The following is a 72,089-nucleotide window of genomic DNA, read 5'->3' as shown; positions in this document are numbered from 1 at the left end:
TCAAACAACTCAAAGATTTCTTGCTGGAGGTCTACAAACTTAAGAGCCAACAGTATTGATTGTATTCTTGATATTACTTGGAAACATTTGGCCAAACCAGAAGCTGACTCCACTAAATCTGAAAAACTATGTTCCTGAATTTGAAATTTGCAAACAAATGAGAATTGATGTTTGAAACTTAATCAGCATTCTCACATAAAAATCAGTTTCCTCAAGTGTCCCGTTATATTTCAAATATTAGGAACCACCAACTGTTTTATTTTCCTGTACAAACAGCATCTTGATGAAGTTGTTCAATTATAGGATCCTGCTGCTGAAGTTGGATTTGGTCACTGCAGATTAAAATCCCACTACTTGTGACTGCCAAGACTCATTGTACTGCTACCAAGCTGCTGGTCATTGTACTGCTACCAAGCTGCTGGTCATTGTACTGCTACCAAGCTGCTGGTCATTGTACTGCTACCAAGCTGCTGGTCATTGTACTGCTACCAAGCTGCTGGTCATTGTACTGCTACCAAGCTGCTGGTCATTGTACTGCTATTGTACTGCTACCAAGCTGCTGGTCATTGTACTGCTACCAAGCTGCTGGTCATTGTACTGCTACCAAGCTGCTGGTCATTGTACTGCTACCAAGCTGCTGGTCATTGTACTGCTACCAAGCTGCTGGTCATTGTACTGCTACCAAGCTGCTGGTCATTGTACTGCTACCAAGCTGCTGGTCATTGTACTGCTACCAAGCTGCTGGTCATTGTACTGCTACCAAGCTGCTGGTCATTGTACTGCTACCAGCTGCTGGTCATTGTACTGCTACCAAGCTGCTGGTCATTGTACTGCTACCAAGCTGCTGGTCATTGTACTGCTACTACCAAGCTGCTGGTCATTGTACTGCTACCAAGCTGCTGGTCATTGTACTGCTACCAAGCTGCTGGTCATTGTACTGCTACCAAGCTGCTGGTCATTGTACTGCTACCAAGCTGCTGGTCATTGTACTGCTACCAAGCTGCTGGTCATTGTACTGCTACCAAGCTGTTGGTCATTGTACTGCTACCAAGCTGCTGGTCATTGTACTGCTACCAAGCTGCTGGTCATTGTACTGCTACCAAGCTGCTGGTCATTGTACTGCTACCAAGCTGCTGGTCATTGTACTGCTACCAAGCTGCTGGTCATTGTACTGCTACCAAGCTGCTGGTCATTGTACTGCTACCAAGCTGCTGGTCATTGTACTGCTACCAAGCTGCTGGTCATTGTACTGCTACCAAGCTGCTGGTCATTGTACTGCTACCAAGCTGCTGGTCATTGTACTGCTACCAAGCTGCTGGTCATTGTACTGCTACCAAGCTGCTGGTCATTGTACTGCTACCAAGTTGCTGGTCATTGTACTGCTACCAAGCTGCTGGTCATTGTACTGCTACCAAGCTGCTGGTCATTGTACTGCTACCAAGCTGCTGGTCATTGTACAGCTACCAAGCTGCTGGTCATTGTACTGCTACCAAGCTGCTGGTCATTGTACTGCTACCGAGCTGCTGGTCATTGTACTGCTACCAAGCTGCTGGTCGTTGTACTGCTACCGAGCTGCTGGTCATTGTACTGCTACCAAGCTGCTGGTCATTGTACTGCTACCAAGCTGCTGGTCATTGTACTGCTACCAAGCTGCTGGTCATTGTACTGCTACCAAGCTGCTGGTCATTGTACTGCTACCGAGCTGCTGGTCATTGTACTGCTACCAAGCTGCTGGTCATTGTACTGCTACCAAGCTGCTGGTCATTGTACTGCTACCAAGCTGCTGGTCATTGTACTGCTACCAAGCTGCTGGTCATTGTACTGCTACCGAGCTGCTGGTCATTGTACTGCTACCAAGCTGCTGGTCATTGTACTGCTACCAAGCTGCTGGTCATTGTACTGCTACCAAGCTGCTGGTCATTGTACTGCTACCGAGCTGCTGGTCATTGTACTGCTACCAAGCTGCTGGTCATTGTACTGCTACCAAGCTGCTGGTCATTGTACTGCTACCAAGCTGCTGGTCATTGTACTGCTACCAAGCTGCTGGTCATACAGTCATAGTGACATCTGTATTGTTGAAAGTAACAACCCTCGTCAGTTGAACAAACATGACCAAAATGTGGTTTTAACAGCCTGCCTCAAACTGGGATCACTACTTTAACATCCCAACGTCAGGGCCTTATTTACCCAAGGAAGAAATTTGCCTAAAGAATGCATCAGTGCTATTTAATTTTCTCCTGACTTTAAAACCTTAAGACATTTAATCTGGTTTTAAAGCTCCAGAAGAAGGGAGACATATTGCTGGGTCCATCAAATTACTATCTCAAAGATTAATGAAAATTCTTGATGCAATTACGAAAGGACTTTCTCCACATTGATAGAAAGTATTTATGGCAACAGGAATCGACACCATGTGGATTCTCAAAATCAAGAACCAAGTTTAATTAAGTCAAAAGATTTATTTTTCAACTTTGTACACCACTATCCCACATGATAATATTGAAGAATTTATATTCTTGATCCAGTGGGCCTTTTAGGATAGTAACATCTTTATCTTCAAAGGTTCAGGACAATTTGTCAAAAATGAAGGCAAATGTAATCTGAAATTTACTGTGAAATAAATAGGTGTAATGGTGATTTTTATCAAGCTTCAGATAATCGATGATGTGATATAGTGGAATAATGGTCAATTAACCAATTATCTTCCTTTGATTTACTCACATGAACAAGAAAGAAAGACCGCTTCAATTGTTTAATGTTCAGATCTATGCTTAATAGGCCATAGTGACATAACAGATCATGATATGGAATGGCTTTCCCTTTCCAATTGTTTCCTTTCATGTCAAGCAGCATAGCAGTAGCTCCAGCCTTTGGTGTCGACATTTCACAACTTGTGAGGTACATGATCACACAATGGCGATTTACACTTATCAAAGGGCTACACAAAGTCAGCAGACTAGACTACCAGTTGACCGACTTCCATTTTTGTGGTGGCTGAATGGGTTAGGCGTCTTACTTTGTGTGCTGGTAATTAGGTACCTGACTCTTAGGTGCCCTACTCTGCAGGTTCGAACTCAACCCTTTGTACTTTACCAGGAAAGTGTAATCCCAAATATAACATATGTTACTTTTGAGGTGCAGTGGGACATGTTCTTCCCTTAAAGATTTCAATGAGCATCATTTAACCCTTGTTCTTCTTTGAAGTGTTTTATGATGGACATGTGGAGATTATTTCCAAATCTGATCTATCAGTGGAATATGTATGTCCAAAGCAATTTTCTATTGGGACCTTGCACCATGTGTGCCTGTGTTTGTTTACTTGCCTTTGCACGTGTTTGTGATGAGTGTCACCATGGGGCAGGATATGCTTCACAAAAACCTGATATCATTAATGGGGTAGTGGGGTAGCCTAATGGTTAAAGCGTTTGCTCGTCACGCTGAAGATCCGGGTTCGATTCCCCACATGGGTACAATGTGTGAAGCCCATTTCTGGTGTCCCCTGAAGTGATATTGCTGGAATATTGCTAAAAGCGGCGTAAAACCATACTCACTCACTCACTCACTCACTGATATCATTACTAATTAAAAGTGATTCATGCGTGTGCTGATGATTCAGTTAGAATCATACAATACACTCTGCATTTTGCAAGGTTTTCTGATTATGATGGAAATGATTCTACTGCTTATATATATATCATGTTTAATATGGCAGTGGTAAAATCTTAAATATTAATCAGTTTAGAAAGGAAAGGAATATATATGGTTCAGATCAATGTAAACAAATCTCTACCCACCATTTTCAATTAAAGAATTATGACCCACCTTGGTTATAATCGAACTGAATAGATGTTTATGGATGTAAAGGTATGCACACTTCGGGATTCGTCATTCAGCAGCACAATGGCCGACACAAACATCTGGTGACAGCTGTTTGCACATACACTGTAGCTTGATGCTTCTCGCTGACATTTAGCCGTGCTACCCGATAGCAGACATCTGCTGCAGTGTCTCTGGAGTCAGCAACAGCAGCAGCAGCAGGAACTGCCATCGGGGCATACCGCACCCATGAACTTCATCGGAGACAGTAAGCATGTTCTAACACCCATGTCCTTATTTTATACATCTTGGAGAACCCAGGCTTTTGTCAGTGAAAAGGATAGCTTTGGATTTGGGACCTGTCTGTTATTGCTGATTATAATTTATCTGAGTGATCTTTTTTCACAGGTTAATGCCGCATGTCCAAAGCGATTATGAGTTTGGTGTTGATATCATCCTGAGCTCCATAACCTGTTGGGTTTTTGTGAACTCGTGTATGACAAGTTGTCGATCAATTGTTGTCTGTAACATGTTTACATAATCATTGCTTCTTATGAATGTAGAATTTGTGTTTGTTTTAAATATTACCTCACTCGTATATTTCCGTATTCAGGTTTTCTGAAAATGTCTTGACACCAGATCAGATAGTTGAACCAAGATCATGTGTCGAGTCACTTTGTCCGAAAGTTCTCACAGTGTGCTCATGTGCATTTCAAAACTTATTCAGTACAAAAAAATCATTTCATCAAAAAGTATGATTTACCACCTTCGATATGATATGAATCATTGATTCGTTTATGTAGTTTGTTTTCATTCCAGCATTGAATGACAGGTGTTCTGTGATATGGTGTCGGTCAACAAACCGATACTTTTTTATGCAAATTGTGTTTTGTGTCAGGCGATGCTTTCCCGATCGACATACACCTGGTGTGATTTTAGTCATATATTCATATAAGCCTATCTTTTTTCACTTTATGTTTGCCGTTTCCGACAAATCGAATTCTGTTCGTTGAACGTTCTCTGGCATTGGTGTTTTTTATTTACATCAACAAGCCTGCTGGCCTTGTGAATACAGGTTATGAACTGGTTGGACACAAGTGGATTCCAAACTGTAGATTGACACGATTCACTGATGCAAGTTCAGTGGTTCTGTGGCTTGGGTGGGAAAAGGTTATTGATGATCATATCATTCCGCCCTTTTCATCATTGATGCACATTCACGAGCATATGACCACACTGATTCAGGACAGAATCACAGTGCTGTAATACGCTGTGAAGGATGAAATATGTTGCTTTCATCATCAGTGGAATGTTTGGAAACAGCCAATAACCAGAACATGTTTTAAAAATCCCTATATGCGTTAAAATTGGTCAGCACCCACGGTTTTGTAAAGAGCAACTAATGGAATGGGTGGTCAGTCTCACTGACCTGGTTGGTTCATGTCATCTACTGATGTCAATCACTGGATTGTCTGGTTCAGTCCTGATTAAAAGCAACCTGTGAAGAACTGGGTTAGAATTGGACTGCAGCAACCCATTCTTGTTCTAAGTATCGACTAATGTGATGGGGTGGTCAGGCTCACTGACTTGGTTGACACATGTCATCATATCCCAATTGTGTAGATTGATGCTCATGCTATTGATCACTTGGTTGTCTGGTCCTGACTTGAATATTTACAGACAGCTGGAATATTTCTGAATGCAGCGTTAAACAAATAAACCTGATTAATAACATATCTGTTATGTTGCTAAAATGTTGCCAATTGCTATGTTCAAAAACAAAGAAACAAAATATTCTAAAAACTATGGCTTGAGTGCCTAACCATAACATTTTATAGATATATTTGTGTAAAATAGAAGAGAGGAGAAAATAGTGTCACCCTTGTAAATAGCGATAAGTCTGATATAGTCTGATTTATATGATGGGGGCGTGGTGGGCAAGCTGGCTAAGGCGCCAGGCTAGTGATCCAGTCGGCATGAGGTGTCGGGATCGAGCCCACCTGTGACCAGGTGTAAAAACCTTGGAGTCAGCTTTGTGTGCAGACTCTTTCGGTGTTGTCACAACCCCTAGTGTACAGTACACAATCCTGTGTACTTAAAAGAACCCACGAATCTGTTGGTAAATGACCAGATGTTGGCCACATGAATACATGCTAACACTTAGTTGCGGGTACAGCAACATGCAGTAAACTTGGACAAAGTACTGTGACTATGTGTCCAAGTCCACCCAGCTGTGAATGGGTACCTCGTGAGGATGGGAAAGCTGCAATAACTCGGTGCGCCTTGTGGCAGCAAGAGTTGTATGCTCCCCAGGGAGTTGAGATTGATAATAAGATGTGCTGTTGAGATTGACATCCAATGATCGAGGGAAAAAAATACCAGCGCCTTGAGCATGCACTAGTGCGTGGATATGTGGGCTATATAAAATATCCAATGATAATGATGATGCTATCCAATGATATAGGGGGTGCTGTTTATGCAGATGATGATAATTTGTCCCTGCATATTTCCTCTTCACTGGACCTGAGGAGATATGGGATAGAATTGGTCTTCAGCAACCCATGCTTGTCATAAAAGGCGACCAACGGGATCAGGTTGACACACGTCATCGTATCCCAGTTGTGTAGATCGATGCTCATGTTGTTGATCACTGGATCATCTGGCCAGTTTCAATTATTTACAGATCGCTGCCGTATAGCTGGAATATTGCTGAGTGTGACGTTAAACAACAAACCTAACCAAACCAAACCAACCCTCTTCACTATGGTACATGACACTTTTGTTTGATTCCTTGATTGCTTCCCTGATGTATTCCATGTTAAACATCTCTGAAAACAGTAATGTTGCTAACCATGCTGCATGGTAATCATATGCCTCTGACTCACTCTGCAACCACTACAGCTGTTAAGATATATAGTAGATATTATAAAAATATATTTGGCATATTGGTATGTACAATGGTTATGTCTGTTGCATTGAAATACAATTGAACATGATGTAATTTGATATTTTATTACTATTATTATTGTTGATGTTTTATGTAAAAAAGTTTCATTTAATTAAAAGAATGTGTGTGCACACAGCAAAACAGTTTTGCTCTCAAAATTCCCAATACTACTGAAAAGAAGTAAGGGATATTCCATGTTTGGGTAATATTATGAATAATGCTAATTCATTTCTGTGGAAACAAAAACTTTGTGCAAAGGTTTTTCATAATGTGCATGTGGACATGGTTTGTTTTCTGATATTGTTTTAACTCAATTACCTATTGACGTGTGGCATCTGTCATGTCAGGAACATCAACATGCAATTGGCTTGAGCTCTCAGTGTTTCAGAATCAGTAGGGGCGGTGTGGTAGCCTAGTGGTTAAAGCATTCGCTCGTTACGACGAAGACCCTGGTTTGATTCTCCACATGGGTACAATGTGTGAAGCCCATTTCTGTTGTTGCTGGAATATTGCTAAAAGCGGTGTAAAACCATACTCACTCCCTCACTCAGAATCAGTAATTGGCAGATTCCAATCATCGACATACAAATAACGTTGATGACATATATCTAGGTGACCAAGGGGACAGCTATTACTGACCATTAAGGTTGAAACGGTATACTGCGTTCCTACTAATACCGCGGTATTTTGCCTTCGGTTCAGTATACCATAATGCATGCCACAAAATCTGTTTTCGTACCGTCAATTTATTAAGTTTTTTAACCTGTTCTAAAATGTCTAGAAATCGAATAGTATTGTCAAAATCTGTGCGTTTCTTTTCTTTTCTGCATTATGATCATATCTCATATACCAAACCGAAACGGACCGAACTGAAGGCCTTTTCCCGCAATACGTACTGTACCGTGGTAAGAGCATACCGTTTCACCCCTACTGACCATTTCATCAGACCCACTGTGTTACAAACTATTGTCAAAGTACCTGTCAAATTGGAGATGAGCTTTACAGAGCTACAGGCAATAGAGAGAGTGGTCATATAGCTATATCCCGTGGACAAAACAAATATACAGTCATTCCCTTTGTTGATCCTTTAGCTCAAAGTTTATGTTTAAATTATGTTTGCATAGTTTAGCGAAGTTTCAAAGTTCAACGGTGCCGCCATTTTCATGCTTATGGAACCTGCATGCCTGACATCCACTTGTTATCCCACTATTGACGGACCATCACATTACACACAGGTCTCGTATTGTTTCTGAGTTCTCCTACAGGAGAACATAGCCATCTTACCATGGCCAGTACTCACTTCAGACTTGTCACCCATCAAACATGTCTGGGATATCCTTGGATGGCGTGTATATTGCCGTCAGCAACTACCAACCACTCTCAACAAATTTGGCGCTGCCCTGTAGGCAGAATGGGAAGGAATAGACTATTGGACATTTGATTATGCCTTGTCAAATCTTGGATTGTCTTGCATAGAGGCAGATTCATGCAATATTCATTTTCATGGTAAACGATGTGATGGACTTTGGGTATTCATCTAATAAAGTCTTTGTCTCTGACATTCAGTGACTAATATAAATCTCGGTCAGATGTCCCTGTTACTGTTAAACTACTTATCTCATAAACGATATAAAATAGCAATAGTTGTGGCACCTTTTTGTTGAATTTTCTAACTTTTCTTTAATAGTGTATGGGGCAATGGGGTAGCCTAGTGGTTACAGCGTTCGGTCGTCACGCCGAAGACCTGGATTTGACTCCCCACAAGGGTACAATGTGTGAAGCCCATTTTTGGTGTCCCCCCTGCCGTGATATTGCTGGAATATTGCTAAAAGCCACGTAAAACCAAACTCACTCACTTTAATACTGTATATTCTTTAGGCATTGCCATTTTGACAATCATGATTGAATATGAAATTAACAATGCCATTTAGAAAGTGGTCAAATGTAACATATAAAGTTATATTTGGGATTACACTTTCTGAGTAAAGTACTAGAATCTGTACTTTACTAAGAAAGTGTAATCCCAAATATAACATGTTAAGATTGACTACCAGTTTTGCCTCCCTGGGCGTTTTGAAGTAGCAGTATGTAACAAAGTGAGTTTGTCTGTAAGAGTTTGAAATGTTGTTTATGCTCAGCTCACCTGTGTTCTTGTCATATAGGGGCGTTTGGGGAGCTTAGTGGTTAAAGCGTTAGCTCGTCACGCTGAAGACCCGGGTTCGATTCCCAACATGGATACAATGTGTGAAGTCCATTTCTGGTGTACCCTGCCGTGATATTGCTGTAATATTGTTAAAAGCGTAGTACAACCCAACTCACTTACTCTTGTCATATAAGGCATCATTTTGTGTGCAGAAATTAGGATTACCTTATGTATCTTGTAAACTTCATGGACGCGCAAAATTTGATACATGTGAAGGTGAGCTTTAATGCCGAGAAACTATTTGCATAAGCAAAAGATAACATATAAATTACTTGTATTTCATTGACATTAATTTGTGAATCATACTGGACAATAACTCACCCTACTGGATTACAGTGACACATTGAGCTCTGCACATTCCATAGAGTTGTCCAACAAACCAATAATGGCAGTTATAATAGTGAAGATTGATGCACGGCACTGATAACCAATGTCATCTGTGAAGTTTACAATTATTACCGGCACCATCTGATGTCACAGGTTTTGATGTTATTGATTGTTTAATGATTGGGAATGTGTGTGTTGTCAAGAGTTGGAAAAGTGTTATGGTAAATTGGCAATATATGCCAGGTGTGTTGTCATCTGTCTGAGATTATATTGCCTGGGTTGTTATTGTAGTGTGATGGCTATTGTGATACCAGGGTGGCTGAAATGCTCCAAGCGTAACTGTGGTCTGTGACTAGGCATTTTCTGTTAAAAGAATTGACAAACAACTCTGTCATCAAATCTCTTGATCTGATAGGTCTGAAGCAACAGTTGTGACACCTTTTTGTTGAATATCCTAACTTTTCTTTAATAGTGTATGGGGCAGTGGGGTAGCCTAGTGGTTAAAGTGTTGGCTCGTCACGCCGAGGACCCGGGTTCTAATCCCCACAAGGGTACAATGTGTGAAGCCCATTTCTGGTGTCCCCAGCCGTGATGTTGCTGGAATATTGCTAAAAGCGGCGTAAAATCAAAACTCAGTCAGTCAGTCAAACACACAGATACCACACACACAGAGATTATGTATATGTAACACTGCAGTGTTCATGAATGTTATGTTGTGATAGCATTATGAAGTTACGTCACAGTATGATCTGAAACAGTAATCTGTCGCTGAACATTAAGTTGAAACCACAGGAGAGAACTCACGCTCTGTCATTATTTTGTGGATTTTAGCGTGTACCTAGGTGTACTTAAGTACACAGCTGAACTTTGCCTCTGTATTCATGTATGAATATTCATAAACTTAATTGAGCATAAAATTAATGTGAAAATACTAGTTCCTCATACTCGCATTAATAAACATTTTTACGTGGGCATAATATATTTTTTGTATCATCAGGTTTACAGTACAGAAACAATTACAGGCATTGCAAGGCTGCCAACATTGTGACAGGAGTGCAACATTCAGTTGATCAAACAGTTACAGCAGACACCCACAGTGTATGCAGGTGTCTTTGTTCATGGTAATCTTGAGAAATATAGTTTAAACTAAGCGAGAGCCCACTTGGGTAGCCTAGTGGTTAAAGTGTTCGCTGGACAAGTCCAGGTTCGATTCCCCCCATGGGTACAATGTGTGAAGCCCATTTCTGATGTCCCTGCTGTGATATTGCTGGAATATTGTTAAAAGCGGCGTAAAACTTAACTCACTCACTCACTCACTAAAAGCGACATATGTAGTGAAAATCTCCAACATTTGTTGAAGTTAAGGGTTTTTTCTGATGCTGTAAAGCCATAGTCACTCAGGATAAAACCATACTCACTCACTCACTGAATGGATGGCACTGATGCAAGTAACAACACTTGTAACCTGTACAGTCTTTATCAGTGACCAAGTCAATCTCATTTGAATATGTCCATTATTATTTACCATGTTTATTGATTTCCTGGATGTTAGTTCCAATGTCTCATGCAGGAAGGGGTTAAGTTTATGGAGAATAAAACATTATCATACAAACTGTTGTTATCCACCTACCTCCAACCCAGGGGCGGTGGGTAGCCTAGTGGTTAAAGCGTCCGCTCGTTACGCCAAAGACCCGGGTTCGAATCCCTCGATGGGTACAATGTGTGAAGGCCATTTCTGGTGTCCCTTGCCGTGATATTGCTGGAATATTGCTAAAAGCAGCGTAAAACCAAACTCATTCACTCACTCACCTCCAACCGACATCATGCACTTCAGAGAGTACAGCCTTGGTTTTATATTTTACTGATAGGTAGGGAATTGTATGCTAGTGGTCATCTCATGACATTGTCTAGAATGAAGATTTACCATAGAGTGCTAGGGTGCACGTGGCGGTACATTTTTGTCACTTTCCCTGAATTTGAGATTTACCATGGACTACAAAGGTGCTTGTAGGAAGTACAGTCAAACACTACAAGTGAGTGAGTAGGGTTTTACGCCGCTTTTAGCAATATTCCAGCAATATCACGGCGGGGGACACCAGAAATGGGCTTCACACAATGTCCCCATGTGGGGAATCGAACCCGGGCCTTCGGCATGACGAGCGAACGCTTTAACCACTGGGCTACCCCACAACCCTCAAACACTACAAATACAAAATGACGAGTAAATAAGGAATACACCAAATCCCAGTTTTACTTTGAGACAAAAATAAATTTGACACAACGGTGCTTGACACATGACTATGTAAACATTTGAATAAACAATGCTAAAATGTAACGCATGCTATAATTGGGATTTCACTGTCTCATTAAAGTACAGATTCTTGTACTTTTGTTGGGTTGAGTCCTAACCGGGATTGGAACCCACACCTTCAGAGTCAGGCACCTAGTTGCCAGCACACAAAGTCAGCCGTTTACCCCATCCAGATCAGGTCCTTGACTCTGAAGGTGTGGGTTCGAATCCCGAATGGGACTCAACCCTCTTTGTAGCAGTGTTATCCAAGCTGGTAGGCAAGGGGTGAGGGAGAAGTTAAGAACGTAATTTATCTTACCACCATGTTATTTGTACAAAATACCATTTTATTTTATTTTGAAGATTGATAAGCTCGCAACCAACTATATGACATGTAAACAAAATGGCATCTGTCTCTCGACTGGATTTTCAAAATCAGTAAAACATATTCTGACAAGCTTAAAACTGCCATAAAAATGGTTAATTATGTTTGAGTTGAGTGTGCAAACAATGCAATGTATAAAATAGTTTAAATAAAACTGTGAAAGTTGTTAAAATAAATGTGTACAAAGTGAACTCAAAAACAGGTAATCAAATGGTTTCAATTTCCGTGGACCTGAAGGTCCGGGTTAGAATGTGCCTTCAGTAACCCATGCTTGTCGTAAAAGGCGACTAACGGGATCGGGTGGTCAGACTCGCTGACTTGGTTGACATATGTCAACGGTTCCCAATTGCGCAGATCGATGCTCTTGCTGTTGATCACCGGATTGTCTGGTCCAGACTTGATTATTTACAGACCGCTGCCATATAGCTGGAATATTGCTGAGTGCAGCGTAAAACTAAACTCACCCACTCAATTTCCGTGCTCTGCATGTGTCATATTATGACATCATATGATTGTTAGCAATACAGCTTCTCAGAGGAGAGTTTGGTGGGATGACACAGAAACTTGTTTAAAGCCTCATTGACCAATAAAATTAAATTATTTTACATGAAGGTAAGATAATAATTTATGTACCCGAGGTATAGATGTTCCTGTGCTGTAATTAATGCTTGTTATTTGTGTTCTCAGTTCCCCTTGAGGCTGTTGCCTTCCTCGGAGCAGTAGGGCCGTTCCTCGTGCTCCTCGTCATCTTCTTCCTCTACCTTAACAAGTCGCTTTGCTTCTCCGAGTGTGGCGGATTTCCATGCATTGACAAATTACCAAAGAAAGAAAAGACTTTCAACAAGCTGGTGAGTACGTCTTTCCGACTTCATATCGTCGTGTGACTAACATTTCCTATTGGTCAGAATCAGTATTTGGATGTTTACTTGTCAAATGTTGTTCGTACTTCTTGTACTGCCTGCACAGGCGGCATTTGGTTATTTTGCTCTTTTCACTATCCAGATCAAGATACGCCCATACATTTGATTTATCTTTCTCCATGTCTATCAATTGTCAAGATAGTTACCTAATCATTTTAAGAAGTAAAATCTCAAACGATGTATAATATTTATTCTCATCTGCATACCATGCAGCCACACCTTTTGAGGAGTAAACTATTTAATCTAGGTGTTAATAAAAACATTATCAGATGGGTTAAAGAAAGAATTCAGGGTACATAGAACTCAGTATGTCAGTGTCAATGGCTATCAATCTTCTTTCCTCTCAACCTCTACTGGAGCTCCAAAGGACTGTGTTCTTTCATCCGTACTCTTCATTTTGTATACCAATGACTGTTACTTGTCAATATATGACTTGTTTACTGTGAAATTAGCAGATGACGCCACTGTTACTGGCCTAATTTCTGATTCTGAGCATTATTATCGTCAAGGCATTAACAAAACCGTAATGACAGTTTTTTTATCAAACCTTTATTCAAAGTGTGTTGACCTACAATTTTCTATGTTGGTATGGGGATCTGTCTCATCGCAACAAAAACAAACTTTCCAAAATTGTTAATACTGCTTGCAAAATTTCTGGAGTGTCTTTCGAGTATATTCCCTTTATCTATGAGCGCCAGATTGTCAAAAAGGCAGCTAAAATTAGATTTGATAGTTGATATATTTGATCTCACCATTTTGAACTACTTCCTTCTGGACGCTGCTGTCGATTACCTTCCTTCAAAACAAACAGAGCTCGACAGTCTTTCATACCATCAAGTATTCGTGAATGCAACAAATATTTTGAATCACCATCATGTGATTAGAACTAGAATTATTCAGCCTCTTCACCTATGTGGTTAATTGAATTATATCATGTCAGTTTTATTTGTAAATAGCATTCGTTTTGAGCATGTAATTATTGTGTATATTTTTGTGAACTGTGTATATATTCATTTTGAGACAGTTTGGATATATAAGAATTTCCTTCGGGATAATAAAGTTATATCTTATCTTAATATTAGACGTTAACGGCCGCTCATGCTTAGCACATGGCAGATAGTCTGTCAACGTCAAATAATTCGAGTTATCTCCCCTTTTCGAGTCCTCGAGTCCTTGAAAATGGACTCGAGTCCAGCTAAACCCGACTCGTCCTCGAGTACTCGAGTACCCGTGGAAGCCCTAGTCTGTCTGTGTCCAAATGTGAAATGAGTATTGACACATAAAATCTCAAGTGACAGAAATGATTGCTGTGCCTTACAGTCTGCAAATGGTGGATTCCCAGGAGGGTTTTCATCAGTTTCCCAGATGGAAATGCCTGACTTCGCTGCGAGCGCTTTATCCAATGTAACCAAACACATCTCTGGAGTTGATCTGACCTTTATCAAGCACTCATTGAACTGTAATGCCTTTAATCCATATCTGATATCTGGACATGGGGCTCATTCCCCAGTGGAAGATCTGGTGGCTGTGTTTTGGTTCTGGTGATGCCTGGCTATCATCCTGGCAAATATTTATACCGGAATCGGTTACAGCCTCAGCTGTTGTAACTATATGGGTAATATTCCCCTGTGTAGTTAGTTACTCAGGGTTTTGATTTATGTACAATAGTTTAAGTCACCCTATTAACAACAAGCACAATTCTACGGTTGGTCTGATGGTTAAAGCTTGGCTCGTCACAATAGGTTCGATACATGGGCACAGTGTGTTAAACCCATTTTCTGGTATTCCTCCCGTCGTGGATACTGGAATATTGCTAAAAGCTACAAAAATTAAAACTCAGTCAGATTTAACAACAAGCAAAATTCTACACTTCTAATTCAGATTACTTAACTCATGACACCTTTAGGAAATATATGATGCTTGTGATCATGTGACAATTCAGGTAATATTCCCTACCTGTGATCATGTGACAATTCAGGTAATATTCCCTACCTGTGATCATGTGACAATTCAGGTAATATTCCCTACCCATGATCATGTGACAATTCAGGTAATATTCCCTACCCTTGATCATGTGACAATTCAGGTAATATTACATACCTATGATCATGTGACAATACTGGTATTATTTACAGTTGTCATGACAACTCCCTTCAATAATCTTGGGACAGTATATTGAATATTTCCATGCTAATTATATCATGACAAATCAGGTGACTGTGACAATATAGTTTATGTAAACCATAACTGTGCTACCAGTAGCATCAGTGCGTTGCCATGACTCATGGTTATGTCACGCAGTTCTACCTTTCAGAACCTATTTGCAGACATTTGTTTACTTTCCCTAATTATTTACATGTAACACAACATCATTACTTGTCACACTGATGTGCACTCAGTGTGCGGAGTTGTAATCGCCGTTGTTCGCGACTGCTGCAGCCATTGAATGGCAGGGTGATGGGAATGATAATTGCAGGCCATGTGCAATATGCAGGAACTGTAGAAATTTCTCGCTTGACTAATTATTCGGCTTTCATGGGTGTAGGGGTTGGTGAAGACATTGTGAAGAAAGGTTGTCGCTTCAGTTCTACAGGGGCGGTGGGGTAGCCTAGTGGTTAAAACATTTGCTGGTCATGCCAAAGATCCGGGTTCGATTCCCCACGTGGGTACAATGTGTGAAGCTCATTTCTGGCATTCTCCTCCGTGATATTGCTGGAATATTGCTAAAAGTGGCGTGAAACTAGACTCACTCAGTTCTACATCTCTGTTATTATTGCCAGCCTTCAGCATCAGCCTATAGCACCAACATACATGGTATCACTCATAGTTCTGTTTATTACATGACAATGTATGTGTGTGACATGTTTCCACCTTAACTGTGCATGTGGGGTAGCCAAGTGGCTGAGGTGCTCACTCAGCAGAAGGTCAAAGTTCGATTCTGGATATTACTGGAATGCTGCTAGTTGTGGCATAAAATCAAACTCACTCACTCACCCAAAACTGCATATTACATATAAAGACATTTCTGAGGATATTTTGGAACACTCATTTTAGGTCATGTTAAATTTCTTTATTTTGGGGAAATTTGTCCTCCTTCAACGGTTTGTTAGCTTTCATGTGTGCTCAAACCAGCAGGTTTAGGATTTAGAGTTGTGGATGATGTTGTGGATCCTGATGCTTGTATATTGTTAATGACAAAACAAACAAAAGATTTCCCAGGTTTATCCTGATGCATGTATATTGGTAGGATGATTGGCGCTGCTCGTCCTAGCTCTGTAAGTGCTAAGAATGTATAGTACATGTAGTACAATGGAAGAGTGTAAATCAAAAGGGCGGTGGGGTAGCCTAGTGGTTAAAGCGTTGTCTCGTCACGCCTAAGACCCGGGTTCGAATCCCCACATGGGCACAATGTGTGAAGCCCATTTCTGGTGTCCCCCGCCGTGATGTTGCTGGAATATTGCTAAAAGTGGCGTAAAACAAAACTCAGTCAGTCAGTATATTGGTAGGATGATTGGGTCGCCCCTAGCTCTGTAAGTGCTAAGAATGTATAGTATATGTGTGGAAGAAGCCTAGTGGTTAAATTTTCGAATCCCCACATGGTACAATGTGTGAAGCCCATTTCTGGTGTCCCCCGCCGTGATGTTGCTGGAATATTGCTAAAAGTGGCGTAAAACCAAAACTCAGTCAGTCAGTATATTGGTAGGATGATTGGTGTGGTCGTCCTAGCTCTGTAAGTGCTAAGAATGTATAGTACATGTAGTACAATGGAAGAGACTGTAAATCAAAAGGGCGGTGGGGTAGCCTAATGGTTAAAGCGTTGGCTCGTCGCGCCAAAGACCCAGGTTTGAATCCCCATATGGGCACAATGTGTGAATCCCATTTCTGGTGTCCCCCGCTGTGATGTTGCTGGAATGTTGCTAAAAGCGGCGTAAAACCAAAACTCAGTCAGTCAGTCAGTGTAAATCAAGAGTTTTCCAGTATGTTATACCTCGGTAGGTGACTCATGGAAACAGGATGGGTGATTAGAGAGATGCGGAGTCAATGTAAACAATGTGTCTCCAACACCATCAGTAAATGGAAGCAGTCACATTAGGGAGCTTTTGTATTGTTGTCTTACAAAATTTGCATTGATTCGTGTTTAGAGAAATCCTAGCAATGAACACAATTGAATTACATTGTGCTGAATGCCACTGAACCTTTAAGGGAGATAATCAGTGAGGTATCAAAGCTTGATGGTTGATGCTGACACGTAGATGGCGATAATGATGGTTCTTGTTACTGGTTACTCTGTAACTGACTGCTTTAGTCAGTAATGGCGATGCAGCAAGTGTTACTGATTACTGGCACAGTTGTTGATGATGGCTCTAGCTCTGAGAGAGAAAATCTAGGCCCAGGTTACTGACTGTTCTGAGTAGTTACACTGAGGATAAGTAATATTTGATGTTGCCACGACGATGAAGATGTTGGAATTTTTGTTACTAGTTGCTCTGGGAACAATATATATTTGATACTGCCACAATAATTCAGGTTACTGACTGTGATGTCTAGTTACACTGAGAATAAGTAATATTTGATGTTGTCACGACGATGCAGGAATTTTTGTTACTAGTTGCTCTGGGAACAATATATATTTGATACTGCCAAGATGATTCAGGTTACTGACGGTGATGTCTAGTTACACTGAGAATAAGTAATATTTGATGTTGCCACGACGATGAAGGTGTTGGAATTTTTGTTACTAGTTGCTCTGGGAACAATATATATTTGATACTGCCACAATGATTCAGGTTACTGACTGTGATGTCTAGTTACACTGAGAATAAGTAATATTTGATGTTGTCACGACGATGAAGGAATTTTTGTTACTAGTTGCTCTGGGAACAATATATATTTGATACTGCCAAGATGATTCAGGTTACTGACTGTGATGTCTAGTTACACTGAGAATAAGTAATATTTGATGTTGTCACGACGATGAAGGAATTTTTGTTACTAGTTGCTCTGGGAACAATATATATTTGATACTGCCAAGATGATTCAGGTTACTGACGGTGATGTCTAGTTACACTGAGAATAAGTAATATTTGATGTTGCCACGACGATGAAGGTGTTGGAAATTCTGTTACTAGTTGCTCTGGGAACAATATATATTTGATACTGCCAAGATGATGCAATTTCCTGAAAGTGTTATGACTAGTTACACTGAGAATAGTTGATGTTTGATGTTGCCACAATGATTTGACGTATTGGAAGTTTTGTATACTCCCAAGGGAGTTGAGATGGATAATACGATGTGCCGTTGCGATTGACATCCAATGAACGAGGGGAAAAATACCAGCGCCTTGAGCATGCACTAGTTGCCTGGATATGTGCGCTATATAAATATCCTATAATAATATAAAATATCCTATAATTTGTTACTACTCTCAGATAACCGAGAAATGCCGACAACGCCGGGGACAGACAAGGACAAAGCTCAGCTTCCAGGTGAGAGAGCAAGAGGCCATGGCCTCTCTTGCATGTTCACAGCCACAGGTGATGGGCTGGCTTTGACATGCAACTGTTCACTCATATACAGAACTTCTTCTCCTCCCTCTCTCTCTTCCTCTTGTCGAACTCCTCTACTCACACGTACTGGTCAGATTTATTGGTTGAAACAGGATTTCCAGTCTTCTCAGCATGCTGGTGTTACATCTCTTTTGCATTTGGAAATAAGTTGCATGACCTTTTTTGCAGGATTTATGATATGCTTTATACTTGTATATAGTCATCTGCTACATGGCCTGACCTGATTACAGTTGTGATCTTGTAAACATATTCAGAAAACAATAAACAATGTCTGACATTGATGAATTCTTGAGTCTTTTACTTGAGTCTGATACATGTTTCTCTGTTGCTCCCCAATGGGTTTTTTTTCAGATTTATGAAGTTTCATATGAGTTTAACAAATGGGATATGGGGTGGTGTATTTTGCAAATATATTTTGTCCCTGATAGCTCTTTTGACGTGGGTTGGGGTGGTGGGGTAGCCTAGTGGTTGAAGCGTTCGCTAGTCACGCTGAAGGCCAGGGTTCAATTCCCCACATGGGTTCAATGTGTGAAGCCCATTTCTGGTGTACCTCACCGTAATATTGCTGGAATAGTGCTAAAAGCGGCGTAAAACCATATTCACTCATTCACTCTGCTGTGGGTCATGAGGCTATGCTGTGAATGTCCTACATCAGACCCACCTATACTGTAGGTAATGTATTTGAAGACAGTGATATTCATGGACCATGAAATAAGCTATTTAATATTAATTATAATGCCATGGCTTCAAAATGTTTTGCAAACTGAAGCTTATGCTCCTGGCCACATAAAGTTCACAATCTGCTGTCAACAACTTGTAACAGGTCTGACATTAATTCTTGTAACATAATTGTCAAGACTATACTGTGAAATGTCAAGTCGTCATCCCAAGTTTTGACTGGAGATTATTGAGAGTGCATGTGTAATTAATCCCAATACGTATACTCCCTGGTAATGGGTTTGTAATGAATGTTTTAGGATTTACATTGGTTTGTAAGAAACTATATAGGTTATAACAGGGGAATTGATGCCTTCGTGTATAACATATGCTGCAGCCCTTTGCAGGTGCCTTGTGGTGTGTTTGTTATGGCAGTGAGCTGGTAAAGGTGAAGCATGCTATATACTGTATGCCCTAACCCAAAACATAACTAATTTATGATGTTATTTTGTACAGATAGTTTAAATAACTCATAATCTTAACCAAGTACAGTTCGTGAAAGATGCGTGTGTAAAGTACAGAATTAGAATTGGTCCCTGAGAACCTAAGAATCGACCAAATTGATCTGATTGTCAGACCTTGTCATTGTATCCCGATGGCATGTTCATGATTCCAATCACTCCTTTGCTAGAATCACCCATTGAAGATCCGGGGTAGAATAGGTCTTCAGCAACCCATGCTTGCCACAAAAGGCGACTATGCTTGTCGTAAGAGGCGACTAACGGGATCGGGTGGTCAGGCTCGCTGACTTGGTTGACACATGTCATCGGTTCCCAATTGCGCAGATCGATGCTCATGCTGTTGATCACTGGATTGTCTTGTCCAGACTTGATTATTTACAGACTGCCGCCATATCGCTGGAATATTGCTGAGTATGGCGTAAAACTCAACTCACTCACTCACTCACTCACTCACTCACCTTTGCTAGAATCAGGACCCGTGAAGATCCGGGTTAGAAGTGGTCTTCAGTAACCCATGCTTGTGGTACAAAGCGACTAACAGGATCAGGTGGTCAGGCTCGCTGACTTGGTTGACACAGGTCATCCTATCCCAATTGCTCGTGCTGTTGATCACTGGATTGTCTTGTCCAGACTCGATTATTTACAGACCGCTGGAACATGTTGCTGAGTGCGCGTGAAACTAAACTCACTCACTCACTGCTAGATTCAGACCTGATTAATTAAAGGAAAACTGCTGAGTATTGCATTAAACTACAAACAAACATGCGTAAAGTAATGATTATAAGTTACAGTTTCACAGCCACTTTAGAAGAAGCAGTAATCATGAAGTATTCAGTAGTATAATATTGTAGCGTTTGTGGTCTTCCAGCCTCCACCAAACAGTGACAGGACAGATCCACAGGGAGACTAAAACTCCATCCACTAGTATCTTCTACTGTGTTCAATATCTGAGTGCACCGAGAAATCTCATGTAGCGTCTTACACCGCAGTTAACTTGAGTGGTATCTGTGGTTCCTCGGTTGCCTGGTCCAGATGACCCTTGCTCCAGGTGACCCTAGCTCCAGCTCCTGTAGAGAAGATGGTTTGCAGTATTTCAAGGGAGGTCACACGGATTAAGGCTGCCTGACCGAGGAAGCCGTAGTGAGCCATGTGTATCCTGTACAGGGTACATGTCAAGATCCTTGCTGTGGTCCATAGTTCAAAGTCGTTTTGTTGTAGACCTGAAATAGTTATTATTGTTTAAGACAGTGGAGACATTACTAGACAAAAATAGAAATAAATTGTATAAAATGCATCTCGAGATAAATGAATACAAATAATGAATGATTTTGTTTTGCTTTTTGCTCACCTTTAGCTCGTTCGCCAACCACAGGCTCATGGCAGGTGTCAGAAACTTCATGTCTTATATACGTCCTATAACTTTTCTGAGATATGATTGGATGACATTGAAGGTCAAGGTTACTTGGACTGACCTTGACTTGTGTGCACATTAGTCTGAGTATTTTTCATTCAAAAAGACATGGTATATGTGATGTTATCAAGATTATTTGGGAAAGACCATTGATAACCTCAAGGTCAAGGCCAAGGTCAATAAAAACCTTATCATAAGTGGGATACCATATTCACTTTTTAAAGCACCGTAATCCATTAAGCTTAACAAACTAACATTTTTGCCACTGTCCAAGTAATGATTATTAGCACCAAGCCTTTTCTTGCATGAACACAAAAATGTTACAGAAATTGTGGCTAGTCTTCTTTCCATTCATTTGTGTAATTACAAAGTACCTGTGTTGAAGTCTTTAGGATCGATTTTGTTACCTCGGTCATAATTATTTCATTCTCAGCAAAATAGTGTGGGAACCGATTCACACCAACTCACAGATTGATATCAGTAGCTGGAAGTTGCAGACTACCATGTTTAACAAAAGTTTAGACACAATGCTACAATATGTTCATTAGGTAAAACAGAGAGTCACATCATAGTGATTCTCCTACATAAACAGACTGTTACAATATGATTTAACATGGGGGACATGATCCCATAGAAAGACCTGATCCCATCATGAAGACCTGATCCAATCCAGAAGACCTGATGCCATCCAGAAGACCTAATCCCATCCTGAAGACTTGATGCCGTTATGCAGACCTGATTTCGTCCTGAAGACCTGATCCCATCATGCAGACCTGATCTATCATGAAGACATGATGTCATCATGCAGACCTGAACCTGTTCTGAAGACCTGATGCCGTCATGAAGACCTGATTTCATCATGAAAACCTGATGCCATCATGAAGACCTGATCCTGTCCTGAAGACCTGCCCCCTGTTATGAAGACCTGATCCCATCCTGAAGACCTGCCCCCCTATCCTGAAGACCTTATCCAGTCATGAAGACCTGCCCCCTATCATGAAGACCTGCCCCCTGTCATGAAGACCTGCCCCCTATCATGAAGACCTGATCCTGTCATGAAGACCTGCCCCCTGTTATGAAGACCTGCCCCCTGTAATGAAGGTATGATTCCGTCAGGAAGACCTGGGGCCCATTCCTCAAAGCGATCGTAGCACTACGACAGTCATAAGTCTATGTTAAAGTATGGGAGTTACGATCACCTTAGCGCTACGATCGCTTTGAGGAACGGGGCCCAGATCCCATATTTCCAACTGACTGCAGAGTACATCAGCCTGTTATGCAATATGGAGGAAATGGAAAATAAAAATATTTTCATTTACAACTGCCTCCACACAAAATTAAAAAAAATATGATTATATTTCCAATAATTACCTCAGTGATATTGAAATGGAATAAATTTAATCATTGTTTTCAGAACTCTCTTGCTGGTATTGATTTGTTTACCCGAATAAAAAAATATTGGCTGTTGCCAGACAATTTGTGCGCCGTGCCCAAATCATGCATATCTATGATGACATATCATTCATGATATTTATGCCTTACAGTCCCTTCTGAAATGACCACATTGATTAATTTGACCATCTCAAAGGGAAGCTTAGTTTTTCGCTGGTTTTGAAAGGCGCCAGGAGGGGATATGAGTTCTGCTTCTCTGAACATTCAATTATATCTGAGCCAGTGTGGATAAAGCTTGGCAGGCCTTTCGAAAAGAATGGTAGAATTTCATTTGGCTCAACATCATGAGAATGTTCAGTATGTTTTGTGCGGATTAAATCCAGGATGCTTATCTATTAAATGAATTTGTTAACATAGTACTATTGATATTGAAACACAAAGAAAACAAATAATGATTAGGTTTTAAATATTTCTTTTACATAAATGTTTATTTACTTAGTTTTAGAATTTAATTGTGAACAGTTTAAGCACCTAATGAATACTGTACTCAATACTGAATGTGATAAATACAGTATGATGAATACTGTATTAACAGTACTGAATTTTATGTATGCTGTATTAACAATACTGAAAGTGATGAATACTGTATTAACAATACTGAATGTGATGAATGCTGTATTAACAATATTGAAAGTGATGAATACTGTATTAACAGTACTGAATGTGATGAATACTGTATTAACAATACTGAAAGTGATGAATGCTGTATTAACAGTGCTGGATGTGATGAATACTGTATTAACAATACTGAAAGTGATGAATGCTGTATTAACAGTACTGAATGTGATGAATACTGTATTAACAATACTGAAAGTGATGAATGCTGTATTAACAGTACTGAATGTGAAGAATAATGTGCCAACAATAGTGAATGAGATGAATACTTTATCAGCAATAGTGAATCTGTTGAATACTGTTCCCACAAAACTTAATGAGATGAATACTTTATCAGCAATAGTGAATGTGATGAATACTATACTCTACTGAATGAGACGAATATTGAATGATTTATTAGAAACAGTGAATGTGATGAATACTATTGCTACAATACTGCCCTGTTTTCCCTCATACTTACAACTGTTCTGTGTAAATGCAAGCTATTCATCCTGTCAGTGAAACACATGGACACATGTGGGTCAATCATCCAAGGTGACACAATAAGATGTCCAGAGTTGCTTCCCTTGGATGTATCAGAAACCTGCACTCATTCCAAGCTTTGGGTAATTACTGATGGTAAACTTCACTTGAAGCTTTCCTCCTATAGTCTGTTTGTAGTGAAAACGTACCGGTGAATTTCACTTTAAACAAAGAAGTAAATCAAATAAAGTGAACTTAAGATTGCGAATTCTCATAATTTTATCTTGCCAATTGAACATTTAAATCTCAGAATTTTATTCAACTTAGGATAAAAGTTGTTTAACAAACGATCATAGATTCAAATCGCTATTATTGGTTTGTATTACAAGGGGGTATGCACATTAAATGAAACACCGAGAACAAGTAGAGTTGGTCTAAGTTAACGCTCATCACGTACTGCACGTGCATTTGTTTCACTGTTCCATCTACTAAGCTTGCCCCCTTGTAATACAAACCAATAATAGCAATTTGAATCTATGAAGGTTTGTTAAACAACTTTTGGGGGGATGACACACCATGATATAAAACAAAACTGTTAAAGGTGTGTTAAACAAACTCCGCAGCACAGAGGGTCGGTCAACTGCTATGCAGTAAGGCTGTCTCATACAAAGCTGTGTATGTTAATTATTGACAAGTATTAGCTGGTCGCAGCAGCATGTATGGATTGAGTGGAGAAACAGTGGAAGTATCTAATTGCCGCTGTCTTTCAGTGAGTAATGTTTGAGCAGTAGTTCTGTAACTTGATTACTCCTCCCTCCACCCATCCCCTACTGTACACCGCCATGGAAACAGTATACCTGTGAAATAACACAGCATCACATACTGCAGAAAACTGCAGAAGTTCTGCAGTCCTGTCACCATTTTAACCTCGTGGTCTGTCACTACAAATCGTAGCAAAAAGCAGACGTCACAAGTAAATGTGTTGAATCAATAATATATCTGACTTGAGAAGGTCAGAGAGTTCAAGATGGTTTTTTTTTCGCCCACTTAAACATTGAATTGAATCACAAACCTGAACACAGCCTCAGCCTTAAGTTAACGTGTTTGTTGAGAATATGTTTAAAGAGAAAGGGTACTACAGTCCGTTTGGCTCAAAAGCGGACCGATGAATTGCATCTAACTCGAAAACTGATAAACATATAATACTCATAATCAAAACATTAGACCAACTCTGTGAATTTTTTGCAGAATTTATGTCCTAAAAATAAGAAAGTTGTTTATCAAACTCTCATTAAAATATAGCCACAGTTCACGTTTTGTTATGAGGGAGGGATGCAAAGAGAGGAACTGTAGTGATGTCAAGATGTTGAATTAAGATACTGAAGTAAGCACTTATCTGTGAAGATCCGAGTTGCAATTGGTTTTCAGTAACCCATGCTTGTCGTAAGAGGTGACTTAATGGGATCGGATGGTCAGGCTTGCTGACTTGATTGATACATGTCATCGGTTCCCAATTGTTTTGATTGATGCTCATGCTGTTGATCACTGGATTGTCTGGTCCAGACTCAATTATTTACAGACAGCCGCCATATAGCTTGAATACTGCTGAGTGCAGCGTAAAACTAAACTCACTGACTCTCTCACTCACTCACAGATGAATCCTGTCCTCTCAAATATAGCAGAACTGTGTTGGAACTCTAGATGTCTGGAAATTTAACATGATGAGACACTGACATTCAGACTGATCAAATGACAGTAGTATAGATCTGCAGCCAGTACAATTGCATATACGTGAAGTTAGAAAACACAACACATCAATTTTTATACTTAAGTGAAATTTCAGACTGGGTTGGACGTTTGAGATAGCCCTTAGTGTTTATGGCTTGAATTTGAGATAAGCAGTAAAATCTATATGTATTAATGTAGTGATCTGGTAAGGATAGGAGAATGGGTAAGAGATAATGGTAGAGAAAACTGGAATCACCAATATTACAATATTGAGATGTATTAAATATTAAAATGCAATACTGTCTATGATTTTCCTATGAATTCTTGTAAGAACAGCCATAATTGTAATTGTGTCGCAGCACAGTGATGTAACAGGGTCGACTGCTTCCCAATCTGAACCATTATCTGAAATATTAATATGCAGTACTGGAGATGACACCATGTCCCAGGAATTGAATTAAGGATTGCTGTATTTGCATGTATCATTGATTTATTTTCTGCCGCAACAGACTGATGAGTATTATAGTGTCACAATTCACCTGCTGTGAGCAGCATGTAGATGAGATTACCTCCCTTGGCAAATCAATATCGCCAGTGTTTACAGGTCGTTTAGCAGACCATGCGATAGCTCAAGTCTAGTTTGTGTGGCTGGTTTTTGACATGGTGAGATGGAGTGCAAGAGGGGATGGGTTTTTCTGTGACAGTGCTTCTTGATCAGATGTGTCACGGGTAGGACAACACAAGCACAGTCTTTCTGATGGATGCTTGCACGACGAGGAGGAATCTTTCTGTTAAAGTTTTCCTGGGGAGATGATAAGAGTTCATCTATGTGACGGACGTCTTAGTGTGTGATGTTGATGTGAGGACTTCATGTTATTTCTTACTGAGTGTACAGTATTGGATTACTGCCATTGATTCACAGTGTAGGTTGAAGGAGAAATTTTACATTCCCATCTCCACGGATTAACATATATTGCCTGTGTATGCTGCAACCATTGCCAACGCAATAGCTTCTTGTGAATAGCCTGCCACTCATGACGAGCAGGAGTATTGATATGAGGAGATGGTGTTGGATGTAGTGCTGGAGGAGGGTTAAAGCTGTGGTGTCCATGTTTGGTAACAAACTCTCGGGATTCGACTTCTCCACAAAAAGTTTGCTGGCCCTATGCTGTGGCTTCACCCAGAAGTCCCCGACAGAGCCCAAGTCACAACGAGCGAGCGGTTACGACAGCAGTTGTGACGAAACCGACTGTATTACTCATGGGCTGAAGAAATCTACCTCTGGCCTGAGTGACCACTCGGCCAGCACGGCTAAAGGGACAGAGGAGAGGAAGAAGAAGAAAGCTGCAGCCAAACGCAGGAAGAAAGATGAAAACGCTGACTCGAATGTAGTCAATGGTTTGTACCTTGTATTATACTTTGGGCAGGTTATGGAGCTATCAGAGCATGACGATCTCATTCGCTATCTAAGTTACTCTGAGGTTGGAGCGTTGTAAGGGCATGTAAATACGTACTTGTATCTTTCTATCATAGCATGCTCTTCTATAGGATATGTGTATATGATCTTAGTAAATGTTCATCCAAAGAGGTGATGACAACTATTGTTGGTGTTTGGTGCCTGTGTTTTCTGTGCCTGTCTAAATCAGTTGGTGCCCCAACTGGCTAAGAAGTGACACTTTATATCATTACTTGTACATGATGGAGGTTTGTTGAAATGTCAAAGCAGGATCGTTCTCGAATGTTAATATAACAGTAGTTGTAATTCAATCCTCCTAGCTGGAGGCATTGATTTACAGCTGAATATAAAAATACCCTGTGTCTGCTTGAAACTGCGATTACAGTCGGAATCATGGACTCAAAATCCGCTGATCATTTTGGTTGTGCAAGATGTATGAAATTAATCTTTTAGAACACTTTTGAATGATTATTTGCTAAAGATTGTCTTCATCTGGAAAGCATGTCACCCCCTCAGTAGTGTAAGGGATAGGGTTGTGGTTGCATCATATTAAATATGATCTAAAATATTTCAATAGATGACAACACGGTGTCATGGCCTAGTGGTTAAAGTGTTCTGTTCCCTGAAGATCCTGGTTTGGTTCCCACATGGGTGCAGTGGGTGAAACCCATTTCTGGTGACCCCTGCCATGATTATTGTTAAACGCAGTGTAGAACCAAATTCACTCTTTCACTCACTCACTCACTCAGAGATAGTACCCAACCTGCACACATCATTTGGAGTATGAATCAGAGACTAATCAGCTTGGAGTCAGTATAATATGTTGAAGTGGGTATCAGTGTTAAACTGTAGCATGGGATCTCAGTGGACTTGATCATTAGTTTGGACCAAGACAAGCAGCCACGACATTAAAACCCATGTCATCTCACCTCACATAAAACTCTTGTGTAAAAAAGCTTCTTGGTCATATGTCTACATGCAGTGGCCACCATTTTCTTTTTGAAATACCACAGTGAGTTTCAGTGTTTCTGTATATTCCAAGGGGAGCAGTGTTGTATGGCACTGTAAATCACTGTAGAGTTGCATGCCCTAGTTGTGTCAGGATCTGCTGACTCTGGGTTTGAGTCTCGGAAACAACTCTGATTATAATCCCTGGTTTCTCAGCACCAGAATCTTGTCCATGGGTTTCACCAATGTTAACAACATTTATGAACTGTGTGACATCCTTACCATGTTACCTTGCTGACAGTGTTAACCAATTTGGTCATGGGGACAGGGTGTCCGACCTTAGATCGGAAGATCAGTGGTAGCAATTACATTATGAAACTTACGTGACTGTTACACCTGACCCGTGAAGATCCGGGGGTAGAATAGGTCTTCAGCAACCCATGCTTGCCACAAAAGATGACTATACTTGTCGTAAGAGGCAACTAACGGGATCGGGGGGTCTGGCTCACTGACTTAGTTGCCACATGTCATCAGTTCCCAATTGCGCAGATCGATGCTCATGCTGCTGATCACTGGATCGTCTGGTCCAGACTCAATTATTTACAGACTGACGCCATACAGCTGGAATATTGCTGAGTGCGGCGTAAAACTAAACTCACTCACTCACATACTGTTACACTTTGATCACTTTGTTTTTTCATTCCTTTTACATAATAAGCTGACAACATGTTCAAAATGGTGTAAAAAACTAGATCCTCCATGTTCCTGTTTATTAGTTGTCTCCAGACATATATGACCTCCTCAGTGGTGTCGTGGTTAGAGCATCTGACTGGAAAGCGGAAGGTCTTGGGTTCGATACCCAGCCGCTTCATACCAAAAGACGTTAAAATATGGTACATTTTGGTCCCTGCCTGGCACTCGGCATTAATGGGTACAACAAGGACAAGTCGGGGTTTTCATGCTTCACTGCGGCATGGTATCTCAGTGGGCTAGCACTATAGAACCAGCTTAAGTCTGGGCTAGTACAAGCAGCCGCACATACACACACATGCACGTCGTCATATGAGCGAAATATTCTGAAGTACGACGTTAAACCCCATTTCACCTCACCTCACCAGACATGTACAGAAGACAATGTGTTATAGTTATGAAATATTAACATAGATTTTCCTAGAGTTGCTATAGTTTTAAGTATTAAGCACCATAACATCTGACATTCAGTATTTTCCAGTGATACTATTTCCATTGAAGCATTGTTGAATCTAAATGCCATGTCTGAGTCTAAATGCCATGCAAGCTATGACTTGATGCGAGGTGTCTAAGTGGCAATGTAAACAAACCATAATCCTCTGAATCCAACTGTAAACACATTATAATATTGTCTTGTGGCATTTAGATTAAACATTGTTTCAATAGCGACAATAATTGAATGTGTTGGTTTACATGAGAATGTTATGATTAAATATTTAGGTGATTTAATACATTACAATTATATATCTGTTTAACACGTCATGTATTATGAATAGTTTTAGGAATTGGACTTCACTATAAAAAATCTTCCTATTAAATGCAAATGACAGACATTTTCTGAAGTACCCGTGAAGTTCCAGGCCAGAATATCGATCTTCAGTAACCCATGCTTGTTGTAAGAGGCGACTAATGGGATTGGGTGGCCAGGCTTGCTGACTTGGTTGACACATGTCATCGGTTCTCAATTGCACAGATCGATACTCATGCTGTTGATCACTGGATTATCTGGTCCAGACTCGATTATTAACAGACCGCCGCCATATAGCTGGAATATTGCTGAGTGTGCGTTCAAACTAAACTCACTCACTCACTCACTCATTTTCTGAAGTTCATGATAGATTAAGCCTTTAGTTCACCTAACTGAAAGTTTGTTCAGCTAGTTTTCAGTTGTTTTGTGCCCATGTTAACATCGTCATTTTAACATCACCTCCAAAGTCCTATGAAACAGAATGAGTCCAGCTACCGTGTTTAAACAAGTTACAGAATTCTTATTCCATTTTATAAATGACATAACAAAATAACATTTTGGGCCATGACATATTGACAATTGTCGTAATGGCATTAACTCTTGGGATGCAATGCCTGAAAGTAGGTGTTTCACCTTGGAAACCAACCCTTAGCTCAGAAAGAAAAGCTTTGAGCAATATTGAGGCTGTTGGTAAGATGGTCCAGGCAAAGTTTCAACAAGATCACTCCAACCAAAATTGTCAAGGGATGTCGGCAAAGCATTTTCGCCAATTTCATTAGTGTGTCAATTATCCCTTGAATGGTCAAAGTCATTTCTTTGACTGTCAGGGCACCTTGGGACTTACATCACATCAAAGAGTCATCTCTTTCTTGTGACCGACCGCTTAGAAGTTACATCACGTTGCAACATTTGTACTTTTAACCTGCTCTGAAATTGTCTTCTTTGATGCTGCTAGACTTAAGTTGATATTTGGCATTTGGTTTCTCTTTGTGAAGATTTGTTCAAATCAGTGTGATTTTATTGTTGTTATCTTTCAAATAATATTCAAATTCCATTAAAATAGTATCTGTATGAAATGCTCAGGTCTTAAACTTTGTATGAATGTAAAGAGTGGAGAATCACCTTAAAGTTTCATAAAGGCTTCAATGTTTTCACTTAATGATTTCCTAAACAGTGTTGCAGAAGTACTTTTTTACTTTTTCTTCATTTTTGTGAACTGATTCTTTTAACTCAACAAAACTGTTTGTACCAAATGACAGTTAAAGTGTCATAAATCTTTTATTCATGAAGCAAGTGAGCTTCAGAACCTTGTGCTTCTGTTTCCATTTGTTAATTCAGAGAAGTGTAGTCTGTTTTAGCTGCAGCAAGCTGTCAGTGCTACTATGCTCTGCTCTATGTGTATTATGTCATGTCCAGCTCTGTGGGTACTGTCATGATCTGTATACAATGTCATGCCATGTCTGAACTGTGTCATGCTCTGCCCTCTCGTAACTCTGTCCTACTGTACACTGTTTAAACTGTGTCATGACCAGGCTAGCTATTCTCGAAACGTTTGTAGCCCTACAAACTTCTTAAGCCCGTTCTTAACACATTAGCTATGATCAAAGTTAAGATTTCTTAGGGCTACGAACATTTCGAGAATAAGGGACTTGTATTAGTGTGTCATGATATGTCTGAACTGCTTCATGCTTTGCCCTGACACTGCCCAGATGGTACGTTGTCCAGATGGTATGGTGTCCTGATGGTACAGTACGGTGTCCAGATGGTACTGTGTCCAGATGGTACGGTGTCCAGACGGTTCGGTACGGTGTCCAGACGGTACTGTGTCCAGACGGTATGTTGTCCAGACGGTACGTTGTCCAGACGGTACGTTGTCCAGATGGTACTGTGTCCAGATGGTACTGTGTCCAGATGGTACTGTGTCCAGACGGTACGTTGTCCAGACGGTACGTTGTCCAGATGGTACTGTGTCCAGATGGTACTGTGTCCAGATTGTACTGTGCCATGGTCTGTCATGCTGTGCCCTATCTGTACTACATCATCATAAACTCTGTATTTGTACTGTGTCATGCTGTATTCTATATGTAATTATCGTGCACTATCCCTGTATTGTCATGCTGTACTTGGCCTGCATTGTGTCATGCTGTACCATACTACATCATCTTAGACTCTCCCTGTACTCTGTCAGTCTGTAATCTGCCAGTATTGTGTCAAGATGTACTCTGCCAGTATTGTGTCATGCTGTACTCTGCCAGTATTGTGTCATGCTGTACTCTGCCAGTATTGTGTCATGCTGTACTCTGCCAGTATTGTGTCATGCTGTACTCTACCAGTATTGTCATGCTGTACTCTGCCAGTATTGTGTCATGCTGAACTCTGCCAGTATTGTGTCATGCTGTACTCTGCCAGTATTGTGTCATGCTGTACTCTGCCAGTATTGTGTCATGCTGTACTCTGCCAGTATTGTGTCATGCTGTACTCTGCCAGTATTGTGTCATGCTGTACTCTGCCAGTATTGTGTCATGCTGTACTCTGCCAGTATTGTGTCATGCTGTACTCTGCCAGTGTTGTGTCATGCCGTACTCTGCCAGTATTGTGCTGCCAGTATTGCCAGTGTCATGCTGTACTCTGCCATGCCATGCACCTGTACTGCCAGTATTGTGTCATGTACTCTGCCAGCATTTCCGCCAATATTGTGTCATGCTGTACCAGTATTGTGTCATGCTGTACTCTGCCAGTATTGTGCCATGCTGTACTCTGCCAGTATTGTGTCATGCTGTACTCTGCCAGTATTGTGTCATGCTGTACTCTGCCAGTATTGTGTCATGCTGTACTCTGCCAGTATTGTGTCATGCTGTACTCTGCCAGTATTGTGTCATGCTGTACTCTGCCAGTATTGTGTCATGCTGTACTCTGCCAGTATTGTGTCATGCTGTACTCTGCCAGTATTGTGTCATGCTGTACTCTGCCAGTATTGTGTCATGCTGTACTCTGCCAGTATTGTGTCATGCTGTACTCTGCCAGTATTGTGTCATGCTGTACTCTGCCAGTATTGTGTCATGCTGTACTCTGCCACTGCTGTACTCTGCCAGTATTGTGTTGCCAGTATTGTGTCATGCTGTACTCTGCCAGTATTGTGTCATCTGCCAGTATTGTGTCATGCTGTACTATTGTCATGCTGTACTCTGCCAGTATTGTGTCATGCTGTACTCTGCCAGTATTGTGTCATGCTGTACTCTGCCAGTATTGTGTCATGCTGTACTCTGCCAGTATTGTGTCATGCTGTACTCTGCCAGTATTGTGTCATGCTGTACTCTGCCAGTATTGTGTCATGCTGTACTCTGCCAGTATTGTGTCATGCTGTACTCTGCCAGTATTGTGTCATGCTGTACTCTGCCAGTATTGTGTCATGCTGTACTCTGCCAGTATTGTGTCATGCTGTACTCTGCCAGTATTGTGTCATGCTGTACTCTGCCAGTATTGTGTCATGCTGTATTCTGTCAGTATTGTGTCATGCTGTGCTCTGCCAGTATTGTGTCATGCTGTACTCTCCCAGTATTGTGTCATGCTGTACTCTGCCAGTATTGTGTCATGCTGTACTCTGCCAGTATTGTGTCATGCTGTACTCTGCCAGTATTGTGTCATGCTGTACTCTGCCAGTATTGTGTCATGCTGTACTCTGCCAGTATTGTGTCATGCTGTACTCTGCCAGTATTGTGTCATGCTGTACTCTGCCATGTATGCCAGTGTGTCATGCTGTACTCTGCCAGTATTGTGTCATGCTGTACTCTGCCAGTATTGTGTCATGCTGTACTCTGCCAGTATTGTGTCATGCTGTACTCTGCCAGTATTGTGTCATGCTGTACTCTGCCAGTATTGTGTCATGCTGTACTCTGCCAGTATTGTCATGCTGTACTCTGCCAGTATTGTGTCATGCTGGAGTGCTCTGTCTGTGCCGTGATGCAGTGCACTGTCCGTATTGTGTCTAAGCTGCCTCATGCAGTGCCATGTCTGTACTTTCATGCAATGGTATGTCTAAACTGCTTTATGCAGTTCGCTGTCTGTTCAGTCATTCTATGCCATTTGTACTGTCATGCAGTGCCATGTTAGTGTTATCATGCAGCAATATGTGTAAACTGCTTTATGCTTTCCCCGTCTGTGCCATCATGCTCTCCCTTGTTTCTGTCATACTCTGCCTTATTCCTACTATCATCCTGTGCCCTGTGCCGTCACCTCGTCATGACTCCTGAGTAGAAAAAAAACATGCGTGACAGTCATTTGTTTTACATTTATGAATGGGAGTATGGTCATTAACAATTCACAAGAAACTGTCCTCAATATGTAAAACATTCACAAGACATTTGAACCGACAGCATTTTGCTCCCTGTAAACATTTAGTGCCTGCAAGTTGTTTGAGGTCAGGGTGTGTTAAACCCCCTAGCCCTGCTCCAGGAAAAGGTTGATGACACAGTTAGGACGGCCATATCTTCTCCCCTGTAGTCTGATGGCAGGAGAGAGAATCCAAACAGCTTTATTGATCAGGCACATGATCCACTTCTGGAAGTAGATTCACCCTGTCCTTGGAGACTTTATCTCATTTTTGCAAGCACAGTAATTATCTCACCAGGAATATGGCCATGTATGTTTAGATGAAATTTGAAATCGCTATTGATTGTCAGTGAACTGGTAAGACCATTGTGAATTGTAAACGTAAAGTAAGTTAATTTTTTATGTCAAATTTATTTGCCTGTCTTAAGACGTGTAGAAGTATGCTACATAATAAAAAATATGTGTTATATGGTATATATTAGAATTGATTATTATATTAGAGAAAAATAAGCATCCATGATCATTGGAGTTTTTAGAGGGTTTTTTCAACTAGGTAATGTCTGTTTAAATATCAATATTTTGACAGAACGTATTGTACTTAAACATTCTGTAAGCTTGTATTGTGTAAGTTCACTATGAATCACCAAAGTGAATCATGTTTGATCAGAAACACAAAAGACATGTTTCTACACTGAGACTGGGGAAATCAATGGAAACATAAACAATTTATACACATAAAACTAAATGTCAAGCAAATGATAACCCAGGCATTTGCCAAGGACAGACTCAGACCTGGAACAGATCTGGAGCACAGTTGTATATATCATTGCCAGAACATGCTCAACATAAACACACTACACTAAGCACTGCTGTATGTGGTGGGTGGACAGTACCATATATGGTGGTGGACACTGGACAGTACCATATATGGTGGTGGACACTGGACAGTACCATATATGGTGGTGGACACTGGACAGTACCATATATGGTGGTGGACACTGGACAGTACCATATATGGTGGTGGACACTGGACAGTACCATATATGGTGGTGGACACTGGACAGTACCATATATGGTGGTGGACACTGGTACCATATGTGGTGGTGGACACTGACATACCATATATGGTGGTGGACACTGGACAGTACCATATATGGTGGTGGACACTGGACAGTACCATATATGGTGGTGGACACTGGACAGTACCATATATGGTGGTGGACACTGGACAGTACCATATATGGTGGTGGACACTGGACAGTACCATATATGGTGGTGGACACTGGACAGTACCATATATGGTGGTGGACACTGGACAGTACCATATATGGTGGTGGACACTGGACAGTACCATATATGGTGGTGGACACTGGACAGTACCATATATGGTGGTGGACACTGGACAGTACCATATATGGTGGTGGACACTGGACAGTACCATATATGGTGGTGGACACTGGACAGTACCATATATGGTGGTGGACACTGGACAGTACCATATGTGGTGGTGGACACTGGACAGTACCATATATGTGGTGGTGGACACTGGACAGTACCATATGTGGTGGTGGACACTGGACAGTACCATATGTGGTGGTGGACACTGGACAGTACCATATATGTGGTGGTGGACACTGGACAGTACCATATGTGGTGGTGGACACTGGACAGTACTACATATATGGTGGTGGACACTGGACAGTACCATATATGTGGTGGTGGACACTGGACAGTACCATATGTGGTGGTGGACACTGGACAGTACTATATGTGGTGGTGGACACTGGACAGTACCATATGTGGTGGTGGACACTGGACAGTACCATTTATGGTGGTGGACTGTCCTGTATATGAGTGAGTTTAGTTTTACGCCGCTTTTAGCAATATTCTAGCAATATCACGGGGGGAGACACCAGAAATGGGCTGCACAGACTGTACTCATGTGGGGAATGATCGAACCCGGATCTTCACTCTGATGAGCAAACACTTTGACCACTGGGCTACCCCACCGCCTTAGTCCTGTATGTGGAGGTTGAATGCTTCTGTATTTTTGACACAGTATACATTACAAGCTTGAGAAATGTGAAGGGTCTGCTTTCCTTATCGCGTGTACATTCTTCTGGTCTTGTAATACAGTCACAATAATATTGACTGATTTTTCAAGATAGGGGAATAATCATGGCATTTATGCCTTATTGAGGAAATTGATCACAAAGATAGATTTGTGTCCCAAGAAACATATCCCTCAGGACCGTCTGGATGAATGATATTTCAGCAGTGTCAGATAATGTTCGTGCTCTGTAAACAATCGTCCCAGCGAGCTAATCACAGATTGTAATGACCTCCTTGCAGCTCTATACTTGTGTAGCAAGTGAAGCAGTTCGACCGATCCATGGCAGAGCTACATCTCATGTGGCTCGTCAGTGATCGAGTGAGAACCAGCAATTTGGGCAACATAAACTCTTCAGTTGGTTTAAGTCTGTGGGGCTTTAAATACAGGACAGCTACAAGCTCTTGTGTGATGGCAATGACAGAAACCTGTGATCTATGGTTCGTTTCCTGGTTTGGCCCAATGAAGTTTCTAAATTTGTCTACAGCAGTTCCTACTCCTTTGATCTAATTAAGTTTATAAGTTTGTCAACACCATACCTGTGGTTACTTGTTTCACCAAAGTTGTAAACATGTGTGACTTCACCACTTAGACCTTTCCACCCACATTAATCTTTCAGGATGTGACACGTTCCCTCTATTGCCCAACCTTCGTTGAAGGTGTGCTGGGCACAGAAAGGACAGGCTCTTAACACGAGGAAGTTGTAGTTCACTGAGCAGATGTCAAGATGATGGTTATTTGTGTTGAGTTTGATCCTGACATCAATGCTGCAACACTGATCTGTTTCAATCTTGTTTTATAGTTCGGTAATATTGGCGGGAAAATAAGTGACCAATGTCTGTTAGCTTGAATCTTTGTTTCTGTTGTGTGAATGGTTCAATCTACTTACTTTTGTATATTTTGTTGCATGTGAACATGCATACTCTTACTTTATATATTCTGTTTTTGGTGAATGGTGCAATGTGCTTACCTCCTACTTTGTGTAAATAGTGAGCTCTGCTTCCTTCTATACATTTGGTGGCGCGGTGGGGTAGCCTAGTGGTTAAAGCATTCGCCTGTAACGCTAAAGATCCGGGTTCGATTGTCCACATTGGTACAATGTGTGAAGCCCATTTCCGGTGTCCCCCACCATGACTGAGTGTTGGAATATTGCTAAAAGAGGCGTAAAACTCAACTCACTCACTGATTCTATATATTCGGTGTACAGGAAAGAGGGAGCAGAAGCCAAGCAGCTCATTTCACACTCTTGGTTTTTCCAGTATTTTTCGTACAAAATCTAATTCAATAAAGTTGTTACAGATATAAAAAGGCCGACTTTTTCTTTTCAGTTGACATGATTGTATAATAGCAATGTGATGATTACTCAATTACTTCCAGCACATTGTGAAAGACAGAGCTGTAGTCAGTTTGACAGATAATCAATTCCTCCCGAGGCAGAAATCCTCTCCAATCCTCACTGCATGCTACACATGCTGTGCCATATGCTGTAAGAGTTTCTTGAGATCTTTTCCAGAAGATGAACCGCTCTTAAGAAACTTGAGAATTGTTGTTACAAATGTTTAACTTGTCACAGATTCAGCTTTCCAAGACATTTCCAAGGTGATTTACAAAGATGAGATGTTTTGTGGAAGTCGGATGTTTTCACATCAGCATGGTCTTATTTCAAATCACATGCTTCAAACGTTTCATGCTTTGATAAGGTCACTGAATAATCAAACTGTAACATGTGTATATCTGCCAAATTTATTTTTATAATTATTTTATTTATATAGTTAAAGGTGTTTGACACTGTGTTTTGATCCAGTGAATATGGTTTAAGGTGTCTGGCACAGAGTGGTGGCCCAGTGAAAGTATAGGTGTCTGGCCCAGGGATGGTATGGGTGTTTGACACAGTATTGTGGCTCAGTGAAGGTATAGTTAGAGGAGTCTGGCACAGTATGGTGGCCCAGTGAAGTGAGGGTATAGTTAGAGGAGTGGCACAGTATGGTGGCCCAGTGGCTGGCCCAGGGATGGTATGGCTCAGTGAGGGTATAGTTAGAGGAGTCTGGCACAGTATGAAAGTGGTGTCTGGCCCAGGGATGGTATGGCTCAGTGAGGGTATATAGGAATCTGACACCATGTTTCTGACAGTTTCAGGAACATCCTACCAGTACGATGACGACTCCTCCAGTGACAGCGATGATGAGGTGCTAAAGCGTTATCAGGACACTCTCGCCACACACAGAGGCAGCATCCGCAGCAGCGTCCGGAGTGGGAAGAGTGCACGCAGCAGGAAGAGTCACAAGAGTAAGGCCGATGTAGCAACAGGTGATACTAATAATATTAATACTAACAATAATAATATTTTGTTTGTTTTATAACCTTTGCTTTAACCAAGGGGATGGTGGGGAAACCCAGTGGTTAAAAGCGTTTGCTCATCACGCAGAAGACCCGGGTTCGATTACCCACAATGGCACATGGGTACAATGTGTGAAGCCCATTTCTGGTGTCCCCTGCGTAATATGGCTGGAATATTGCTAAAATCTGCATAAAACTGAACTCACTCATTCACTAACTAATGACCCGTGAAGATCCGGGTTAGAATAGGTCTTCAGCAACCCATGCTTGCCACAAAAGGCGACTATGCTTGTCGTAAGAGGTGACTAACGGGATCGGGTGGTCAGACTCACTTACTTGGTTGACACATGTCATCAGTTCCCAATTACGCAGATCGATGCTCATGCTGTTGATCACTGGATTGTCTGTTCCAGACTCGATTATTTACAGACCGGCGCCATATCGCTGGAATATTGCTGAGTGCGGCGTAAAACTAAACTCACTCACTCACTAACTTTAACCAAGTTTATGATCACTTGTAGAGTGACACACACATACACAACAATCATATGAAGTACCTTCATACTCTGTACTAGCACGCAAACAGACACATACACAGCAATCATATGATGTACCTTCATACTCTGCACTACACAGCAATCATATGAAGTACACGCATACGCAAAACATGACCTTCATACTCTGTACATACATACACCAAGCAATCATATGATGTACCTTCATACTCTGTACTGGCACGCATGCACGCACATACACAGCAATCATATGAAGTACCTTCATACTCTGTACTGGCACGCATGCACATACACAGCAATCATATGAAGTACCTTCATACTCTGTACTGGCACGCATGCACATACACAGCAATCATATGAAGTACCTTCATACTCTGTACTGGCACGCACACACATACACAGCAATCATATGAAGTACCTTCATACTCTGTACTGGCACGCACACACATACACAGCAATCATATGAAGTACCTTCATACTCTGTACTGGCACGGACATGCACACACATACACACTCTGCAATCATATACACAGCAATCAAGTACCTTCATACTCTGTACTGGCATGCACACATACACAGCAATCATATGAAGTACCTTCATACTCTGTACTGGTACGCACACACAGCAATCACACACATTACACAGCAATCATATGAAGTACCTTCATACTTATTGTACTGGCACGCATATGACACATACACAGCAATCATATGAAGTACCTTCATACTCTGTACTGGCACGCATATGAATACACAGCAATCATATGAAGTACCTTCATACTCTACTACTGGCACATGCACGCAATCATATGAATACACAGCAATCATATGAATCATATGAAGTACCTTCATACTTTGTACTGGCACGCACACACATACACAGCAATCATATGAAGTACCTTCATACTCTGTACTGGCACGCACACACACACAGCAATCATATGAAGTACCTTCATACTCTGTACTGGCACGCATGCACATACACAGCAATCATATGAAGTACCTTCATACACTGGCACACATACACCATTAATATTGCAATCATATCATATGAGTACCTTCATACTTTGTACTGGCACGCACATACACAGCAATCATATGAAGTACCTTCATACTCTGTACTGGCACGCACACACATATACAAGCAATCATATGAAGTACCTTCATACTCTGTACTGGCACGCACGCACGACACATACACAGCAATCATATGAAGTACCTTCATACTCTGTACTGGCACGCATGCACGCACATACATACACAGCAATCATATGAAGTACCTTCATACTCTGTACTGGCATGCACATACACAGCAATCATATCATATCATATGAAGTACCTTCATACTCTGTACTGGCACGCACACGCACATACACAGCAATCATATGAAGTACCTTCATACTCTGTACTGGCACGCACACACGCACGCACATACACAGCAATCATATGAAGTACCTTCATACTCTGTACTGGCACGCACACACATACACAGCAATCATATGAAGTACCTTCATACTCTGTACTGGCACGCACATACACAGCAATCATATGAAGTACCTTCATACTCTGTACTGGCACGCACACACATACACAGCAATCATATGAAGTACCTTCATACTCTGTACTGGCACGCACATACATACATACATACAATCATATGAAGTACCTTCATACTCTATGAAGTACCTACTGGCACTGCACATACATTACACAGCAATCATATGAAGTACCTTCATACTCTGTACTGGCACGCACACATTACACAGCAATCATATGAAGTACCTTCATACTCACGCACATACATACACATATGAAGTAATCATATGGAGTACCTTCATACTCTGTACTGGCATACGCACTGGCACGCATACAAGTACAGCAATATGAAGTACATACTCTGTACTTGGCATTTGCACTGTCATATCATATGAGTACCTTCACTCTGTGTATACACAGCAATCATATGAAGTACCTTCATACTCTGTACTGGCACGCACACACATACACAGCAATCATATGAAGTACCTTCATACTCTGTACTGGCACACACACATACACACAGCAATCATACTCTGTACTGGCACCTTCATATGAAGTACCTTCATACTCTGTACTACGCACACATACACAGCAATCATATGAAGTACCTTCATACTCTGTACTGGCACGCACATACATTGTACTGGCACGCAATCATATGAAGTACATACTCTGTACTGGCACGATGCATACACATCATCATACTCTGTAGGCAGTACCTTCATACAATCATGTACCTTCATACTCTGTACTGGCACGCACATACACAGCAATCATATGAAGTACCTTCATACTCTGTACTGGCACAATACACATGCAATCATACACAGCAATCATACTCTGTATCATATATGAAGTACCTTCATACTCTGTACTGGCACGCACATACACAGCAATCATATGAAGTACCTTCATACTCTGTACTGGCACGCTCTGTACTTACATACACAGCAATCATATGAAGTACCTTCATACTCTGTACTGGCACGCACACATACACAGCAATCATATGAAGTACCTTCATACTCTGTACTGGCATACGCATACACAGCAATCATATGAAGTACCTTCATACTCTGTACTGGCACACGCACACACATACACAGCAATCATATGAAGTACCTTCATACTCTGTACTGGCACGCACATACACAGCAATCATATGAAGTACCTTCATACTCTGTACTGGCACGCATATACGCACATACACAACAGTGACCATATCAAGTACCTTCATACTGGACCGCCTCCGTGGTGTAGTGGTTAGAGCGTCCGCCTGGAGAGCAGAAGGTCGCGGGTTCGATCCCCGACAGCGTCATACAAAAAGACGTTAAAATATGGTACTTGTTGGTCCCTGTCTGGCGCTCAGCATTAATGGGTACAACAAGGACTGGTCGGCTCGGAGTCAGTATAATGTGTCTGAGTGGGGTATTCATGCTTCACTGCGGCATGGTATCTCAGTGGGCTGGCACTATAAAACCAGCTTCAGTCTGGGCTAGTACAAGCAGCCACACATACACATACACACGCATGCACGTCGTCATATGAGCGAAATATTCTCAAGCACAACCCAATTTCACCTCACCTCACCTTGATACTGTGTAATGTCACACACACGCACACACACACACACACATCAATGACCATATGAAGTACACACACACACACATTACACCTGATAAATCTTGTTCTGATTTAATAAGTTTAAGTGAATTGCAGCCCATAACTTAATCTGTTATTGACAGATTTCACAGTTGAAGGATTCTATTCACTTCCCCTGTCTGCCCGCTCACCATGACACACATCAATGTCTTGAAGTGATTCTTTCACCACGGACTGGTGTTGTGTGCTACAGAAATCAATAGCACTTTCTGGCCTAGAATTACATACATGCATGGTGAACACCTTTAAAGATGACATTTTGTTTTAGAAGAAGCTGCATGATGAAACATAATTAGTCTGTATGAAAAAGGTTTCAAAGGGAAAGAAGTTGTGATCAATTTTCTCTTTTACAAAATTTTTCTTTTACAATCTGCTTCAAAGAATGTTTACTTTAAAAGTCTTTTCCGACCTTTCCAGACAAACATTAACAAAACACTGCACATTTAAACACTTTGAGTGATACAGCCTAAACATTTGATTCACTAGGATTTTCCTGAAAATGGACACACATACTTTGTCCCGCCTCTCCCATGGGATGCACGATTGACTGATTGAATCTGAAAACCAATTGAGTTGGAGTCATTGTTCTCTCTCAATCAAGATGTCACATCAACGTGGGTAAAATAGCTGCCGAAAATGATTCTCATAATATTCATCATGACATTGACAATCCTGAAAAAAATAACATTCCTAGATTCCTCTGCAATAGTCAAGATGCTGTTTGCAGATGTATTATCAGTGGGGATTAATCCAGATTTCAATGATGTTCCAATAAACATAGAGATTTTTTCTGGGTTACATCTTCTTTTTATTCTCGAGTACAACGTTTCAGGGCTTGTTCTGGCCCCATCATCAGGTAAAACTGAACAGTAACTGTTAACTCTGGCCGTGACGTCACAATGCTATGACGATGCAATACATGTGGTGGTCAATAGATACAGATGACATGGCTAATAGAATACATGTTATTATGAATATATAAGATGTTGTTTACTGCAAAATTAATGGATGTGCAGATACTTATACAAAATTGTTGATTGATTTAGAAATGTACAGAGACGTATTTATAAATGTATAGAATGTAAAGTAATAGCAGTGTATACATAGAAATTATGCTTTATACATGGGAACAGTGACGAGGGTAGGGTATTGTCTTATTGTTTTATGTACCATGCATTAGGGAGGTAGACACCCTGATCCCTGTTTATTGCTGGTTTTGTGCGTTTGATGAAGATAGCTTCAATCAACTTGCGTTTCCGCCAGTCACTGATGTTTTTTGCGAGGACTTCAGTTTCCCAGTCAATTTCATGATCGGGAAACGTTGTACTCGAGAATAAAAAGAAGATGTAACCCAGAAAAGATCTCTATGTTCATCAAATATCATCTTCTAAAATGCCAATTAAGCATCTGATGTTCCAATACTCGAGACGGGATAGAGTCATCCCACAGAAGACAACCTTACCTTGACAGCTTGCTGATAGGGTTATCCTCTTTGGTCATGTGGACAAGGTGATGGACCTCGGATCAAAAGGTCCATTGTGCGATTAAAATCCCAGAGCTCGGAATTTCATAGCTGCAGCAACATGGCATTTAGAAAGTCGTCTTCATGATGACTGATTGGGTGGCAAGGCTTGCAGTCTGTGAATAAGGATGGTTATTGGGGGTGGGCCCTGATTGTGTTAACTACGGTAACTCCCCCAGGATCAGTTAGTTCTGAATGTTCTGAGATTATTAAATATATACAGTTGTTAACATTTAATGCTGTGTATGTAGTTATTTTAGAAAGAAATGGATGAAAAACATGCCCTGCTTTCAAGGAATAGTATAATTGTAAAGTAACAGCTAGGTATATTTGTTCTCCATTTCTGGTCTAGTGCCCCCCGCCCTGCTGGAATATGATGTAAAACTAAACTCACTCACTCACTCACTCACTCACTCCTATTTCAGGTTTAACTTGGTTCACATTATTCTATTAGTGGCAGGTTTCAGTGTACGGCAGCTTGCATCTCATGCATTACAGAAATGTCCATCTGCAGTATAGACAATGGGGATACGGGATCTCCCGCCATTAGTAAAAAAAATTCACCCCAATTTGGCTTCCCCACTAATAATTTGTAAATTTGGTTGAACAGTATTCTTTTGATGTCATCCACACAAATTTTGAATGTGATTGTATTAAAGGGACACCAATATTAATTAATACTGGATAAAATTTACTACAGCCCATGGGAATATCGGAAAGATACAGTAGCGTTACAAAAACGAGCTACAGCAGCTAAGGTATCTTAGGATTGGTTAAAGAAACAATTATCAAAGTATCATTTGCACAAAGTTTCAGCCATGTTGTCATGTGACATCCTGTCTAAATCATCATCTGCTCATTGTTCCGTCAAGAATATCTTGAATTTAATGGTGTGGAAAAATTTAAAATTGGCATCTTCAATTGGCCTTTTTTTTTTAATTTCCTGTCTTTTTTTTGCACTTGCAAGTGTTCTCCTTTTAAATGGCTGACCTGAGAGAAAATGGATGCTTGGCACCATGTGAATTTTCCACAGTTTGTTTGCATTGTTTGTGTGTCCTCTTGAATTCAATTTGGACTTGTAGTCTTCAACAATAAATCAGATGCCTGAAATTCCCTAAAGTCAGTGTATTTACTCAATTTAAGATACATATTTAGTGTTGACATATGTCCAATCCATGCATGTATTGAAAGGATCAACATCCAGTTCTCATTCACATGTTCTACTTACTTGCAAATTTGGTGAGGTGGTTGGTGAATTGTGGAGCATATGGTCTCATCAATATATACCAGTAACATTGTAATAGAAATTTAACGAGGTACTCTTTAACATGTCCACGCTCTTTCAAACATTCCTCCTCACCCATACAATCAAACACAACTGTAATTTAACCTACAGTTAACCCTTGAAGGTCCGGGTTAGAATAAACCTTCAGTAACCCATGCTTGTCATAAGAGGCGGCTAACATGATCGGGTGGTCAGCCTCGCTGGCTTGGTTGACACATGTCATCGGTTCCCAATTGCACAGATCGATGCTCATGCTGCTGATCAGTGGATTGTCTGGTCCAGACTCGATTATTTACAGACCGCTGCCATATAGCTGGAATATTGCTGAGTGCGGCGTAAAAATAAAACTCTCTCACTCACTAACCTACAGTGAATATGTTTGTCGTGTGACACATGTTTTGTTTAATTGTTAACTCAATTTCATGATTTTAATTTGGCATATTTTAGATTTTGATGTCAAATATTGCATGTGTAATTAATAGAATCAGAACAACAAAACACTGGACATTTTCAGTGTCTCCGAAACAAGAGATTGTCATGGGCATGTGTTTATGAAACTGTCTATCTACGATACAGTGTTTGCGAAAAGGTGACTATATCATGCCTACTAGTGGCATTGTCATAAAAACATGCAGAGGCAAGGCAATTGTACTTGTGACAAAGCACAGGTGTATATAGTAGAAGCTGAAATGTAATATTGAATCAAACAGATTCAAGTATGCTTTAGAGACCCATGGTACCTTAAGACATATTAAGAAATCAAATTTCACAGTTTACTTCCTACAAAATATCTTTCCACCACTTCTACTGAGTGTGGGGGTGGTGAGGTAGTCTAGTGATTGTAGCGTTCGCTTATCACTCCGAAAACCAAAGTTCCATTCTCCACATGGGTGCGTAAAACTCACTCACTCACTCACTCTAATGAGTGTGTTTTTATCATTCAAAACCGTTCATATTACACACAATAGACACATACAGTTTATTGTCAATATTTTAGGCAGACACGTATTTCCATTTTGTTTCAACATAATGCCGTGGAATAATTCATGCTATGAGACATGATGAAGGGAATCTGGGCAACATTGACAAATGAGATGGAGCATTCAGCAGTGGAATGGTCAGGCAGTAGTTCTGAGATTTACTGCTGGCAATAAAAACTGTATGAACCAGCAGTGGGACAATACCGGCACCATGGCAGTTAGCTGTGAACCAACAGCCTCTACTGGCCATAAACACTTGTATCTTCCAGTTGGAATCTATAATTCAGTGTTCCGCACCATGGTCTTGGTGTAATCCCTGTGTCATGTTATTACCAGACAAACAAACAGAGGAGGCAGCATCCCTGGCAGAGAAAGGTCAAGCAACAGATGATGTTAGCCCTCCTGGGAGTGAGGATGAAGAGGACAACAGTCAGCATGGCGCTGCAGTGGACCTGTCCCCAGAGCAACAGCCATCCGTTAAATCCACCTCGGGACCGGATCTAGATGACCAGCACACGTACGAAAACAAAGCCTTTCTGACAGAACAGTCTGCCTCCCTGTCCGGCAGCGAGCAAGCCTTGTCAGCTACGGACAGGACCATGTCGAATGATGTGAGTATGCCATGCCTATAGAACCGTTTTCGTGAAACAGTCAGTGACTATTTGGGTTCAACTGTAACTGCAAGTATGTTTTATGTCCTGGTATTTGACATATCAATGTGGTATATTGATTTCTAGGCTGTTGATGTGTATTGTGGGGATGTTATGCATGTTGGAGCATGTTCAATATGGTACTGTTTTTCTCCATGATGGCTGACAATAGATCCTTTGATTTTATTGTGAAGGCCTTCTGATCCACTTCAGTGGGTCCTGGAATACCGACTTTATGGTAATGAGAGTTTGACGCTTCATCAATAACACGAGACTTTAATTCTCATCATTCATACATTACCTGGCAACTCGGCAGACACCGACAGCATACAATCACATTTCAGTGCTAAATTACATGCCTTGGGATCCGTGTGGGAACTGTCAAGTTTCCCACCTAAACCACCAGTTTTACACTGGTGATTATGAGAGTATTGACAGCAGAAGCACTGATCTTTACCTGACAAGAGATGTTCTGGGGCTCTCTTTCATCCAATAATGGTCTAGGTTTATTGGGTAATTAGATTGTCTGAGAGTTGGCCAAATGGAGGCCTGAATCAGCACTTGTGTGTCCAGCCGCGGGTGAATGTTGCAGCACAATGACCGCGTTGTGTTACCACGTGGACGGACAGGTCACTGTGCCCCCTGGAGTATGTAACCACATCACGTCATCCATACACCTGCTGTCTCGTGTGTGAAGCATCCCCTGTGTCAATACTAGTGTTGGGAATTGGCTAAAATCTCATAATTGATGATTGGTTCATTACAGCCGATGAATCATCGAAAATAATTGGTTAGCGTCATTTATCAAATTTTCGTGGTTATGTTTCTTAATGCACAATTTTTTTTAAAAAACACATGTCCTTTCCGGTTTTTTTGCAAATTGCACACAATGCATTTGCAAATTTCACTTCTTTACAGGATGACTAGTATGTTAGGAACATAAATTTCCTGGAGTCTTTAAGATAAATTCAATCCTGACCTGGAATGAGCTAGTAGTGCTTATGAAATGTAACAGAAAAAAACATTGTTAATATTGTTAATGCAAACAAGTGTTCCAAAACTGTTTGTGTTCGATTATGAGAAAACATGATCAATTGCATGGTCATTAAGTCATTGCGACCAATCTTCGATTATTTCAATTAATCGCACCTCCACTAGTCTATACCCACCTCTTCCATTGACGATAGTCCCCACGAATTAGTGATCATCTCATCCCTGACCAGCGTTGTTTGCAATAAATTATTCGGTACACTTACTGAAGCTATGCTGTGTGACAGTTGTACAACAATATGTGAACCCATTCAAACGTAACTGATCAAAACCACTTCTGTAATGTTCCAGTTTCTGGCTTCTGTATGTATTAGTATGTTTTGGGTGAAAGTTCATTCCTTTTAACGTTGATGTTGATCAGTTTTACCTTCATGCTGACTTTAGTTTGCCACAAGCTATTAAATGTTTTTGGATGTTTTTAACAGTTAGATGTTTGTTTTGACGTAGCAGTACGACATTGATAACTAATCGAAATGTGTTGTGCGGGAGTGAAGGATAGAATACCTGTTTTGGTGATCAACTTTATCTAGCAACTGAAAGGGGCAGTGGTTAGCCTAGTGGTTAAAGCATTTCCTCACCCAAAGGCCTGGGTTCGATTCCCCACACTGGTACAATGTCTGAAGCATATTTCTGGGGTCCATGATATTGCTGGAATGTTGCTAAAAGCGGTGTAAAACTAAACTACCACACTCACTCACTAACAAGTGAAAGTGTGTTTTTATGTTCAACAAGGCGTAAGTTAACTTTTGAAACATTAAATTTTAATTATTAACCTCCTCAGTGAGTCTACTTTAAATCATGATGACCAAAAGGCATGTGAGAGGTGTCCCAGTTTGACAATGACATTTTCACAATTTGGAAATGACTTTTATGAAAGATTTTGTTAATTAAGGATTATTTTTCAATTTTTGTGCATGTATTGAAGAAGAACAGTCATAAATTGTGTAGAATTGTGCAGAGGAATGAAGCAGATGCACTCTAAATTTGTAGTTTTCTGGCTGATTGAGGTCAGACGGTGCAGCAAACAAAAAGCCTTTCAAATGAAATCCTGACTGCAAAGAACATTTGTTGTATGGCAGAGTATGCTCTTACCTTGATAAAATGTTCTCCTTTGAACAGTTTGTTTAACTGATTTATTGATTGTTCATTAACAGGGTTCCTTTTAATTTTTAGTAGTTCAATTCATGAGAGTTCCCACTTCTATGTGTAGGTATTGTTTCAAATGCTGCATGTTGGTGCACAGACAGTTCGCAGGAAAATCCTTTTGAGAAAACAGTTCTGGATTGAAGGTTGTTGAAAAATTTTAAATTTTCTTTTGAGTTTTGAGTCAGCCAATCAGAATCGTGGGGAAAATATCTTAACGCTTTACAGCATTTAGTAACAGATGCAATAATTTTTGTGAAATATTTTAAGAAAAAGTTCCTATGAATAATAATGCAGAACAGTGTAACATATGTATTCCTTATAGTATTACGAACATGATAAAACATATGTTATTACTGATGCATTGCGTCATTTGACACTGTGCTTCTGGTGTTCAAGTTTATTGAAAAAAGTTCAAATTCATTGAATGTCATGTTTTATAACATATGCAGCTCATAAAATATAAATTTGATATCGTTCTAGATTGTGTCTTTAGTAATCAATATAATATTAATATGTAATATTAGGCAAGATCAATTTTATTTCGTGTTTTACGGATTTTTGTCCTCAGAAAACCTAAAGGCAGGCGGGGAAAAAATAAAAAATAAAAATCACTAGTCAAAATAATTTTCCTTTTGAATACTAAAAGTATTTTATTTTTGGCAATTTATGAAGTTTATATGGGGCAAAAAACAATGAAAAAATTTTTTTTTTGTAAGTTTACATTTTTGGCCAATAAAAACATGAGGATTTTATTTTTTGAGCAGGGAAAATTAATTAAAGAAACAAATTGTGAGGGAAAGTAATGGACATGATTTTGCTGAATAATTTCCAGAAATATTTGTCAGTGCCAGAAGCCAGCCATGTCTCAATGATGAAATTTTTCTGATAATATTGAGAAATTGCTCGAGTTTCCAGGGAAAAAGGTATATTGTACCTTTTGATTCCAGATGATAAAGAAATCGACAATAGCAGAAATGATGTATCAATGGAAGGCACTACAATTTTTGAAAGTTCTCTCATCAAAAGATGACTAGATTTAACTCCCATTCATGATTAAATATTTGTAAGAAACGCTGCATGGTGAAAGGAAAACATATTCTACTAATCTAATATTTTTCAAAGTTTAATTAGAAGGAGTATAAGACTTTCAATTAACAAAGCATGTGATGCTTGTAACCTGTGATCCTTATGTTTTGAAATGTGTGTTAGTCTTCTACTGTCACTGTGGGTACAATGTGGGAAGGCGATTTCTGTGTCCCCCGTTGATAGTAAAATATTGCTAATAGCAGCTTAAAACCATACTCATTCACTCAGTCACTCAACCCGTGAAGATCTGGGTTAGAATTGATCTTCAGTAACAAATGTTTGTCGTAAGAGGTGACTTAACGGGATCGGGTGGTCAGGCTCGCTGACTTGGTTGACACATGTCATCATATCCCAATTGTGTAGATCGATGCTCATGCTGTTGATGACTGGATTGTCTGGTCCAGACTCGATTATTTACAGACCGCCGCCATATAGCTGGAATATTGCTGAGTGCGGCGTAAAACTTCACTCACTCACTCACTCACTCACTCACTCACTCACTCACTCACTCACTCACTCACTCACTCACTCACTCACTCACTCACTCACTCACTCACTCACTCACTCACTCACTCGACATGAAGATTTTTAAAAACACCGAAACTACAAACATTTACAATCATGGATCCCCCTGAAGAAATATTCCATCCTACCCAACAGGGCGGTGGGGTAGCCTAGTGGTTAATGCATTCGCTCATCACACCAAAGGCCCGGGTTCAATTCCCCACATGGGTACAACTTGTGAAGCCCATTTCTGGTGTCCCCCGCCGTGATATTGCTGGAATATTGCTAAAAAGGGCGGAAATCCATACTCAGCCAGTCAGCCATCCTACCCAACATTAAGAGGTTCTAAACAAAGATACAATGACTGTTTGCGTTGTTCTTCCAACACAAATGCTGATGTATTGATATCAACAGCTGCCATTTGTGACTTGTTTAACGGAAGGAGTAAATTTATCACACAGCTGATCCACGTATACAGCCGGTGTAGGGAGACCGAGTCCCAGGCTGGCTGTCCAATGTGTGTTAAGGATATGCAAAGCAAATCCTTGCCGTGTAATGAACAAACGGCTTATTTCCATTTACTATTGATTTTGAATTATGTGAGTGTGGTAATGGAACTTGCATGAGGACATCGTGGTTACAGGAGAGCATCCAGAGCTAAATGGCTCCAGTGAGGCTGTCACTGACACTAGGCTGCCCTCTGTAGCACCTCATCATCCCTTCGTGGCCCGATGTCGGCCTTCATCCATTCATGGCACAGTCCCAGTCTTACACTCAGTGAATGCCTTACGCTCCCCTGGTACTGGGTCGCCAAGTGCATGAAGTGTGTGTGTGGAGAGAGGAAGAGTGGTGGTTAAAAGATGAAACTTGTTGGTACCCTGTCTTACACTCCCTGGTATCAATCTCCTACATTGGAGGTCGCAAAGTGCATAGAGTGTGTGTGGAGAGTGGAAGAGTGGTGGTTAAAAGATGAAACTTTTTGTTACCCTGCCTTACACTCCCTTGTATCAATCTCCTACATTGAAGGTCGCCAAGTGCATAGAGTGTGTGTGGAGAGTGGAAGAGTGGTGGTTAAAAGATGAAACTTTTTGTTACCCTGCCTTACACTCTCCTGGTATCAATCTCCTACAGTGGATGTCGCCAAGTGCATAGTGTGTGTGTGTGTGTGTGTGTGTGTGTGTGTGTGTGTGTGTGTGTGTGTGTGTGTGTGTGTGTGTGTGTGTGTGTGTGTGAGCGGAAGAGTGGTGTTTAAAAGATGAAACTTGTTGTTAACCTGGCTTGTGATTGCCATTAAGGAGATCGGACAAGGACTTTTGAAGCCATTCCGCATGGTTGATAGATCTTTATCACAGTCAGACACACAGTAAATGCCTTACATCGCCCTGGTATTGATCTCCTACAGTAGACATCACCAAGTGCATAGAGCATCTGCCTAGACAGTGGAAAATTGGTGGTGAAAAGATGTTAAAAAGTGAAACTTGTTATTACCCTGCCTTGTGATTGCCGTGAAGGACTGGCCAACCCAATCCCAATGTTAATTAGATCTCTAAAAAAAGGCTGTAAATTAATGCAGAAATGAAAATAATCTGAAAAGGTGAGTTTCCTTACAAAACATTTAACCTGCAGCATAATGTCATGTCAGGGTGACTGCATGTTGTCGGAATCAATGACAGACATGACAAAGCTCTGTATAAACAATGTAATCAAGTGTTGATTCAGATGATGCTTCTCACCAAGTTCTGTGTCAAGTATGATCATTTGTTTGTACAAGTTCATCAAGCAGTTATGAGAATCAAGAAATCTTGTATGTGGATGCCTTTGTTCTTGCTCAAATAGACAAATATTCTTATGATTATAAGCAAGACACTGCTCTTGAGTCTTGAGTGAGTTTAGTTTTATGCCTCACTCAGCAATATTCTAGCTATGTGGTGTCAGTCTGCAAATCATCGAGTCTGAACCAGACAATCCGGTGATCAACAGCATGAGCATCGATCTACGCAATTGGGATATGATGACATGTGTCAACCAAGTCAGCGAGCCTGACCACCCAATCCAGTTGGTCGCCTCTTACAACAAGGATCGGTTACTGAAGATGAATTCTAACCCTGACCTTCACGGGTTCAAGTCATGAAAATGCCCCAGTACGTCAGCAGCAAGAATACATAACTCTGTTAATTTATCTTTTCAGCTTTGCACTAAATCTTGAAACAACCCCTCTCAGGCTTCATCGTTGAAATGTAGGCATTATTATTATTCCTGATTTTGATCAGTGAAATTAGATCACATGTTTGGCATTATTCTTTCATGACACAGGACACTCTGATAGATTTGCCATTGAATTGATTGAATGATATTCTGATTGGTCAGAAGGAGGTATCAAATCAGAATATCCACCTCTGATTGAAATGGCTGATTTGATGACAACATTACTGTAAATGAGAACTGTAATAGCGCTATGAGCATACCTAGTGTGGAGTTTGGTGCTATATAAATGGACACATTATTATTATTAATGAAAAGGTATTCTTGCCTGAAATCCTCGTCAACAGACATTGATATAATCATATGTACAGTTGGTTGATGAAATGCAGATTTGTGGCAACAACAATATTCAAATATATGTCACAGACCATTTAGCTCAGACGTATTGTGGACAACAGAGATTGGAATTTGATGCTTTTCCATAGTCACAATTGTCCGATTGCTAGCAGGATAAAGAGGATCGAGTGGTCAGGCTTGCTGACTTGGTAGATCCATGTCATCATATCCCAGTTGCAGTAGAGTAGTGCAATCACTGGATTGTCTGGTCCAGACTTGATACTTACATCATGCCATCATGCAGCTGAAATATTGCCAGGTGAGGCAAATTGTTTCCTTGTAACTGAACATTTGACTCCTACACATTGTTGGTACTACAAGATCACACAGTTGCAAACAAGTCTTCAACCAGGAGTCAAAAGTGTTTTCTGAAGTCACAGCTGTTAATTGTACTGGGCATGTAACACTTTGAGATAGAGAGAGTGTGAGAGAGAGAAAGTGTTCATTGCTGATGAGGGGGAAGCACTTATTGATCAGCTGCCCAGTAATTTCTGGATCAAATACTCCCCTACAATTATCTTTGTCTATTGATTGTGCAAATTGAATTTGTGGTACAATTGATCCAAGTGGTGGTTACTTTGAAGAGATCCTGGTGTACCATTCTACAGACATAAAATGTAATGTGTTAGCATGTTGTTCAGATGACTATCAGTTGATGCTGGGGGTTATGGGCTGCAGCCTGGCGGCGGGGGGAGTGCCAAGGTGTCCATTGACCATTGGAAGGGCAGGTTATGTGGAGGTTGTAGCTTTTGTAGGTTGTGAGGAGGATTTAGATTGCGATGAAGGTTGAAGGTTGTGTTTGGCTTCTAGGTGGAGATTGAGGTTCTAGATTGGGATGGAGGCTGAAGGATGATGTTGTAGGTGGTGCTGAGGTTGTAAGTGGAGATGTGTGTTATAGGTTGTGTGGAGGTTGTAGGTTGGGATGGAAGGTGGAGGTTGTGAGTGGGGTTGTTGGTTGTCTAAGGGTTGTGTGGAGGTTGTAGGTGGGGTTGAAGTTTGAGACTGTGTGGGGTTGAGGTTTGAGGTTGCGATTGAGGTTGGAGGTTATGTAGAGATTGTAGGTGAGGATGGAGGTTGTGAGGAGTTTGTAGGTGGAGTTGAGGTTGTAGGGCGTGTGGAAGCTGTATGTTAAGTGGCGGTGGGAGATGCAGATTGTAGGTAGGGTGGTTACTTGCTGCAATGGTTGGGCAAGAGGCAGTTGGTGCAGGGTGGCTCAGCTGTACAGTATTGCGGACAGAATGGGAGGTTTGAGCTGGTGTAGAGAATGGGCAGCAGCACCAAGGGACTCAAAGAGAAGCCTGAACACACTGCCACTGTTTCCTGATCCTCTCAGACTGGGGAATCCCCTCTAATTACCTCAGCATTACACAACAATATGGGCAGGTGGTCCAGGGATTGTTTTTTGCTGTGGGATATGTCTGCCTTGTCTTTGGTGCTTGAATTATGTGCAATAAGCAGACTTGTGTGATGTAGTAGGATCCTTTTTAGAATAGTTCTTAGGAAAGGTGATGTCTTCTGCTTACTTTTAGGAAATGGTTTATGTAGTTTGACCTTACTTAAAGAACCATATACTGGCAATGATTAATGTCCCATATGTTAAATCTCAGAAAGTGAGTGAATTACCGGAACGTTTCAATAGGTCATGATGTCTATCTTAGTGACGTCTGCTCATCAGTGTCTAGCTATTTCAGGATGCTGGACAAAGGATAAGGATCTGTACAGAAACATGGCTATTTCAATCAAACTAAAATGTTGTTGTTCATAAAGTGTGTCCGCTTTGTCATCTGTCAACTTCTCAGAAAAAACAAACAAACAATTGACCTGTATCAGGTCGTCCTGGAGATGAGGTTGTAGGTTGTAGTTCAAATGGAGGTTGTAGTTGGGAATGGAGGTTGTAGATTGTGTGGAAGTTGTAGCTGAATATATTGTGTCTTACTGAGCCTGTCATCCATCCACTTCTAGAAAACCTTACACATATTCTCTATAATACTAAGATCCTACTTTGTGCTGGATTCATCAGAGTTCATATATCAATGTTTAAAGTTGTCCACTGATTGGCCAGATTTCAAACGTGGCATGGCTCAAGACAGAGTCTCCCTAACAGGCCTGGTTACTACTTAGAAAATGGCAAACAAAACACAATTTAATATACTAGTCAGTGTGTATTAACCATCCCCTGAGGTGTTCCGACACCCTGATGCAATACACAACCCAGGCCGATCTGACCTTATATTTTAATCACCCCAATGAAGTTGGGTCCCTATGGCTCATCAGATTTCCATCCAAATGTATACTTTTTGGTCTCACCCCATCACCATCTGCGTTTCATCACCAGAACACCCGTGAAGGTCTGGGTTAGAATTGGCCTTCAGTAATCCATGCTTGTCATAAGAGGCGACTAACGGGATCGGGTGGTCAGACTCGCTGACTTGGTTGACACATGTCATCGGTTCCCAATTGTGCAGATCGATGCTCATGCTGTTGATCAGTGGATTGTCTGGTCCAGACTATTAATTACAGATCGCCGCCATATAACTGGAATACTGCTGAGAGCAGAATAAAACTAAACTCACTCACTCATTCATCACCAGAAACATTTTGATCAACTGAGAAAATGAGCAGTTCATTGAAGTCAGGCTTGGCTAAAGTGCAACATGTTCTAATTATTCACATTCTCATGGCTTTGTTTTGCAGTGTTTTTCAAGTTATTTTGTCACAGTTCTGAAAGATATAGTTAGCTGAATGGTTTCAGTGTACCATATTGTTAGCTCCCCAAGTGTTTGTCTCCAGTTTTACAGAATGCAAAAGAATATGCAATCCTTCCTTTGACCAGCTCTTATTCAATTCTTGGTTGATGAATTCTGAAATGCAGCTTCAGAAAATGCAACTTTGAAAGAATTCAGATAATATTTGTTCTTTATTCAATTTTGGGTTCATTGTAATCTTTTTACAGATATGGGAATTTTATTTTTTTTCTGTTGGTCAGCTTTCATTAAAAAATTCATTGGCACCATCTTTGAAGCAGACAGGAGAACTATCGAAAGAGAAAAGTGTACATGTGGAATTAGATCACGCACCTTGAAATATACAATAAATGTTCTTAGATGATAGTTTTCTCCAAAAATGTCAGCCATTTTTTCAAGGTAAGGGACTGTACTGTTGGTCTGTTAGAATAGCAAGTAACACTCTGATATGTTCAAATTGAAAGTTCTTTTTTGTTCCTATATGTCTCCAATGGACCCCTGGACATAGCTATAGACGTCTGTTGGTGTCTCCATGTCTTATTGCATTCTATCCATCCACAGAAGTTACTGTTGTTCATATGAGATATCGACCCTTGAAGATCTGGGTTAAAATTGATCTTCAGAAAGATGCCTGTCATAAGAGTTGACTAGATGGATTGGGTAGTCAGGCTTGCTGTCTTGGTTGACATGTCATTGTTTCCTGATCGTGTAGATAGATGATCATGCTGTTGATCACTGGATTGTTTGGTCCAGACTCGATTTTTACAAACCGCCGCTATATAGCTGGAATATTGCTGAGTGCGGCGTTATAAAATAACAAAACCAACCAACATGAAATATGATTTCCAAACCCTGTTGCTGAGTGAACAGCTGTGTTAGAAACTGTTTGGCAGATGTCATGTTGCAGGTAACAATGGCAATCATCTTCCATATATGCTTGCTGTGCTGTATGAAATCATGTCTGCTGTGCTGTCAAAATCATATCTGACCGTACTCACTACATAAATTCGGAATACAACCTCCTCCCTTCAGGCCGCCGCTACAAAGTTCCAATTGTGAAAACTAAGAGAGCCCGTACATCCTTTATTCCAAGTACCATATCTCTCTTAAACAAATGTGAAGATACCTAAATCAAAGAATTTATGTAAATATGTTTGGTATCTCTCTAATGTGTCAGTTGCTCTGCTGATGTAACACAAATTCCTGAAAAGGCATTAAAGTATTATTCTATTCTATTCTATTCTATTCTATTCTATTCTATTCTATTCTATTCTATTCTATTCTATTCTATTCTATTCTATTCTATTCTATTCTATTCTATTCTATTCTATTCTATTCTATGTGTTCAAGATAAGGGTGTATCAATGTATGTACGGCTAAAAATATGCAGATATGATTGAATGTAAAATAACTAGCATATCATGTATGGGAGTATCAAATATAAAGATATTAATACCCATGTTTGTGCTGGCAGACCAAGGATAATACAATTAATTTTGAGGCATGGCAATGCTGTACTCCAACAAAGCCGGAATTCTACTCCTATATTGCTCTTCAGCTTTTTTCCTGAGGTTAAAAACGTATCTGGAACACTGGTAATAATGCTAATCAAAGAAACAAACCTATTTCCATACTCATAAGAAATCTGTTGGTCTGGGTCTGTTGGTGAGAGTAAGTTTGGTTTTATGCCACTTTTAGCAATATTCCAACAGTATCACCAGAAAGGGGTTTCACCCATTGTACCCTGGTGGAGAATTAAACCTGGGTCTTCACTGTGACAAGCAAATGCTTCAACCATTAGGCTAACCCACCGTCCCAAGACTCTGTTATGATTCCAGCTCTATCATAAGCATCGGTATATGAACCACTTTCAGCTTGTGATGACCCCAGTTATGAGCCAATACTTGTTCTCTAGATTATATGATCATACCTCACTTTACCATAAGCTTTTTGTCTTCCTTCCCCAGGAACACCTGTTTGATCATACCTCACTTTACCATAAGCTTTTTGTCTTCCTTCCCCAGGAACACCTGTTTGATCATACCTCACTTTACCATAAGCTTTTTGTCTTCCTTCCCCAGGAACACCTGTTTGATCATACCTCACTTTACCATAAGCTTTTTGTCTTCCTTCCCCAGGAACACCTGTTTGATCATACCTCACTTTACCATAAGCTTTTTGTCTTCCTTCCCCAGGAACACCTGTTTGATCATACCTCACTTTACCATAAGCTTTTTGTCTTCCTTCCCCAGGAACACCTGTTTGATCATACCTCACTTTACCATAAGCTTTTTGTCTTCCTTCCCCAGGAACACCTGTTTGATCATACCTCACTTTACCATAAGCTTTTTGTCTTCCTTCCCCAGGAACACCTGTTTGATGTCAGTGACCTGCAAGGGGATCCCCCCCTGATCTCCAAATGTGGAAGTCTGGAGGTCAGCTTCAAGTATGAAGCCAAGCGTGGTAAGATGAGCGTGACCATCCACCAGGCCCGTGAGATCCCAGCCAAGGACCGCGGTGGTGCTAGCAATGTCCAAGTTCGCATGATGCTACTACCTACCAAGAAACAGAAGTTCAAGACCAAAGTGAAAACAGGAGAAAATCCCACCTTTGATGAAAACTTCTCATTCAGCAAAATCTTTCCAGGTAAATGTTTACAGTTTTCTGTGGAGTATTATTCAATGTCAGTACAACCTGCAGACCTGTTGTGAATAATGTTCAGTAGGGCGCAATCTACTGTTCTGTGCAAAAAAGGGGAGGTGGGGTAGCCTAGTGGTTAAAGCGTTCGCTTGTCACACGGAAGACCTGGGTTCAATCCCCATATGGCTACAATGTGTGAAGCCCATTTCTGGTGTACCCCACCATCATGAAATTGCTGGAATATTGCTAAAAGCAGTGTAAAACTAAACTAAACTCACTCACTCACTCATAAAAGGTGACTAACGTGTTCGAGTTGTTGACACATGTCATCATATCCCAATTGCGTAGATCAATGCTCATTCTGTTCATCACTGGATTGTCTGGTCCAGGCTTGAATATTTACAGACAGGCCATATAGTTGAAATATTGCTGAGTGCAGCATTAAATATCAAACAAAATATGCAACATAGCATCATAAAATACAAAAATCAACAAAATACAAGCATACTTTTATTGAAAATGAGGGATCGTGTATGTGCTGGCAGTATGCTTTGTTAAGGATCAATGAAGTGTGAGTGAGTGTGTGATTTAATATTTAATGTCACATTGGCAATATTTTAGCCATATCGTGACGAGAACTGCTATGACATTGATAAAGAACAAATGTCGTCAATTAGATTATCACAGTTAGATTTGTAACTAGCATTTGATATTAAAATAATAGCACTATATGCACAATACACAATATGAAAACAGGCTATAGATCACCAGCAACTGAAGATAGATCACCATACTTGGGACCATGGGGACTTACAGTACTTTTGCTTCCTACATGGACCCTAGCTGGTTTTGTATCGTCCCTTCAGATGTTGGCAATTGTGCTCAAATTTAGCCATCACTTAAAAACACAAATATCCTACGATTAAAAACTAGCAAAGTTAAATTTAGTTTGACTATTTTAAACTTACGTACCCACTGATCAATAAATAGATGGGCGTATATAGCATCATTTTTAAAGGTTTATACTGTGAGGCAACCTTATACATGGGGTATGGACAGTGGTATACAGTATGTGTCCTTGTCACTCCAGATGATGTCCATGGAATGGGCATCCGAGTGAGACTGTACGGACTGGAACGTATGCGACGTGAACGGATGATTGGAGAAAGCATCGTGGGCTTTGCATCTCTGAACCTGGATGAGGAGACCACTCACTGGATGGTGCTGGAGCCCAGGAGCAACCTCAGTGTAAGTTCCATTAACTACCATATGCTAGGTTACAATTGATCTTCACCAACCCACTTGTCGGAAAAGGTGACTAGCGAGATTGGGTAGTCAGGCTTGCTGACTTGGTTGATGCATATCATTGTATCACAATGCTGTGATGTCTGTCACCAGATTGTCTGAACCAGACTCAATTATTTACAGTGCTGTCATTTAACTGGGATATTATTGAATGTGGCATTAAACAAAGAAAGCAACATATACCTGCTCCAGGAAGGACGTCTCCCAATACAGTCTCAACACTATGATTGTGATAAATCTATGTTTAAATATTTCAGGTTTGATTGCCTTAACACTAAGATTGCCATGCTAAACAGTTCTACATCTATAGAGGTGATGGGTTCAAAGCTAACGGCACTGTCACATTTAAACCCTGAACAGATTGAAAGCCTTGTATTAGGTATTCCTGGATCTATACAAGATAGCTAATGGTCCTATTCATTATTGATAAAGCTATTATCCTTACAGCAATGAGTTTGGCAGAGCTTTTACAAAGAAGCTTGGTTGTTTATCCTTCCTCCTGTTTGCTTCCCAATTGTAATCCACTTAGAATCCCAGAACCTTTCTTCATGTACCATCTACCTGGCCAAGCAGTGTCGGATATTTCAAGATTTCAAGTTTAGTTACAAGGAAGAACAAGATCAGATATTGCTGAAAACAGGGTTGTACTAGCTTGTTTACTCAAAAGCCCTTCAAGTCCAGTGGTGTCCCAAGATCTGACATTTTATTACTTCTTAAGGCCAGACCAATTTTATTTCTTGTTTTATGGATTTTTGTCCTCAGAAAACCTAAAGGCAGGAGGTATTTTCTTTTCTTTAAATAGCCTGTCAAAGTAATATTCCTTCTAAATGCTAAAATTATTTTACTTTTGGCAATTTATGAAGTGTATGTGGGGCAAAAACAATCTAAACAACATTTTCTTGTAAGTTTACATTTTTGGCCAATACAAACATTAGGATTTTATTTTTTGAGTTGGGAATTTTTTTTTCTGTTTTTTCTTACTCTTGAAAAAATAGGACCGTCAGATTCGTAAAACAAGAAATAAAATTGGTCTGGCCTAATAAACTTAGCATTAGTCACATGTTTCTGGTGCGGAAAGTGTCTTCATGAAACACTGCACAATTGTATTAGGGAGGCAATTTAATCAATTAAGCAATATGTGACGGTCTTTATATGAATAGCTTGCATGATGCCATTGTAATGATATTAAGATATGCTACTGTATAATTGATACGGTGATGTCACTGAGAGTTCTCCAGGCATTGATTCCATCTCTCTGGAAGAGGATAACTTTTTGTTGAAGTTGGATGTAGAGCTTCCAGAACACACATGATTCATGGAGTAATCTGTATTCAAGTCAGTGTGGGCTGGTGGGTAGCCAAGTGGCTAGAGCGTTCGCTCAGCATGCCGAGGACCCAGGTTCAATTCCCTACATGGGTACAATGTGAAAGCCCGTTTTTGGTTTCCCCACCCTGATATGGCTGGAATATTGCTGAAAGCAATGTAAAATGTTACTCAAGCTAGAGTGGACACCTACTTGTGCAACATGGTCACCATGATGAGTGTCTAGGGTTGGAAGATCCAGTAAGCATATTTTTTCAAACTAACGGCAGCTACACTAAACAGTAGTGTAAGGTATAGTGTGTACAGAGAGCATGAAAGGTCGTTGGATCAAGAGAAATATAACAGTGTGCAACAGTTTTACTGCATACAAGTCAGGCTTTGGTCTTCAAAGACCTAAGTATCAAAATACTTTTGTCCTTCAACTTATGACTTTGGCAAAAATAGTCTGGTAATTAAGAAAAAGAAGGTAAAACTAATTGCCTAATTGTAAATAGTGTCAATAATTTCATACCATTATTACCCTGAGGTACACTTGCTTATGTGTCGGATCTGGGTTAGAACTGGTCTTCAGCATAGCATGTTTGTTGTAAGAGGTGACCAATGGGATCGGGTGGTCAGGCTCGCTGACCTGGTTGATGCATGTCATTGGTTCTGATGAGTAGATCGATGCTCATGATGTCAATCTCTAGATTCAAGTTCTGGCTCAGTTATTTACCTACTGCTGTCATATAGCTGGAATACTGCTGAATGTGGCAACCAAAAATAAACAGTAACTATTCTTTGTCCTTTAGAGGAAGACTTGTGAAATACCTGTATGTTCGTGAAGTCTCAGAAATGCTTTAACTGTTCTTGACCTCTGGCATAACCTTTCCGACCATTCCATGATTTGTATGCTTGCTGTTTGTCAACTGATGTAAACTGAATGTGGTGTTTCAGGGCAAGGGAGGTTTTGTATGTATCCATTCCAACACTATAGTTAAAGATACAATAGATGTGTACCATCTAGAGTCTTAGCATCTCCCTACAACATCCTGTGCACCAACTCCGCTTGTCCCTGTACTGGCACCATGAAACAGTCTCTATACTGGCACCATGAAACAGTCCTTATACTGGCACCATGAAACAGTCCCTATACTGGCACCATGAAACAGTCACTATACTGGCACCATGAAACAGTCACTATACTGGCACCATGAAACAGTCCCTATACTGGCACCATGAAACAGTCACAATACTGGCACCATGAAACAGTCTCTATACTGGCACCATGAAACAGTCACTATACTGGCACCATGTCAATACTGGCACCATGAAACAGTCCTATATGGCACCATCAAACGGTCACTATACTGGCACCATGAAACAGTCCCTATACTGGCACCATATCACTATGCTGGCACCATGTCCCTATAAAGGCAAACAGTCCCTATACTGGCACCATGAAACAGTCACTATACTGGCACCATGAAACAGTCCCTATACTGGCACCATGAAACAGTCAAACAGTCACTGATACTGGCACCATGAAACAGTCACTATGCTGGCACCATGAAACAGTCACTATACTGGCACCAAACAGAAACTGGCAGTCACCATGAACTATACTGGCACCATGAAACAGTCCCTATACTGGCACCATGAAACAGTCACTATACTGGCACCATGAAATAGTCCCTGGCACCATGGAAACAGTCAAACTATACTGGCACCATGAAACAAACAGTCTATACTGGCACCATGAAACAGTCTATGCTGGCACCATGAAACAGTCCCTATACTGGCACCATGAAACAGCCACTATACTGGCACCATGAAACAGTCACTATACTGGCACCATGAAACAGTCACTATACTGGCACCATGAAACAGTCACTATACTGGCACCATGAAACAGTCACTATACTGGCACCATGAAACAGTCACTATACTGGCACCATGAAACAGTCACTATACTGGCACCATGAAACAGTCCCTATACTGGCACCATGGCAAACAGTCACTATACTGGCACCATGAAACAGTCACTATACTGGCACCATGAAACAGTCACTATACTGGCACCATCAAACAGTCCACCATGAAACAGTATACTGGCACCATGAAACAGTCACTATACTGGCACCATAAACAGTCTGGCTGGCACCATGAAACAGTCACTATACTGGCACCATGAAACAGTCCCTATACTGGCACCATCAAACAGTCCCTATACTGGCACCATCAAACAGTCCATTATACTGGCACCATCAAACAGTCCCTATACTGGCACCATCAAACAGTCCCTATACTGGCACCATCAAACAGTCCCTATACTGGCACCATCAAACAGTCCCTATACTGGCACCATCAAACAGTCCCTATACTGGCACCATCAAACAGTCACTATACTGGCACCATCAAACAGTCACTATACTGGCACCATGAAACAGTCCCTATACTGGCACCATCAAACAGTCCCTATACTGGCACCATGAAACAGTCACTATACTGGCACCATCAAACAGTCACACCATATACTGGCACCATCAAACAGTCCCATATGCTGGCACCATCAAACAAACAGTCCCTATACTGGCACCATCAAACAGTCCCTATACTGGCACCATCAAACAGTCCCTATACTGGCACCATCAAACAGTCCCTATACTGGCACCATCAAACAGTTCCTATACTGGCACCATCAAACAGTCACTATACTGGCACCATCAAACAGTCCCTATACTGGCACCATCAAACAGTCCCTATATACTGGCACCATCAAACAGTCTCTATACTGGCACCATCAAACAGTCCCTATACTGGCACCATGAAACAGTCATCTGGCAAAAACAGTCTCATATACTGGCACCATCAAACAGTCCCTATACTGGCACCATGAAACAATCCCTATACTGGCACCATCAAACAGTCTCTATACTGGCACCATCAAACAGTCTCTATACTGGCACCATCAAACAGCTTGACATCAATGTCAATATAAGGTGTCCACTGGTCTCGAGGGACATATATTGATCAGCCCACCGTGATAGTTTATGTTCCTGGCATCCTCGGTCAGTTTATGTTCCCATAAAACACAAACTAGCATAGGGGGAATATCACCTCATGTTACCCAAGGGACCAATGGACAACCAGTTTATCCTACCGCACTCCTAAATATACTGCAGGTTTGTCTTATGCATGCACACTTTAGTCTGAATTTGAAACTACTACAATGCCTGTGAGGATTTTAAAGCAGAGCATGGAAAACAGTGATTACACAGTGTCCTTTAGAAAGTGGTCAAATGCAACATGGTTATATTAAGGATTACATAGTTTCATTGAAGTACAGATTCTGGTATTCTGGATTGAATATCACACAGAATATGAAGCCACTCCCTCAGAGTGGGGCACCTAATCGCTCCAGTCCTATAGGTACTGGAATCTGGATTTTCCTGAGGGAGTGTAATCGCTAATAAAACATGTTACACAGAAAACAAACTTAAGAGTTAATCCCCCTAGATTTATTTTATTTAGAAATTAAAATGTCATATCTGGAAAATGGTTGCTTACATTAATTTGAGATTCAGTATCGTGGTTGGTAAGTTTGAATGTAACAACAGCAGTTCCGGCAGTGGAGGATTAAGTCATTAGAAATGTACTTTACACATTAACAGAGTACATGGAACAAAATATATTGGGAATGACAGGAATAACAAGTCTTTATGGATGATAGCTTTTTTATTGTACAAAAGCGCGGTTTCGGTTTAGATACTTATACCGTTTTCAAAATATATTGGGTATCAGCCAATCAGAATGTGCCATTCATGTGAAAGGTAAGATGATATGTCATGTTTCATTCAGTCCAGCACTGCCGCTCCTGAGTATGAGTTCCTAACTACAGTTCTAAAACTACAAAGGGTATATAGATGTTGCACATCAGTATGTTCTCATGGCCTACACAATTTCAGGGCTGACTTGGCGATTTCGGAATGCTAGGCTTATTGACAGGTTAATTTGCAAAGTCCTCACGTTCAAACAGCCTCCACTGCATGCATGAGAGATGGCTAAATCCAAGCTCCAGCATTCTTAACTTCTTTTGAATAGTATTAATAATTCATGTGTCAAAAAATTCAGATCAGAATTAAAACAAACATTTTGATCAGCTTGGAAACAAATGTCACGTAAATGTCATCATTGTTTTTAAACAGATGATATTTCATGACAGTCACAAAACAAATTCAAGTTTTCCAGTTTTTCATGAGGGAACTTTGGGAAAGTTATCAATATGAAATGTGCATGAATATGAAGTTCAGTACCGGATCAGTTTTCATGATTCTGGTCTTCCTGTCATTTACTGTTTGAACAGGCGTCTAATCATCGAACTCAAATAAGGTAACTATGCTGAAATTGGAGAGCAGCTGTGAAAGTGAAAAACGGAAATGCAAAAGAAATAAACAGAAGAACTTGATCTCTAGGACTTAGATCTGTATCATGTGTTATTGACAACCCCACCCCCAAATGTATTTTATGGCACAGGCTTCTCCTCCCATCACAATCATTCACACTCACACACATATACATGACCCCACCCCTATTTTAATCAATCCATGAATAATGTTCACTTTTATCATTCTTTTATTTTAAAATTTAAATAAAATAGAACTGAAGCGCAATAGAGCACTCATTTTGTTCAACCTTCCCCATGTTCTTGAAATCTTGTGCAGACTCTCATGTATGTATCTAGGAGGTGTATTACATCGTCACAGCACCCTTCTCACCTGCATGTGGCTTCCCTTTGTTGCCAGGCAACATACACGCCTCAAACATGCAGAAAACCATTCATTGATCAGTCTACTCGCTTCAGGCATCTCAACCCACAGCTTACAGCCTCTCAAGTCTTTGGTAGTCAAACTTTGCTTATATAATATCATGTTCAACTTTCCTAACCATACACCCAGTTGTATGCAGTTCTGTTGACTGGGAGAATGTGTTCTGTACAACTTATTCAAACTGTGCAGATGATGCCGGATTAATGATCCTTATTTGATTCACTGATTGGCATGTAGAACTCTTACCATCTGACTATGTTTTCTGCTGAATCGACTTCAAGTCACAATTCCATAGCACTCCAGTAGGCTAGCATTATATATAATACCACAATGCTTTCCTTTCTTGTTTTTTCGACTTCTAGAAGCTTTGTACTAAATAGTGTATCAAGTTCAGTAACTTTATCTATTGGTTTAAAACATTCATTAATAAATTTTACACAGATAATAATTTAATACAGTAAAGATCTTACTGATAGAGGTAATGTTTAGACATCTTTATGTAGAGTTAACTATTAATTTTGTTGTTTGTTATTTTGCTGTGGATCGTGCGTGAAATCTGAAGGATGTTGTTTGATGCCTTCCATGTGATGTATTCCAGCATGGGGACTCTGGTTTTGATGTGTCCAGCTTGTCGAGGAGCGACAGTGCTTCCTCCACACAGTCTCTACAACACGGCGGAATGCCCGAGCTGCTCATTGGGCTGGCGTACATGGCACGACTGGTCGGCTCTCCGTGGAGGTCATCAAGGGAAGTAACTTCCGCAACATGGCCATGAACAGGGCTCCAGGTGGGTTTGTTTGATTATGTAACAAAAGTTATATTTGGGATTACACTTTTTCAGTAAAGTACAGATTACAGTACTTTTATTAGGTTGAATCCAATCAGGGATTCAAACCCACAGTCTCAGTGTCCGGTGCTTAATTGCCATCACACAAAGGCAACGATCTAACCCACTCAGCCACCACACGACTTCAAATCAAGAGAGAGAGATTGAAAGAGAGGGAGAGAGAAAGGAGGTCAAAGCTTACAATGGTTTAACATTGCTTCGAACTTATCTATGAAGTAGTGTTCTTTTAAAATTTGCCATGTCCTGATTGACCAATGGTTTTGTTGCAGACACATACGTGAAGTTGACGTTGATGTCACCGACGGGGCAGGAGCTGCAGCGGTGCAAGACCTCGGTGAGGCGTGGTCAGCCAAATCCACTGTTCAAGGAGACGTTCATGTTCCAGGTGGCTCTGTTCCAGCTCCCAGAAGTGACACTTATGGTGTCTGTCTACAACAAGAAGAGCATGAAGAAGAAAGAAATGATTGGATGGTTCTCATTAGGTAACATGTCCCTTCAGTTTAATATGCCTGTATTCAGGGATAGATCTCGAGATGGAGCAGTATCTGGATTATGCTGCTATGCCAGACTGTCAGGTGTTGTCCAAGTAGGGTAGGATGCTAATGGAGTCAACAAATGTTGTCTAAATATGGTATGGTGCTAAGAGAGAGTCAGGTGTTGTCCAAATACTGTTAATCACGAAATCTTTGCAAGCATGATATTTTTGCGAAAATGCGCTCGCAAAAATATCATGACGCAATTTGCTGGTCAATTGCAATAAACAATCAACAAATAACGTGTCTCATTATCTCCTTATTATTAAACAGTTCATATAATCAAGTACTCTACTGAGCTCAGTTCAAGGATAGCAGCAACCTTTAATATGTGATTGGATTTACTTTAGGTAGAACTTTCAGTTGTAATTTATTTTTGAGAATTGGGCAAGTCACAAAAATATCATGACGCATAATTGTCTGTTGGTCACCACTCGCAAAAATATCGTGATGCAAAAAATTCGTGATGTACAGTATTTTGGTGGCAGAGACGGGTGTTTATCTAAATATGGCATGGTCGTCTGAGACCTGGATCACTTCGGGGTCTCCTCAAACATTAAGCTGGCACATTGTAATACTAGAATACTGATCAAAGCAGCATTTGCCAAAAACTCACTCACTCCTTGAGAGATTGTCAGATGATTCTCAATGAGGCCAGATAGGGATTTGCATGACATCCACCATTATTGGGGCTGGGATCTGTCAGTTCACTGGAATATGTGCCTTAAATATTTGAAACAAATTCTTCAAATGGCAAGGCTAGATTGTGCATATTTCAGTGCATGTCTGAACCGACCCCTGCAGATCCAGGTTCGAATTGGTCTTCAACGCATTCTTGTCATAAGAGGCAATGAATGGGATTGAGTTGTCAGGCTCACTGACTTGGTTGACACATGTCATCATATCCCAATTGCATCAATCGATGCTCATGCTGTTGATCACTGGATTGTCTGGTCCAGACTCAATTACTTACAGACCGCTGCTGAAATATTGCTGAATGCAGCGTAAAAAAACAAACAAACAAAATGCATGTCTGTACCAGAGAGAATTGTTCGTTTCAGGCATGAACTGCAGCGGGGAAGAAGAGGGTTCTCACTGGTCCGACATGAGGGAGAGTAAAGGAGAGCAAGTGTGTCGATGGCACGTGTTACTGGAGTCATAGCCAGGCAGCGTACAGCACCACCTACAGACACCAGCTTGGATGGACACGCCCACGGACAGCACTCACCACTCATACCATACATTGCCTCAAGAGTACAATTTGCAAATAGTACAATACACATTAGGCCTTATGTATTGTTTTAGTTGGTTTACGATTTCAGCTGACAAAAATCTGAAATTGAAATTGAAATAGAATAATTTTTGACAAATCATATTTGGACCAACTTTTTTATGATAGCGTGAAATTGAAAAAAATACAGACTTTATTATATCATGTTCGGAAGAAATGGTACGTAACACATATAATAATCTTTATTCTACCAATATAAAATATAAACTGTCTCATGGTTTTTGTTTTTTTCTGACTGTGCGACCATTTAGTATGTTTTTTATATAGTAGTAGCTGTACTAGTAATCTTAAAATAATCAAATAATATCTTGATATTGTACAATACATTGTTAGCCAAAATATTGTAAACTAACTAATACAAAAATTAAAGGCCTTACATAGACGTGAAGAACAATGAACACACTGCACATTTGCAAATCTGCTTAGGCATTTTGAGACAAGTCATGTTAAAGAGAATTCTTAGCTTGGCTCATCACCAAATAGCTGTGAGTGAACGTGGAAACAAATCAAAATATGGATATAGAAGCAAGCTGTTATCGCCATTCCTGAATTGTGTAATTCTGGTGAGAATACCCTATGTAACTGTTATGTACAGATGAAACATTGTTCTGAACACTAGAACATTAATCTGAGAACTGAAACATTGTTCTGAGAACTGAAACATTGTTCTGAGTACTGAAACATTGTTCTGAGAACTGAAACATTGTTCTGCATACTGAAACATTGTTCTGAGAACTGAAACATTGTTCTGAGTACTGAAACATTGTTCTGAGAACTGAAACATTGTTTTCTGAGAACTGAAACATTGTTCTGAGTACTGAAACATTGTTCTTAGTACTAGAACATTTTTCCAAGTACTGAAGCATTGTTCTTAGTTGTCAAACATTGTTAAGAGAACTGAAACATTGCTATTAGTGCTGAAACATTGTTCCAAGTACTGAAACAAGGTAGAGAGACCATAGAAAAGTGCTAGTTGACATATTGAGGACTCTGTCATGGAGCTGTATTGTACATGGGTGGCGTTCACACCCTGGCTCTGCCACCCGCTGGGTGCATGATGCTGTCTACTCTCAAGAACCTCTGTACATTTTGTAATGTTTCAACATGTGTAAACCGTATTTCTTGTTGTATAGTTTACTTTTCAATTATTGACATTGACAACTGGCAATATAAGATGTACTTTATTCTGCTCTTACTGTCGCACCCACTGGTCTCACCAGATATTGTTCTGGCCTCTTCCACAAAACTGTCTTAGCGCTACAGCAGTTGTGTTTTAATCACCTTAGCGCTAAGATCATCTTGTGAATGGGGCCATGTATGTTAAAGATGTAAAAAAAGATCTGAGTTGTTTATTCCACACGGAGACAGGAGAGGATGCATGAGTTTTCCGGTCACTGTTTTCATTTTATGTCAGCCCAGAAAGTAATGACAGATTTACATATACTACTCAAATGAAGGTTAAATTTCACTGTTTTGTACAACTACAGTTTGTCTATCAAGACCATGACAAATAAGTCAGTGGTCATTTGACGTGTAACGATATGAGGAGCCAGTGATACGATACATATCCTAATAAAATATTGAGTTCATCTTTTCACCCTTTCTACAGGTAAATCACAAACCTGAATTGTTAAATTTCAAACTTCAGACAGCAAAGATGGGGTATTGTAGGGGAGAAATATGATAATCTTTGGGACACTCTGCAGCTTCTGCTGTTTATAGGCAGACAGGAAATAATTGAGAAACTGTCGCTGGAGTGGTAATGGAAGCCACAACATGACATACTACTTTGTGGTACTTAACATGTTTTGGGGCATTTCATTCCTAAGAGTTAGAGTGCAACCATCCAACAAATAGAACAAAAACAAAATTAATAATGGTGTTTTGCTTGTTCTGTCATGTGCTTCAAAACACCCTCCCCTCTCGATACCAGGATCCCAAAAATGGGATGCGATATTTCCTCTTCAAATTCATACTTGCGAAAAAAATTATAGAAAATTAACTCTTGATACTTTCATTGTGAGTCAAATATGTTGTGATAAAAGTATTTTGACTTAAAAAAAATATTTGGTATCTAATGGGTTAACTAGTTATTCAACAGTTTCTAGTATTTGTTTTTTTACATCAGTATAGCTATGTATTGTATGTATTGCAAAACAGGAGTTGTAAATCAACTGATCGTATTGTGAGCCGCGTATCGTGATACAATACTGTATTGCTGTATTGTTGCACCACAACACAGTCAGTGTACTTTAACCTCTTTGAGTAGTATATTTATGTATGTTTCATTAGTTATCTTTGGTATGGACATTTAGATGCATGTTGTTTTCGCTTACACCAAACTGTTCAAGTTAACACTGAACTGATAATGCTGGCTTGTGTAGTTCATGCAGAATTCATGTACGGCTGCATTATTCATGCCCTTGTATTCAGACAGAACTCTTTTAAATATTGATGGGGCATTGTAGTAAACACTCCCTCTGTGATTTCAGGAGAGATCATTGAACAAAACATGTATGCAACAGCTATTTCTTGAGAATGTTTGCTCGGCGGGAAAAGGGAGGTAACTCTGACAAGACACTGGCAGTCAGATGATGACGCGTATAACAATACACTTGCCACAATCAGTTATTAGAGCACAATGGTGAACAGAAGTATATTTGTTCAACACATGATTTCTAGTGAATCCAGTGTTTGGACACAATTGTTTTCACGCAGACAGTGTTTTTATTATGTTCAGTTAAAACTAGCTGCATTCATCCTGTCTTCTGATTGATGACAACATGGAAATCAGACCTTAGGGAATGGTTGTTAATGGCAGGAGAAAATTAGTGGATAAGTATGGTCTTCGGACTGAATCATACTTGGTGGTGGGGGTGTCAGTTGTTCATGTTCACTCCTCTCTCTCTCTCTCTCTATCTTGTTCTCTCTTTATCTTGCTCTTTCTCTATCTCTCATGCTTTGTCTTTTGCTGTCTCTTGCTCCATCTCTCATGCTCTATATCTCTCCCATTCTCTCTTGTTCCACCTCTCTTGCTGTCTCTCTCTTTCCTTCTTGTTCCATCTCACTCTCTACTCTCTCTCTCTCCTCTTTCTCTCTCTGGTCTCTCTCTCTCTCTCTCTCTCTCTCTCTCTCTGGTGCTGTATCTGTCACAGTCTCTTTCTCACTCTCTATCTCTGTCAGTGTCTCCCTCCCTATTGACCAATCCCCTGGCTTCTGTACTATGCTAGGGAGAGAACCTTGCAGCATCCCCTCACCACAGATCTCAGACACCTATGCCTGCCTGTTTTCCCTGCATGATAACGTTGTATTGCTAACCTCTACATGAGAACTAAGCCTGCTGTTACATGTGAAGGTGCCATGTATATATATATACTGTTAAACATGTACAGTCCCATGTTGTGAGGCCACACTCAAGTCAGTGTTGAACTTGTTATTCCTTGATAACATTACCGATGTTTTGGTTGTGATGGACTATGTTGGTGATACGTGAGCAAAGCTAACTCTGTTGACATTGTGCTGTTGTGATTTGAAGGATGGTGACATTCACTGGGGGTTTGGTCGAGTGCTTTCTTAATGCTACTGCATTATCCAGCTTGTGTACGGCCAGCCTTCCAGATGCTCAGGTTCTAAGCTGACCAAGCCATCTATGGCACGGCAATTCTGTAATTCTATTGGGTATGCCATGTAAATTCACACAGATTATATGTTTCTAGATTTCTCCAAAGCGGTAAATATAGTAGACCTACATCAGCGACTTTCTCGGACATTAAACTGACATGCCTTTATATTGCTGGAATATTGTTTAGAAAAGCATGTAACCAAGTTTAATCACAGCCACATAGAGTAGTGTTGTTCAGATGGCCTCCAAAAGTCACTTTCACCATGAAGCTCCTGTAAAATATCACTTCTGCAGTTACTCCCATCTTCGGAGTACTAACTGCAAGTGATGGCCTCAGTTGAAATACGTTCCCCATAATCCAATTACATTCAATTTTGTCGTGGTACTTTCGTGATTTTTGCTAAAGAATCAAATGAAATATGTTTAGTACAAAGTTGTTTTTGTTATCTACTACTGTAC

The 72,089-nt window shown here is 40.5% G+C and overlaps 2 protein-coding genes across 2 annotated transcripts in view; both read left to right on the top strand.

Moving 5' to 3' along the window:
• The window catches only part of LOC124280000, an 18,792-nt gene extending 5,940 nt beyond the window's left edge, over positions 1-12,852 (top strand). The window contains exon 2 of the mRNA XM_046715880.1: positions 12,656-12,852. Coding sequence (XP_046571836.1) covers positions 12,656-12,852 — 197 coding nt within the window. The remainder of the gene's footprint in view (positions 1-12,655) is intronic.
• Positions 12,853-25,892: 13,040 nt separating this feature from the next.
• LOC124280079 (synaptotagmin-16-like) lies at positions 25,893-68,573 on the top strand. The gene is given in 9 exon segments (XM_046715957.1): positions 25,893-26,700; positions 37,780-37,950; positions 45,820-46,094; positions 57,628-57,907; positions 58,992-59,149; positions 65,936-66,044; positions 66,047-66,124; positions 66,454-66,666; positions 67,779-68,573. Coding segments are annotated over 9 exon segments (1,674 nt in total). The 5' UTR covers positions 25,893-26,411; the 3' UTR covers positions 67,880-68,573.
• The last annotated feature ends 3,516 nt before the right edge of the window (positions 68,574-72,089 follow it).

Source organism: Haliotis rubra, unplaced genomic scaffold (assembly GCF_003918875.1).
Source record: "Haliotis rubra isolate DU_JTF1 unplaced genomic scaffold, ASM391887v1 Scf26, whole genome shotgun sequence".
In the NCBI taxonomy this organism is placed as follows: Eukaryota; Metazoa; Mollusca; class Gastropoda; order Lepetellida; family Haliotidae; genus Haliotis; species Haliotis rubra.
The sequence above is the reverse complement of the archived record's forward strand: the minus strand, read 5'-3'. Positions and strand labels throughout refer to the sequence as shown.